At 35.8% G+C, this 72,089-nt stretch overlaps 6 protein-coding genes across 6 annotated transcripts; all 6 read right to left on the bottom strand.

Moving 5' to 3' along the window:
- Positions 1-5,654: 5,654 nt before the first annotated feature.
- LOC122731899 (olfactory receptor 5D18-like) lies at positions 5,655-6,614 on the bottom strand. The gene has a single exon (XM_043972149.1). The coding sequence runs from the start codon at positions 6,612-6,614 to the stop codon at positions 5,655-5,657; it is 960 nt and encodes a 319-aa protein (XP_043828084.1).
- A 14,418-nt stretch (positions 6,615-21,032) lies between these two features.
- Positions 21,033-21,977, bottom strand: LOC122731901 (olfactory receptor 5D14-like). Its single transcript, XM_043972150.1, has one exon. The coding sequence runs from the start codon at positions 21,975-21,977 to the stop codon at positions 21,033-21,035; it is 945 nt and encodes a 314-aa protein (XP_043828085.1).
- A 4,946-nt stretch (positions 21,978-26,923) lies between these two features.
- On the bottom strand, positions 26,924-27,883 carry LOC122731902 (olfactory receptor 5D18-like). The gene has a single exon (XM_043972151.1). The coding sequence runs from the start codon at positions 27,881-27,883 to the stop codon at positions 26,924-26,926; it is 960 nt and encodes a 319-aa protein (XP_043828086.1).
- Positions 27,884-32,769: 4,886 nt separating this feature from the next.
- LOC122731520 (olfactory receptor 5D18-like) lies at positions 32,770-33,714 on the bottom strand. Its single transcript, XM_043971678.1, has one exon. It carries the CDS (start codon positions 33,712-33,714, stop codon positions 32,770-32,772), a length of 945 nt encoding a protein of 314 aa, XP_043827613.1.
- A 9,372-nt stretch (positions 33,715-43,086) lies between these two features.
- Positions 43,087-44,046, bottom strand: LOC122731903 (olfactory receptor 5D18-like). The gene has a single exon (XM_043972152.1). The coding sequence runs from the start codon at positions 44,044-44,046 to the stop codon at positions 43,087-43,089; it is 960 nt and encodes a 319-aa protein (XP_043828087.1).
- Positions 44,047-61,900: 17,854 nt separating this feature from the next.
- LOC122732353 (olfactory receptor 5D13-like) lies at positions 61,901-62,842 on the bottom strand. Its single transcript, XM_043972424.1, has one exon. The coding sequence runs from the start codon at positions 62,840-62,842 to the stop codon at positions 61,901-61,903; it is 942 nt and encodes a 313-aa protein (XP_043828359.1).
- Positions 62,843-72,089: the final 9,247 nt, after the last annotated feature.

The following is a 72,089-nucleotide window of genomic DNA, read 5'->3' on the forward strand; positions in this document are numbered from 1 at the left end:
TTATACTGCCCTTTACTTCAATTGCCTTATCCTTCCATTCAAATGCTAAGAATAAAAAGAATGATGAGGTAGTTAATTTATTCAAAATTTTAATTTGCCACATCCATGGTTCTAGAAATATATAGGGAACAGTGAAATTTAGAGTTGGAAGAAAAGTTATGTCATCTAGTTCTATGTCTTTCATTTACAGATGAGGAAAGTAAGCCAACAAAAGCCAAATGGACTTACCATTTATATTTGCATCTATTGATTCTGCTTCTTGACAAATCCTTCCAGAGATGTAATAAATTATGATTATTTTATTGCCTCCATCTACATAGGTGAGGGCTACACAATGTCTTGACTTTTTAAATAAGAGAACATCCTAGAAGAAGCAGCAAGAAGTAAGAGGAAGACATTTACCCCCTTTCATTTCATTTTTCGTTTAATAAAACTAGAACCGAACCCACCTTCCTGGAGGGAGAAAAGCCACTCTCCTGGCTCTGAAATCTGAATTTGGTCACGATCCTAGAAATTGTATATCTGTAGTGTCCTCTGGGGACAAGGCCCTGGAGAATCCACTGTCTCCATGAGCCACAGAGAAGCAATTAAAAGGAGTGAGTTGTCTCTGATGTCAACTCCATAGAAGAAAAATCAAAAGTGATACTTAAGTAGAAGAAGGAAGAGGAGAGTTATTTACATGTTCAATTTATATCTTATTATTAATAATCTCTTACACCTTACAGTTATTTATGATATCTAAATCTTCATCTCAACCATTATCTCAGTTGATTTTTACAATGACTTCAGTAGGAATATTGGTCAGGAATTGGTTCTCATGCAATGAGGAAACTGGTCCTTGTGACTCATATAAACTAATTGAGGGACACAGAGTTAATCAGTGTTCAGGCCAGAATCCAAACCTAAGTCTCTTGGTTCCCAGTTCATACTCTTTTTGTTGTATGTTCTAACTTCCAGATAATTATAGCAAATATTTAAATCAGAAGGACTCTTAGAAGTCATATGAAGAAGTGGGCTCACTCCCTCTCACTTTTTTGAAAGTTACTAGTCTCTTCACTGTTTCAGAACAAAATGGAATTTTAAAACAAGACAATTACTTTTGCTTTCTCACTCTCCTCATCTACAATCAGCAGTTCCACTGCTTCTCTCATTCATTCGTCATGCTTTGAAGTCTGAATATCACTCAACTTCAACTTGTCTGCAAAGTTAGCCAAGGTTTCTTCTCAGCATTCTTGATCCTTTTGCATTCTAATCCTTCTCATCCTATCTGTAGTATTGGAAACTTTTAACCACTCTTTTCTTTTATATTCTCTATCTCTCTGTCACTCTGCATCTCTCTCTCTGTGTCTCTCTGTCTCTCTCCTCTCTCATCATCTTATAAGTTTTTAGTGTTTAAATACTTTAATGCATTTATATTTATATTATATGTTTTTGTATGCACCTTTTACTACTTCAGTAAAATGTAAGTTCTTTTTGAAAAGGAATTGCTTCATTCTTTGTAGTCGTATGCCTACCTCCAAACATGAAGAATGTGAGTGTAAATATTATTGTAAGATGATGTCGATTGTGGTGATGATGGTGAAGATAGGATGACGGTTGTGTGTCCCTAAGTTCAGCTGATTCTTATGATTTGTGAAATGAAGTATGTCTACAGTTGGCTTACTTGTGATGACTTTATTAAAATGATTCACAGATTCCATTTTTATTACGTGTATGCCACAATGTTTCTAAGCCTGAGGAGCTGTTGTCTCTACTCTCACTTCCCCTTATGTGTCTCCAATCCTTAGTATGTGATGATGGGTATCAGGAATTTCCTTTTCACAAACCAGGACTTGTTAACACCAGGGAATCTCCTACTTAGAATTCAAGGAATATAGATTGAAAAATGTCTTTAAGGCAATGACCACAAATGAAAAAATATCTCTTTCAAGCCCATGCACTCTGGGTGGTGTTTACACCAGAAACTCTTTCTCCAACATATATTCGAACTGGAAACATTTCCAGACTGGAGTTCTATGTGTGAGCCTGAAGGAAACATTTTGGTTCCAGTGCTACACATATTTCATAAGCAATAATAATAAGTACACAGATAAATATATGTCTGTAAATGCATATGTATATATACATATTTGTCTTGTGCGTATATGTATATATAAATATATCTGTGTGTGTAGACATACACAATGATTTAAGGTTTAAAAGTTTTCTTTGGGGTAATTAAAATACTTTCAATGACTCTAGAGTGTAGAAGTTGATAGGAGTCAGATTATAGTTGTGTAAATCTGCTCACAATTTGTTCTTCCAACGAATATTAGCAGAAGTCTTAAAGAATTTGGAAATTCTTTTTAACAGTTTTTTAATTATTAATTTTGAATTATCCTCCCTCCAATCCCAAGTTCACCCATTAAGAGACCACACAATATTTTATAAAGGAAATATATGAAATCATGCAGAAAACTTTCTATACTGTGTAGCAAAAAGTTAAAATTAATAAAATGATATCTATGTGTGTATATACATACGTACATATATGTGTTGGTGTGTGTTAGCTTCTATGATCTGGCCACATTCATAAGACTAAAGTGTCTAAACTCTTCATGAGATTTTTGATTCTGAGTCTAAAAGTCTTGCCTATATTGATGAAATGTTGAATTCAAGGATGACAGACAGACAGACAGACAGACAGACAGACAGACAGACAGACAGACAGACAGACAGATAGATAGATAGATAGATAGATAGATAGATAGATAGATAGATAGATAGATAGATAGATAGATAGATAGATAGAAAGATGGAGAAACAGGTTTTTTTAAAATTGTAGAAAGTGGGCAGCTAGGTGACACAGTGGATAAAGCACCAGCCCTGGAATAAGGAGTGCCTGAGTTCAAACCCAGCCTCAGACACTTGATATTTACTAGCTGTGTGACCCTGGGCAAGTCACTTAACCACCATTGCCCCACCAAAATAAATAAATAAATAAATAAATTGATAGATAAACTTGTAGAAAGCCCTCAAAGGACATGGAACACTATAATAGAAATTTTCACAATTCTTCACAAGAAATAGCAAGAAATAAATTAAAAAGGTGAGGTAAACCTTTTCAATGATATGAGAACTTTCCAGATATATACTCTACTGATAATTTATGGATATAATCAATGGTACACTTAAAATACATTATTTGTCAAACTGACAATATCCCAAATAAGAAATGTAGTTCCATGATGAAAGATATCAGATATTCAATGAAAAAAAAACCAAATAAATTGTTGATTATGTGCAGAACATCTTACTAAGAATTGGGATTTTAAAAACGAAAGTAAAAAGAATGACCTAAAGAAGTCTGCATTCTAATATGGAAGACAACTCATTAAAGGAAGGGGAAAGGATAGAGTAGGTGTTTAAGGGTACACAAAAGGACATAGTAGAGGATGTTCAGGGTGCAGTCTAGAGATTTATTCCACTTCTGGATTGAACATCAAAGTTGAAGAGGCTTCTTGGGCAAAGTAGAAGAAGACAGATTCTAGTCTTGAGATAAATTAGAAGTGAAAATGCTTCATTGTCCTCTGAGCTCAATGACAAATTGCTCAAAAGCTAATGCAGCAAAGATAGTGTGTCAAAATAATGCAATGTGGTGGGTAAGGGGATTTAGCAGATACTCAAAGGCCCACCTGGAGATTAATCTAAACTGATTGAATTAAGTGAGTGTGATTGCCTCTTGATTAGCCTACTTCCAGTTAACTAGATTGTAAGCACATCTGGCTGGCCCTTAAGAGGGTATTGTTCTCAGAAGCTAAAAACTTTGAACTCAACTCCCGACCACCTTCTGGTCCAGTGAACCAATGAATTTGAATGACACTAGCCAATCAGCTTGAAGAACCTCCCATTTCTAGGAGGAGAACAAGAAGGAGGAACTTGACGCTGGTGGAGGACTTCTTCCTCTTTTGGTTTGAGACATCAGTGTGGTGGTAGGACTTCAGGTGGGAGTTTAAGAAGGCTAGGATTTCCATGATATAAGAAATCTGTTCTCAATCTTTTTCTTTCTTTACTATCTTATCTCTTTAAATAAACCCTTAAAAAACCTAAACTCATTTATCAGTGATTTTAGCCACTTTCCCAAAAAAACTGGGGGACAGATTAGAACCCACATTTAGAATTTTAAAATACACAGCAGCATATATTGCAGGAGTGTTTTTTTAATTGAAAACAAATGAAATTTGTATAGTTTCTTTTATGTCAATTAGTGTTATTTTGTCCCACTTAATGTGTACAATTCATTTCCTTTGTAATTCTATGTACTTCATTTTGTCTCTTATAAGTTTTACTATGGGAAATGATTCATAGCTTTCATAACATTGCCAAAGGGGTCTATTACACCATTTTTAAACAATCTCTGATTTAACAAAACCCACAGTAGCAACAACAATTTAGCTGTGAAGCTATGGGATTAAAATAAAACACAGTCTGTGATGAATTTTATATAATCATTGCCTTCAAGGAACTTACATTCCAAGAGGATAATATAACCTGTTTAGGAGAGTGATGATCAGAGAAAGCAATTTTGGTCTAGGAATTCACAGAGATTTTGAAAAATTCCATAAATGATTAGAGGTCCATGTCCTTTACATTAGCAATGAAACCATTTTCCTTTCCAAAAAGAAGAGAGAGTAGTAAGTAGATATGCATGTTTGTACAGAGGGAGATGATTCTGGTGATGGTAAAAATGAAGTAGGTCAGAAGGCAAAATGTAGGATGCTTATACTCTGGTATCATCTGGAATGTCTGGAGGAAATGATAATTATTCCCTGAAGCCAGTTCAATAGAGTGTGCTAGAGGATTTTTTTCCTCAGTTACTCAACCATTATAACTTCTAAGACCTAGAGACTTTTCTATTTCTTTGATCTTTTTAGGTATATACTGAGTTGTAGTATACCTGAGTTAAAGGGAACACAAAGTTTTTCCGATTTTTAAAAATAATTCCAAATTGTTTTCCTCAATATATGTACAGATTCATAAGTCCATCAACAATACATTACTATGTCTATATTCTCAAAGACCCATCAGTAATTATTTCTTTTTACATCTTGACATGGATACTTAGAATTGCTTTAATTTATATATTTGCAATGGATAGTTCTTAGAGACATTTCTTTCATACATATATAACTAACCTGGGATTCTTCTCTTCAAATCTGTCTGTTCCTATTATTTTCCATTTATCAATACAGATATGGATCTTATTTATGTGAAATTTAGGTGTGTATATATATATATATATGTGTGTGTGTGTGTGTGTGTGTGTGTATGTGTGTTTGTATGTATATATGTATTTATGAAATGAAAGTATAATCATTAGAAATTGTTTATTTCCCCAATTAATAATTTCCTTTTTAATCTAAACTTTATTGAACATTTCATGTAAAAATATTTTCATTTTTTTTCTAATTGGAATTATCCATTTATCTTCCTTAATCTACTTTATCTACTGTTTCGTTATGAACTTTTCTCCTGTATTAATCTGATAAGATATTTTTTCCATGTTTCCCTAATTTAACTGTTATGTGTTCTTCTTAATCCAGACCATTTATCCATTTGGAATAATTTATCAGCTGAGAGGTATTTACTATAGCCTTCTCATTAGACATTTCTAATTAATGGGAAATGTGGTGATGGAGAAAAAATTTAATGTCCATTAACTTGATGAGTGTTTCTTTTACATCTTTGTTCCTTAGGCTGTAGATTATAGGATTAAGCATGGGAATTACTACTGTATAAAACACTGAGGCGACTTCAAATGTAAGCTGAGTGTTCTTGAAGCTGGGAACACAATAGAGGAAGAGGATGGTCCCATGAAAGATGGTGATAGCCATTAGGTGAGAAGCACATGTAGAGAAGGTTTTACGTCGACCAGTGGATGAATTCATCTTCAGGACAGTGACAAAAATGAATATATAAGAGGCCAGAATAATCAAAAGTGTGCTCAGTCCATTAAAAGTGGCAGATATGAAAAGCAGCAGCTGATTGAAATGTGTATCAGAACAAGAGAGTTTAAGCAGCAACGAAAACTCACAGAAAAAGTGATTAATTGTGTTAGAACCATAAAATGATAATTGGACAGCAGAACATGTGAGCATAAGGGCACAGGCTATCCCCCATGTATATGATCCAGCCACCAACAGGGTACAAAGCTTCTGGGACATAGCCACTGTATAGAGCAAAGGATTGCAAATGGCTACAAAGCGGTCATAGGCCATTACTGCCAGCAGGAAGGCCTCAGTCACTACAAAGGTACAAAAGAAAAAATATTGTGCCAAACACCCAGAGAAGGAGATGCTTCTATCCTCTGTGAATAAATCTGCCAACATCTTGGGAGCAATGATGGAGGAATAACAGAAATCCACAAAGGACAAGTGGCTGAGGAAAAAGTACATGGCGGTGTGAAGTTTGGGATTGATTCTGATAATGCCAATCATCCCTAGATTTCCCACCACAGTTATAGAATAAATGATGAGGAACATCAGGAAGAGGGGCACTTGAAGGTCTGGGTAATCTGAGAAACCTAAGAGGACAAATGTTGCAACAGAACTGTGGTTTCCCTCATTGGTCACCATGATTCCTGGTGGGGAAAAGAATCAGAAAGTCAGTCCCCCCCAAAAAAATTAAATAGTATTTAACAAATTATAATTAAATGCTTATTCTTTGCATAGTACTAGGGTGCGCATTGAGGGTATAATATAAAAAGAAAATAAAATTAAGCCCCCCCCCAAAAAAAATATGCTTTCATGGAGCTGGAAGTTTGATGATTTATGTAAGTTTAAGATCTCAGAAAAAATGATTGAAGTTGATTGGGGTTTCTATTCTACTGCTAACTATTGAATTCACTTGGAAGACTCTAATAATTTAATTGGGATGTATAATCAAAGGCCATTGCATGCAATCTAAACCTGAACAAGACTGTCCTCTTTGACATATCTGAGAAGTGGTCAACCAGCTTCTGCTTTATAATGTCCAGTGATGGAGAAACTACTACTTCCCATGTAAGCCCATTTCACTTTTGGATCGGTCACCTTACATTAGCTCTCCTCAATTTCTAACTATTCTTTCTTGTTTTTTTCCTGTGCGGCCATGCAGAACAAAAATATTATCGATGACAACGACCACCAGAGTTTTTGTTCGATGATAAATAGAGTTTGTTTTTAATCCTCAAAGAAAAGAGCTTCCTGTGATGGAATCGCCAAAGTAAACATTTACATTTTTAAAAAATGTTACCTATGAAAAAGACACTTCAGAGAACACTGTGGAAGTAACGGGTTTCTCTAAGTTTCAACACTGGGACAGCTGGGAAGAGGGGGATGGAGATAACAAAGCTAACACTGAAGGATTGAAAATCCCTGTGATGGGGAATAAATCCCAAAGAGGGAGTTTGTTAATCCTTGAAAAGTGAATTCAAGTGGATTATGAATTGGCCAAGGTGTTTGAGTTCAGGCTGAAATTACTCCAGAATATTAGAGAACTCAGTCCTGAGAATGGCATTTTTCACTTTTCCCTAAAGTAGACGAGTGGTATAAAATTAATAATCTTTGTCCAATTATCCTGAAGGAATTTCTCCCCTTGTGAAATTAGGGAACTGGTGAGTGATAGAGTGGCATTTTTATGAACTTTTCTCCCTACATCAATTAGAGGCAGAGGCTATACTTTTAATATTGTACATTACTACAACAAACTTTATTCTCATCTCTACCTTTTACAATAGTTTTCTTCAAAACAGAGATGCAAGGACATCTCCTACAAGGAATCTTTTCTCATAGATTTGGAGACTTCTTCCTTTTTTTCCTAAAGCAGCTTGTATTTCTTTACCTTGTAGTCTTTTAAAATATGCACACTTTCTCTTTCCCAACAAAATGTGAGGTCCATAAGGCAAGGCATTGTTGTTGTTGCATGTGTGTCATTTTGTCCCTCCTTCCTTGCTGAGCTAAACACTTTTCATCTAGTAAGCAATGTATAAATGTATATTGATTATTTTTTAAATTAGATTCAAGCCTGTACTCTAGCACATCTACAATTCTTAAAATACTTACTCTAATTCAGTGGGACACACATGCCTTGAATTTTTCTTTCATCTAGGTTTATGCATGCATTTTTATATGCACTCTTTCTGTCTCTGTTTCTGTCTCTCCCTCTACACACACACACACACACACACACACGGACATCCCCCAAATCAGTTATAGAAATGTTGAATTAAATAGGATAAGAAACATATCCTGAAGGTACTCCTCTAGTTAATTCTTCCTAAGTTGACGTGGAACCATTAATCTTTCAATCTTTCTATCCAATTATTAATAAAAATCAATAAAGATAATGTTTAATAGTTATAATAATAATAGCTAACATTTTTATAGCACTTGAAGTTTTGATGAACACATTATCCATATTTCACAATCACCACTAACCTAGGAGATAGGTGTTATTATTATAACTACTTTACAGATGAATAAAGTGAAGGATAAAAGTCAAGTAACTTGCCTATGTTCACACAAGTAGTGACTACAAGTTGGATTTCAACTCATTTCTTCCTGACTTAAGATCAAACACATTATTTATTGTGCCACCTTTTTTTTTGTTTGTTTTTGTTTTTTTAGTGAGGCAATTGGGGTTAAGTGACTTGCCCAGGGTCACACAGCTAGTAAGTGTTAAGTGTCTGAGGCCGGATTTGAACTCAGGTCCTCCTGAATCCAGGGCCGGTGCTCTATCCACTGCGCCACCTAGCTGCCCTTATTGTGCCACCTTTATTGAATATTCAATTGTACTATATTTTTGTCCACATGTCCCCTTCCTTTCCAAGAAAATGAGAATTTCCCCTCCATCTATGGTTGTTTTATTATATATTCTAGTCCACCACACCAAGGTTATTAAATGTGCTATCATTTCTTCTTTTTAATCATCATCATTATCATCATTATGTCATTATTAAATATTACTGTTTTACTTTGCAACTTTATTAAAGCTCATATTTCAGGCCTTTGTTATTACCACCTAAAAATAATCATGTATGGATTACGATGAGAATGTTAAATGATTTTGTTAAATAGTTTGATTAATTTACTGGGTTCCTCCTATGTGTGCCTGAGAAAAGTGTCAATATAACACAGTCAGGAGTGTGGTTGAAGGATATATTACCACTAAGAGTCATAACTGACAAGTTATAAAAGTGTAAAATAGGCTACTGCAAACTATTCCCTCTGTTTACATAAAAAGAAAATTATGTTCGAAGACTTACCCAAAGTCACAAAGCAATCAATTGGAAAAACTAAGACTCCTCCAGAAATTCTGTCTCACACTACCATCTTTCTATAATTACATCTTGTTTCTTCCTCTAATCAGCCCCACCACCAGAGATGGAAGACAGCTTGAGTATTAGCTGTGTTCCAAATAAAACCATTAGAGAAAGAGTTTTCTGGTATCAATAATTAATTTTATTAATTATGCTTTCCCATTTTCAATAAATTTATGGTCAGTGGTTTCTCTTGGTAACCAAAGACCAAAATGCAAGGTGCTGCATCATCTTAGATGCTCCAGTGTCTTCATGACAACACATTATTGGGCCCTCCCCTGACCAGGAAAAGGCCACTCTATCTCATGGACACTTAATGTGGAGGTAGGCTAAAATCTTTAGTGCCTGCTGAGAATGTTATTTGTACATGAAACTCAGCAGCCTCCAGCTATTTGCGCAATCTGGACAATTTCTCTCTGGTTTGGGTTTTGTGTCTCCTTCATGGGCTGCATCATATTAAAGATTAATGAAGGGGCAGCTAGGTGGCGCAGTGGATAGAGCACCGGCCCTGGAGTCAGGAGTACCTGAGTTCAAATCCGGCCTCAGACACTTAACACTTACTAGCTGTGTGACCCTGGGCAAGTCACTTAACCCCAATTGCCTCACTAAAAAACCAAAAAAACAAACAAAACAAAACAAAACAAAAAGATTAATGAAAGGAGCAAGAAGAGTTATTTCCCCATAGGAAGAAAACTTACTGAGACTGAATTCTGTTTATATCTAATCAAGTTTCCTAGTCAGCTGGGATCCTGCCAACCTAGTTAACATGCAGGTGTATTGGAGGCTAGAAGAAATCATATCACTCAGTCATGCCCTTTGGAGGCTGACTGAAAATTCAAGAGTTGGGTTTTAACAAATATTGGAGGAAAAGGATGATAATATAGTGTACATTTTTTCTCATTGCCTAGAACAGAAACAGGCATATTCTAGAGTCAGATAAAAAATTTAGTGTGAGCATTTAATTTCAGAAATTGATAAATGCTACATATCAGGGGCTTGATTTATTTTTTCTTTTACTTGACCAGACAAGTGAAAGATCTGGGACTCAAGTCACTCCTTTCTTATAAGAAAATAACTCAAAGATTCTTTAAAAACTTAATCATCAAATCTTTGTTAAAACAAGATATAAAGTTAATACAAAACCAAGGAGATAGCTAATTTTCTTTCTAGGAGAATATAATTTTCTTGGGACCATAGGAACTTTTTGTTTCCTCTTGGTATTTCTACTATTTATATCAGTGATTCAAACATAGTAGATGCTTAGTAAATTATGATTGTGTGTTAAATAAATGAATGCACAAAAATGACTTTCTTTACTGACATAGACAAGGGTGGGCAAGGAGTCCTTACTTGGGGTGCAGCCTGGAGAACATGGCTATTTCCTGAACTCTGTGAACTTGTGAGATTATATCATATCTAAACAGTTAACAGTGAATGGAATAAACTTTATTTACATCATATAATCATAGATCATAAGCTATGAGACACCACAAATAACATCTAACTGAACAACCTCACTTTACCTATGAGAAAAGTGAAACCCAAGGATGTTAGAAGATTTGCTCATTGTCACACAGGTAGTGTTGGATGTTGTGTTGCAAGCAAATTACTCGGACATGAGAGCTAATATTCTTTCCACCATACAAAGATGGAAGGATATTATCAAGATATCAATGATGATGATTATTATACACTGGAAATCCATTCAAGGCACACTGAGAAGGGTTAGAGCCCAAAGACAAGTTCTACATAGAGAAACTTTGGTTTTGGATACCCTTTTAAGCACTAGATTGCAACCAAATTCCATTCCACATCCTTGTTTCAAATTAGCAAAATCTCTGCTCAGTTGATTTTTAACTGTGTATCTTAATGAAGAACATTAATGAAGATTTGGATTGGGATGACCAAGGTTCAAGTCCTAAATCTTCTATTTAAATTCAATTTAATCAGGGACAATCACTTATCTAAAAAACAACAAGCATTGTATTTAGAGCCAAAGAATAGGAATCCCAGTTTGTCATTTGCTGACTGTCTAACTGTATATCCTTAGATGAGGCACTAACTTTTTTGAGGTTCACTTTTCTCTATGGTAAAATGAGGTAATTGGTTAAAAAAAATTTCTACTATACTGCTTTTAAAAATTGATATGATTTTAAACATTAAGTACTTACTATGGTTCTGGAATGAGCATAGGCTATGTATCATGAGGTAAATGCTTCCACCTCTCTGGGCTTCAGCTTACTCACCTGTGAAATGAAGGGAGGGTAGTTGCCCTTTGTTATATCTTGTAGTGACCAAGTCTAGGAGTTCTAGCCCTTCACTTTTTTGAAGCATGGTTCAGTATCACACCAGGGTTACAGGCTTCCACTTTTCTGAAATATTCAGCTGGAGCCCCTGCCAGTCTTATGATAGGTATATAACCAAGGTAACACAAACCACCTTGGACTCAGAAAGATTAAATACCTTTAAAGAGAAAGGTAAAAAGCACCTCTTCAATAGTTAAGCTATACTATACATTTGGCATTGTACTAAGCACTAGAGATGCAAAGACAAAACTAAAACTGTCCTAGAATTCAAAAGTTTTACATTCAACTCATAAAACTACATGTACTGTGTGAATTGAAATGGGTTTTAAGAATTATCTAATGGTCATGTCATGTTTCAGAGGAGGAAATTGTGGTTCAGCTGAAAGGAAAGGACTCTCTAAGGAGAAGCTGTTTGCTAGAACTAAGGTTTTCTGAAGTTCAGGCAAGTCTTCCCTTTATTCCAAATTGTTGCTTATTCTCACATAGATGTTTCTAGTTCTCACTTCCTATGGAAGTTAGCTCCAGACAGAGGGTGGTGTCATTGAAGAGACACCCAAAGTCCTCTTCTGCTCTATAATCCTCGATATATTTCTTCTTAACACATTCCCCAAACCTTATTCATTTGCCTTCTATTTTATTTCAACCTGTGGACTTTATTTGGATGCCTTAGGTCAGTGCATTGTTTTCCTATGTCCTTTGATTAAAATAAGCCAGTTTTATTTGGGAGGGACAGCAAAATCACACAAACTGGGCAATCCACTTATCCAGCTGTCCTACTGACCATGCTATTCTACCCATTACTCTTATTGTCTTATCCCTTCATTCAAATGCTAATAAGGAAAGGAATATATTTCTGAGTTGCTACATATATTGATATTTTAAATTTATTACTTCCATGGTCCCAGAGATGTATAGAGAATAGTAGGATTTAGAGAAGGAAGAAAATCTAGAGGTTATCTAGTTTTATGTCTTCCTTCAACAGATGGTGAAACTAAGGCATCAAAAGGCAAATGGATTTACTGAATGGCATAAGGCTAACAGCTCTGTCCATTACACGTTGCGTCTATTGATGCTGCTTCTAGATAAACCTTGCCAGGGTTGTGATATATTGATAATATTTTATTGCCTACATGTAAATAGGAATGTGCATTACAGAGTGTGTCTAGATTTTTTTAAGTAAGATAATACCTTAGGCGGGGAAAAAAAGTTTCTAGAGGAAAGAGGGAGACATTGCCTCTTTTCATTTCACTTTTCCTTTAAAAATACTAGAGCATTTTGAGTGAACACTCAATCAACCCCATTTTAAGTAAACCTACCTTCTGGAGGGAGAGAAGCCACTTTTCTGCCTTTGGAAGCTGCATGTGGGCATGATATTAGGGATCTTATATGTGTGGTATCCTCTGTGAACAGGACCCTAGAGAATCCACAATCTACTTAATTATTCTCCATGGACTACAGATAAGCAATTAAAAACAGTGAACTGTTTCAGATATCATCTTGATAAAGGAAAAATCAAGAAATACTCTAACATAGAAGGAAGAAGAGGAGAAGGTTTTATTTTCTACATGCTTAATTTATATCTTAATATTAATAATCCCTTACTACTTAAAATTATTTGTTCTGCCTAAAGCTCCAGCACATACATTATCTCATTTGATTTTTACAATGAACTTCCTAGGAAGACAGGTCAGGAATTATTATTTCTTATTGTACAGAAGAGGAAACTGAAGTTCCTTGTGCTTTATATAACTTCCCTATGGTTATAGATGTGGTTAGTGTTCAGGCCAGAATTCAAACCCAAGTCTCTTGGTTCCCATCCCATTACTCTTTTTGCTGTAAGTCCTGATTTCCAGGGTCATGAGATAATTACAGCAAATATTTAGACCTAGAATTGCTCTCAGAAGTAATCTACAGCAGTGGTCTCCAAGATTGATCACAAACTTCAGTTAGTATCACCATCGCCATCAATCAATCATCATAATTTTAGCATGGAATGCCAACATATCTATTAATTAATTCATTGATTGATTAGATTTTTTATCAATACATTACATGTGCAACTTTCACCAAAGAGGTAATATCATACTGGAAAGAACATTAGTTTCATTGTTTATCAGACTGATGTCCAAATGCTACTTTAAGGAAAATATTGGGGTGTGTGGTCCTGGGTCAATCACATAACTTCTCAATCTTCTAGGCACCTCTCTAAGTCATTATAGAGAAGATAATCTGGTAGTCTCCTATACTAATAAGATCATAGCTTCAGTCGCTATCCTAATTTTTCCATCCATACCCCTCCTAATTACTAATAAGTACTGTGTCTTTTATATATTCACAGATATAAGTGAAAAAAGGATGAATCAAAGATGAAATGATATTTGGCTCTAGATTGGATGAGGAACAATGGAGCTTGTTGAATAGATGAGTGACATAGTCATACATGAGCCTTAGCAAACTCACACCCTACTTCCTTCATACTTACATTCTCCTCCATTCTTTCAAAACTAAAGAACCAATAACAAAATACCTATTCTTTATTTCTCTTCTCATCTACATTCAGCACTTCCACTGCTTCTCCTTTCTCTCATTCCTCAACCCTGTGAAGTCTAACTATAGACCTCATCACCCAATTTAAATTTTTCCCCTAAGTTCCCAGTGTTCTCTGTTTTCTTGATATTTTTGCATTCTTATCCTATCTGTAGCATTTTAAACTTTTCTTGACTCTTCTCTCCTTTATTCAGCCTGTCTCTCTCTCTCTGCCCTACCCCTTCTTCCTTTCTCTCTAACCTCTCATTGCATAAGCTATCTTGTATTTAAGTACCATATATATATATATATATATATAATATTTGTGTCATATGTATTTTTAAGACTTTATTTCTTTAATGTATTGTAAGCTCTTTTTAAGGAATAATCCTTGAACTTGTATGTTGGTTTGTTGTTGTTGCTAACTCAATTAGTCATATCTGACTCTTCATGACTGCAGGGAACGTACTATCCATGGAGTTTTCTTGGAAAAGATACTGGAGTAGTTGCCATTTCCTTCTCCAGTGGATTAACCCCTGTTTAGGGGTTAAGAGATTTGCCTAGGGTCACTCAGTTAGTGTCTGAGGCTGTATTTGATCTCAAGTCTTCCTGCCTCAGGTCTCAGTGCTCTAACCACTGGGTTAACTACCTTTCTCAACCATCTCACTGCTTTTTACACTTGTATGCCTAGTACCTAATTTAGAGCATAGCACAAAGTATGTTATTATAAATACAATGGCTATAATGATGATGATGTTTGATGATTGGTGATTTTGTGTCCCTGGGTTCAGATGATTACAGTGATTGGGTAAATGAAGTATATCTACAGTTATTTTCAGTGACTTTATTAAAATCTTGACAAATACCAGTTTTACCACGTACATGATAAAATGTGTTTAAGCATCAGAAGTTATTCTTTCTCCCCCCATTTACCTGTGCATGTGTATGTGTGAGTTTACATGTATGTGTGTAGTTCTTGGTATATAATGACTGGCATCAGGAATTTGTTTTTCATAAACCAGCATACTTGTTATCAAGAGGAAAACTTGAAATTCGGTGATTATTGCTTGAAAAATTTCTTTAGACCAATGAACACATGTAAAGAATATTTTGTTCAAGCACACCCAATCTGGGTTGCTTTTACACCACAAAATCTTTCTCCATCATAAATTAAGCATTGGGTATATGTCCAGGCTAGAGAATGTGTGTGTGTGTGTGTGTGTGTGTGTGTGTGTGTGTGTGTGATTTAAGGTTTCCAAGGAACTTTCTTCACAGGAATCTTTTTTTTTTTTTTTTTGCATGGCAATGGGGGTTAAATGACTTGCCCAGGGTCACACAGCTAGTAAGTGTCAAGTATCTGATGTCGGATTTGAACTCAGGTACTCCTGAACCCAGGGCTGGTGCTTTATCCACTAAGCCACCTAGCTGCCCCCCACAGGAATCTTTTAAGATAGGTGTGTATTCATATTTTATAGCTGTGCGAATTGAGGATCAAAGAAAATAAATGTGCCATTCATGTTCACAAAGTTAAGAAATCTGATATTCTAAGGCAATTTTTTCTTAGTCCAATGATATTTCTAGAAGTAAACTGATTTTTATCATGTCATCCCATTAACCTACTTCTTTTCTCTTATATTTTTTCCATCTTCTGGCACCAATCTTATCACTCCTATGCAACTTCCCTTATGTTTCCCTTTAATGAACTAGAAACCAACATTTTAGTGATGTATTAAGATCTATCCTACCCAGAAAATGAAGATATTATGATTTTAAATCATCTTTCCTCTCATCCCAAGCTCCCACACCTTTAAAAAAATGAATTGCAACTATTATAGGATGGAAAACAAGTTTTATAAGGTAGTAAGTCAATATATTATGTCTCAGATGGAAATATAAATTGAATGTATGACAATACAGTGGAATCATTCCATTTTAATGACTTAGATTTTAATTATTCTGTTTGTTTACATGGGGCTTTTAAAATAAAATATATATTTGTTAATATTTTTTTAAACTGCATTCAGGAATAGAATCTTAGATGGTAGTGGGGCCAGGATGGAGATTTCTGGATGTGTATTTGTAAACTATTTCTTTCACCAGTATGACTAGTCCTTTAAGGTGACCCTTGAAATAAATGCCAGTGTCCGTGGTTTCATCCATGTCACAATCAAAAAGAAGAGCCCTTGTTTAACTTACCAAACAGTGAATATGCAGGTTTAATTTGAAAAAAAATAAAAGATCTTAATTAGGTTTTTCTCCACTAGATAACACAGTGACTTGACTTATCTCTTTGATCAGGGAAACCTTAATCATTTATGCAACATCTCCATATGAAAATGATCTCATCCTTCCATTCCTAATTCAAAATATTATGAGGTACACAATAGGAAATATTGGTGAAGCCTGAAAAAAAAAACCAACAACCCCTTAAATCAAAATGAAACATTGTTTTATTTGTCTACAATAGATAGTAAATCAATACACATATTCTTCATTGTTGCTCATTGATCAATTGGTCAAAGAGAATACAAAAACAAAACAAAACAAGACAAAACAAAAACTGTCCTTTTTCAGTAATTTTTTTTACCATTAATGACATTGAGAATCATCACATTTTTTGACTTTAACATATTACTCCATAATGTGCTATATACAAAAGCAAAAATAACACCGGAATTGTATTAAACATAACAAATTATGCTGTTATTGAATGAATAAAAATAAGAAATAAACCAATGCTGTCCTTATTTCTCCAAAATCACAATGAAAATTATCCAGAAATGCATTAAATATATCAATAAGAAAATTTGAGATGGGAAACAGCAGTTATTAGTGAACATAATTGTTTTAAATGATATTTAGTGCTGATTAAAAATTTTTAAAGAATGCAAGATACCACTATGGTTATTGATTATTTATAAAAATGAACCAAGTAGAGGAATAATTCAGTTGTTCTCTTGCAGTAAGACAGTTTACATGTAGATATATGAAAAGCAAGACAGATTCCAATTAGACCTTTTCTTATATATATATATATATAGAGAGAGAGAGAGAGAGAGAGAGCATATTGTGTTTAAATGCTTTTAATGTATTTATATTTATTAATTTGCCATTTATGTTGTATGTATTTGTATAACTCTATTTCTCCTTCAGTAGAAGGTAAACTCTTTTTGAGTAGTAATTGTTTTCATTCCTTAAGCATTTATGTTGTTGTTGCTATTCCATCATATCTGACTTTTCATGACCCTATGGACTATGCTTTTTATGGAGTTTTCTTGACAGAGATATTGGAATAGATTTTTCCATTTCCTTCATCAATTGATTAAGACAAACAAAAGTTAAATGAGTTGTCCAAGGTCACACAGCTTAGGAAGTGTCCAAGGTCACATTTTAACTCAGGCCTTCCTGATTCCAGGTACAGTGCTCTATTCAATGAGTCTTCTAGCTGCTTCATCTATATATTTTTCTGTGTGTGTGTGTGTGTGTACACACACACACACACACACACACACAACTCTGTCTTTCTATATCAGTCTATATGTCATTCAAGTTGTTTATCTGTCCACATGGATGGATGGATGGATAGATAGATAGATAGATAGATAGATAGATAGATAGATAGATAGATAGATAGATAGATAGATAGATAGATAGAAGATAGCATCTCTAGAAAGTGGCTTCTGTGTATATGGAAAATAATGAGTTTTGGAGGAAAAGAATGAATTGGATTGCTATGGAGTAATTGAAAACATTTTCCATGATTCTAGAATGCTAAAGTTGGCAGGAGACAGATTGTCATTGAATAAATCTGACGGCAGCTTGTTCTTCCCATGTTCCTTAGCCCAAATATTTCAGACTTCATAATTTTCTTTAAAAAAATAGATCCATTATTTATATATTTTTATCATTTAAGAATATATATTTGAATTCTGCATTCTTTCTTTTTCTTCAGTCCCTATCCCACCTGTTTGAGAAGAAAAACAATATGGTAACAATTATGCATGTGAAATCATATGGAAAATATTTATATTTTACCATAAAAGAAAAAAAAACATATTTCAATCTGTATGCAGAGTTCTTCAGTTCTCTCCCTTGAGATGGAAAACATTTTTCATAATGAAGCCTTCAGAACTGTCTTGGAAAATGTTATTGATCAGAATAGCTAATTCATTCACAGTTGATTATCATCACAATGTTACTGTTATTGTATACAATGGTCTAGTGATTCTGTTAATCATACTTTGTATCAGGTCACATAAGTCTCCTTAGATTCTTAAAATTCTCAATTTACTACTTATTAGCTATGTGATATTCAGTAGATCATTTCCTTTCTCTTTGACTGTTTCTCCATCAAATTAAAGAGACTGCTGGGCTATAAGATGATTGGAGTCTCATTCTTCCCTAAATCCTCATCTAACAGTACTGTCAATCACAGCACATATGTATACACACACGCACACACACACACACACACACACACAGCTATGTGTGTGTATTTTCGTGTATGTACTTAAGTATATGCAGATACATGAAATGTGTTTATATAAACATGTAAGCTGTAGAAATTTTGGTATGTTAATAAGCATGTGTGAACATGTATATATGCAGATATATAGATATATATATGTATCTATCTATCTATGAACATACATTTACATACACACAAAGAGAAAAGAACACAATAAGGCTACAGCTAATACCTGCTTGGATGTCCTGGGGGAAATATACGTTATTATGCCCAGTTTTGACATGTTTTCGGCTATGTTATAGATCAATAATCGTGAAAACTAGTACTGCTTAAAATGTAGGGCAGACAATCATTGGAAAAATATTGTATCTTATTTGAAAACATAACAAGCATTTTATAACAAGCATCAAGTATTCTATAAAATCTAGTATTTTATAAAAATCAGGACTAGATTTACTGGATAAAACAGTAGCTGTTCAAACCCAAACTCTTGGAAACATTGGAAAAATAATCTGGCAGTTATTTAAATTGAATCAATCCACGTCATATACTATAATATTTGGAGATATGGGGGAAAGGAATAAACATTTATACATGAGAGGTATTGGGCTAATAGATAAAAATAATTAGATATAAATATAAAAAAATTAACCAGAAAAGAAAGTCACTTTTGGATCTATGTATGTAGAAACAGTTCATTACCAAATATGTGATAGGCAGGATCAGAGAGTTTTAATAGAAAATTTTGATTACATATTGAAAAAGCAAGAGAATTGTGGAGACAAAACCAGATATAGTTAATATTATAATGAAATCAATTAATTGGTATAAAACATTTTAAATTTTTATCTATTTTAATCTATTCTTAAAACTTGTTAAATATTATTAAAATACACAAGACCTAGTCATTTCCCAAATGACTAAACAGTCAAATGATGTAACTATGCATCTATCAAAACAATAAATCCAAGCTATCGATAACCACATTAAATGATGCAAAATGACCTAAATCACTAATATTTAGAGTAATATAATTTAAAACAATCCTAAATTGTCACTTTATTACTATCAGATTGGTAGGAGTGCCAAAAAAATAACAGAAAGACAAATGCATTTGAAATCCTTAACAATTCTGATTAATTCAATGATCACTTTCAATTCCAGACCATTAGTGATGAAGCACGCTAAATACGTTCTGCTATAGAAGTGACTAACTATGGAGAATAGGCCCCATATTTCTGGATATGGTCAAAAAGGATATGTTTTATTTACAAAAAGAATTAACATTCATTTTTTTAAAAAATTAATTCCAAATTCTCTTCCTCTCTTCAGTACCTTCCCCACCCATTGATTTGGGAAGCATGCATGAAATGTATTTCCTCAATATGGGATTTTGGTTCACATGACTAGGCTTATTTGTATAGATTTTTTTTGGGGGGGGGGTTTGTTTGTTATATTGTGTTTTTCTTTTTAATTGGGAGATTGTCTAGGTGAGAGAGGAATATGCCTGATTGTTAATTTGAATTAAAAGTTAATTATAATTAATAATTGGAATTAATAGTTAATTAAAAGTTAAAAATTAGGTTAACGGGGGCAGCTAGGTGTCGCAATGGATAAAGCATCAGCCCTGAATTCAGGAGTACCTGAGTTCAAATCCAGCCTCAGACACTTGACACTTACTAGCTGTGTGACCCTGGGCAAGTCACTTAACCCCCATTGCCCTGCCCCTCCCAAAAAATTAGGGTAACAAATTTGAAAATAAAATTAAAAATTAGATTAAAAGTAAAATAAGAAGTAAAAAGTAAACTTAATTTAAAGTTTCATAAAAATGAAATGTTTTCCCTCTCTTTTAAAATACCTACATAATGAAAACTGGATTTGTCTATGTGATGCTGATTTGTATTAATTTGCTTCAGGGACATTTCTTTTAGCTGATAGGATTTCAGAATGCTGTGGCATCATTCCCTAAATCATGCTCTTTTTTCATTCACTAGAATATGGGTAATCAAAAAAACGTTAATTCCATGGAAACCTGAATTAACAACAGCATAAAGTCAATATCATAAATACAAAAAGAAAAGATACTATATTCCACAGAATAGGGAAGCAGAGCAATTGCTGAATCAACTAAATTATTCTTAATCAATGTACTAACCAGGTATAGCAATTCAATGAGAAATATTATGGCATACAAAACAAACCACTCAGTTAAGAATCAGGAGTTTAATGTCTTAAATTATTCATTATGACAATCCAATTTTGGGGGTAAATGTTTGTTGTTGTTTGTTGTTTTCTCCCATTTTTCTGAGCTTTGGTTTATAAAATGAAATTGTAAGAATGCATAATATCTCACCTATAAAGATCTAATGATCTAATGACACAGGGATAAGGATGATCAATGAGAAAAGGCATTTCTGTATGTCAGTTTCCTGAAGGCCTCCTTCACATCTTTGTTCCTCAAGCTGTAAATGAGGGGGTTTAACATAGGGTTCACCACTGTATAAAAGACAGAGGCCACTTTGACTGTATGCCTTGAGTTTTTGGAGTTGGGCACACAGTACAAGGAAAGGATGGTCCCATGGAAGATGGTGATGGCTGTCAGGTGGGAGGCACAAGTGGAGAAGGCTTTACGCCTCCCACTGGCTGAATTCATCTTTATTACAGTGACAAAAATAAAAGTGTAAGAGGCAAGGATGATGATGAGGGTACTTACCTCATTGAAGGTGGCAAAACTAAAAAGTAATAAGTGTGGGATATGGATATCTGAGGAGGAGACAGAAATGAGAGCTGTATATTCACAGAAAAAGTGGTTGATGATGTTGTAGCCAGAGAAGGTTAATTGTAGGGCAAAGCATAAGAGTACAAAGGGACCAAACATGCCCCAGAGATAGGATCCAGCCACCAATAGGGCACAAAGTCTCTGAGACATGGCAACTGTGTAGAGAAGAGGATTACAAATGGCTACAAAGCGGTCATAGGCCATCACAGCAAGTAGGAAGGACTCTGTAACTACTGCAGTGCAGGACAAGAAATACTGGAGCATGCAACTGGAGTAAAAGATCCTTTTGTCCTCCATAACTAAATTCTCCAATAGCTTGGGTGTGACAATGGAAGAGTAACAGAAATCCACAAAGGACAAATGACTAAGGAAATAGTACATGGGGGTATGGAATTTAGGGTTGATTCTGATAATTAAGATCATGCCCAGATTTCCTATGACTGTGATGACATACATGGCTAGGAACACCAGAAAGAGGAGTATTTGGAGCTCAGGATAATCTGTGAATCCTAAAAGCATAAATGTTGTGACATCACTCTGATTGCTGTCAGTGATCACCATGGCTCATGGAAAGGGAATCAAGGACTCAATCATATAGAGCAAAACAGCACGTAGAATAAAGACAGAATTGTTCAGGATCCTCTTTCTGTTTCTATGAAGAAAAGAACAAGAAGAAATAGAACTGAGAGTCTATTGGAATTTATTTTCTTAACAACTACTATGCATATGCTTGGGTTAGTTGAATCTGCAGGGACAGACATCATTAAAAATCTTCCCGTTAGGGGGCAGCTAGGTGGTGCAGCGGATAGAGCACTGGCCCTGGAGTCAGGAGTACCTGAGTTCAAATCCGGCCTCAGACACTTAACACATGCTGGCTGTGTGACCTTGGGCAAGTCACTTAACCCCAATTGCCTTACTAAAATTAAAAAAAAAAAATCTTCCCGTTATACTTCATCTAACATTAACATTATCCATCACACTTCTGATATATCATATTAAAAGCCTTGATGTATTCATGACCTCACCAGCATGACCATTCCCATTAACACTAACAATTATGTCCCTTCCATGTCTTTTCATCCCGATTACTTATTCAATTTTTCCTACATATTCTCCATGGATAATCTATTGTTTACTAATAGTTTAAAAAAACATTTTATTAATTTCTTTTAAAGTCACAGACATCTCTGGTTATAACCCATCCTACCTGAACCAGTGATATTGAAGATCTTTTCCAACTCAAATTCTGTGATCTAAACAACTAATTCTTTTAGAATACTATTATCTCACTTTCTGTTTGTATAATTATTTACATTAAGTGCCCAGCATGTGGCATAATTATTTCTGCTTGACTGAATCATAATGCTGCCCTATCCCTTTTAATGTATAAAAGATCTTTAAAATATAGAGATCAATTTTGCTTGCTTCATCATTACCTTGATTGTCCAAGAGAAGTAGAAATAATAGGTTAGTTTTTATTGGGTTTCCCCCTGCATAAGTATGATTTATCATTTCTGTTTGGTCATTTGTTCATTTTTATTTGAAGTGCAAATATTCATCAATGTTCCACTTCTATCTCTTTCTCTTCTTTCGCTTGCAGGAGAATTATAAAACCTTCCTTTGGACACCTTCTTCTGAGTTGTTAATAACTTTGCATCTAATTATACAAAGAATACTACATCCGACAAATGATAATCCCAGCTAGCCTATTTTTCTTTATCTTTTATAAGAACAGCTTGAGATAATTTTTCAATCATTTTGCTAAAATGTATTAATGATTTGGAAATTTGATATTCATCGAAATAAGAAAAAACTCAAAGAAATCTTTCAATTCTTTTGTAAAAAAATACATAAAGATTAAATGTTTCCTAATATTGAAATACTAAATTAAAAACTCTGATTTTGATCCCAGTTCCTTAGAATTTGATAGTAAAGAGTTCATATCAGGTCTTAGGTTGGAAATAGAAAAGTATGTTTTCGTTCATGACATGGTAACCCTTCTGATCCTTGCCAGTTGTTTCATGAAGGCATGCTATTGCCCAGGATATTTATTTATTTAACAGTATAAAGGGGGAAGAAGACAATCTCATCACTCTTTCCCCCAAATTCCTCCCCAACCCTTTCCAAGGTGATATAAGGAGGATAACCCTCTGCATAGAGATCACAATTGTTGATCTCTTCTTATAAGCCTTTTTTCTCATAAGCATTGTACCAAATTCTGAAGGGCAGGATTAGGTTATATTGAGATCAACTTCTACATTTGGCTTATTTGTTTTATTCATTTACTAATTTTTGATTAATTGTATGCCAAAGAGCTCACATGGATTCAAAACAGCTGATTAGGTCTTTGATCAATCATGAATAATTATATTTTATCAAAGTTAGGAAACCAAAAAAGTATTAGTTCCAGGATCAACCAGTACATCCCTTATTGTGTTTTATCATTAGTAACCAAACAAATCCCCACATGCATATTTCTCTTGATGTTGGTTCCTATCTTCTAGTCAGCCAGGCTTGAAATCTAGAAATACATTTTTTTAAAACTTTTATCTTTCCTTCACCTTATGGGGCTAAACTCATGTCACAGTCTGTTGTTTACACTTCCACAATGTCTCTCACACCTCCTTTCTATTAATCTGGTGAACATCCCAGTTAGGACACTCAACACTACTCACATCAAATATTGAACAGTCATCCAAACCTATCGTCCTATCTCCTCTCTCCCACCCTTTCAACACATATTTTCTACAACTTCCAAAATAATCTTAGTGGATTCACAGTCCTAATCAAAAAAAGTCTTCAGTGGTTCTCTATTGCCTTTACAATGAAAAGTAAATGTCTTAATCTGACATTCAAGGCCCTCTATATTTTCGTCCATTGTACCTTTCTAGCCTTTCTTCATGTCACTACATAAAACCTAAAGTATGATTTTTTCTTTTTTTCTTTAAATAATTCTATTTATAAACCTGCTATTAATCTGTACTGACTGCCCATATTCATAGAGAGAGCATTCACTTGGTTTGAAAAAAATGTTTCCCTGGATTCAAGGTAAAGCTCAGGTCTTATGTAACTTTCAAAAACATACATATTTTAATGCAATATGATATGCAGCCTTTTTTCAACCTTCAATTTAGACTGCACTCTCATGGATAAGTATTCTCTTCATCTGCAGGTTTCCCTCGAACCTTTTTGGGTTTTTTTTTTTGGTGAGGCAATTGGGGTTAAGTGACTTACCTAGCTGGTAAGTGTTAAATGTCCGAACCTGGATTTGAACTCAGGTCCTCCTGATTCCAGGGCCAGTGCTGTATCTACTGTGCCACCTATCTGCCTCTTCCCTGGAACCTTTTATCTAGATTACTCTGCCCCTATCACAATCTACAATAAATTATAACATTTTTCTGTCGTATCCCTTCCAATCTAAACTATAATTCTTTCCTATGAGGGATTATGCTGTTTTTAATCATTGTACTCCACAGACCTAATACAATCACATGTACATATATAGAATTCAATTAATACATGTTTTGGAATGCATGAATGGGTGAATTGATGAAGTTTCTGGATGCTTTAAATAAGAATGATATCATTTTTCACTGATCCATGGAGAAGGAGATGAAAGACCATCCCACCTGCTAGAGGGAGAAGTGAGTATCAGAATTCTTATGTCTGGAAGCAGAGGCTGGGGCCAGTTCTTTGGATCTCATGTCATTGTCATTGGCCTTTGGGGCCTCAGCCCTAATGAGTTTCTTCTAAGCTAATAGCCATATAACCTAGAATCTCCAAGTCCTCTGGGTCCTCTTTCCAGAGTACAATTTCTTTGAAATCCCAGAAGAAAATTTGTTGAAGCTCATTATCTTAGCTTTCCTATTAATAATGAAAATCCCACTGGAAAATAATGATCATGAGCCTTCCAAAGTGATGCAATAAGAGGAAGTTGTATTGAAAAAAAGAAAGAAAGAAATTCTTATGTTACTCAAATTTTTCATCCCCCTTAACAAAAAAGGGATCAGTTGGTCTATGTAAACTGAAAGAGGCATATAATAAAATATGTTTGGGCTCAAGAATTCTTTCCACCCTTTTAAAAAGGATATTTATTTTTTCTGAACTTAAGAAAGAAAACAAGCCTTTCAATAACAAAGTGGGAAAGAAAAACAGAACATTACAGTGATATTGCCAAATCAATATGTATAATTTGTTATTCCTTTCAAATATACCACTCAGTTATCTTGCAACTTTCTTCTTCCCCCTCCCCCCAACATTGAGATGGTTACCATTAGGCATAAATCCGTATGTATGTGTGTATATGTACAAATACACACTATATATATATACACATTATATATAGTCCGTGTGTATATGTGTATACACACATGCATAATTATATGTGTATATACATATATGTGTATATATACACAGTCAGAGAATGTGAGGATGCATAGTTAGCAGAACAATTGGAGGGAATGTTCATATCAATAAGATCAAGGCTTGATTTCAGTAACAATCACATTACCAAGAAATAACAGCAGAATGTCTTATGGAGAAAGGAAGAGATAGAACAATGTTTTGAGGGAAAAGTAACAGCTAGAATTGTAGGTTCAACTCATCCCTGAGAAGTAATGCAGTAATGCTTATAGATTCAGTAAATAAACAAGAAATTTTTTAAGTGATTCCTAGGAACCAAGTCCTGTACTAACATCTGGGATTAAACTAAAAAAGAATATAATTATTTTTTTACAACTTAATGGGGACAGGGGCAGCTAGGTGGTGCAGTGGATAAAGCACCGGCCCTGGATTCAGGAGGACCTGAGTTCAAATCCAGCCTCAGACAATTGATACTTACTGGCTGTGTGACCCTGGGCAAGTCACTTAACCCTCCTTTCCCCACAAAAACAAACAAAAAATTTTAATGATGGTACAGAAGATAGAGTACCAGAACTGGAATCAGGAATACCTGAGTTCAAATCCAGCTTCAGACACTTGGTAATTATATGACACTGGGAAGTCATTTAACCCTGTTTTCCTTAGTTCCTTATCTGTAAAATAAGCTGTAAAAGGAAATAGCTAACCAATACAGTATCTTTGTCAAAAAAATACCAAAAGGAATTATCAAGAATTGGACATGACTGAAATACAAAAATCAAAAATTACTGCAGAGGCAAGAAATACCCATAGGAACATTAACAGTAAAAATATAGATAAAATAAATTAAACAAAGAAACAACTTTTAAGTATAAGATAGCTGGGGAGAGAAGGAAGTGAGTGACAGTAACAAGGAGGGAGGGCAATAAGGAAAGGCTTTGTGTAGAAGGTAATGTTTGAATTGTATCTGCAAAGAGGAGCAAGTTTATAGGAGGAGAGGAGGAAATATATTTCCATTTCCCAAGAGCTACAACAAATACAAAAGCACAGAGAAGGAAAATTAATTGTGTTTAAGGAACAGAATAAAGGCTAGTATTGCTGAATCTCAGAGGGGGTTAAATGTGCAATGAGGCTATAAGGACAGAGAATTAATGAGAATAAATTAATTGAGGTAAGATTTTGGTAACCTGTAAATTTGTGATTGTTTCCTTCACATCTTTGTTTCTCAGACTATAGATCAGAGGGTTCAGCATAGGGATTATTACTGTATAAAAGACAGAGGCCACTTTCACCTCCTCCTTTAGGTTTTGATTCCTGGGCACACAGTAGAGGAAGAGAATTGTCCCATGGTAAATAGTGATGGCCATGAGATGTGAAGTGCATGTGGAGAAGGCTTTACGCCTCCCACTCACTGAATGCATCTTCAGGACAGTAACCAAAATGAAAAGGTAGGAAGTGAGGATGATCACAAGTGTGCTCACCTCATTGAAGGTAGCAAAGGTGAAAAGAAGCATTTCACTTATATAGGTCTCAGAGCAGGAAGCAGAGAGGATGACAGAATATTCACAGAGAAAGTTATTCAAGATACTAAATCGACAAAAAGATAAGGAAAGAAGGGAGGACAAGACGACAAAGGAAGAGATGATGCCCCATGCATATGCCCCAGTCACCAGGAGGGTGCAGAGTGTCTGAGACATGGCAACTGTGTACATCAAGGGATTAGAAATGGCCACAACACGGTCATAGGCCATCACTGCCAGCATGAATGTTTCTGTCACCACAAATGTGCAAGCAAAAAAGAATTGGGTGATGCAACCCTTGAAGGATATGGTTCTGTCTGCCACAATTAAGTTCTCTAGCAGCTTGGGAGTAACAACAGTAGAATAACAGAAATCCACAAAGGACAAGTGGCTGAGGAAAAAGTACATAGGGGTGTGTAGTTTGGGGTTGATCTTGATGATGATAATCATCCCCAGATTGCCCACCACAGTCACAATATAAATGGCAAGGAACACCATGAATAGTGGGACCTGGAGATCTGGGTTATCAGAGAAACCCAAGAGGATGAATGTGACCATAGCACTCTGATTCTTTTCAGTGCCCAGCATAGTTCCTACAAGAGAAAAAAAATAGAGAGTCAATTCTGAGAAATAGAACATTAAGGAAATTGGAAGACATTTATAAATGAAAGTGTTGTGACTTTGGGACTGTTTGGGATTGAAAAGGAAAAAAAGAAATAGGCAATAGAAGCATTATGTATTCTGAATGGGGTAGCTAGGTGGCACACTGATTAGAAGGATGGTCCCACAGTCAGGAACACCTTGATGGAACTCTGGTTTTAGATAATTACCAGTTGTGTAATGCTGGGCAAATCACTTGCCTCAGTTTCCTCATATTTAAATAAGGTGGAAAAATAAATGCAAAACTACTCCAGTATCTTTGCTAAGAAAACCACAAATGACATCATAGAGAATCAAACGTAAATTAAACAATTGAAAAATAACAAGTGTATGCTGAAAAGGTACGCTCACTAAAAAAGATCCCCAAGGTTGTTGTTGATTCTTTGGTGGCTAAGAAACTAACCTGGGAGTGATAAAGTTTGGTAGGTTGCAAGAAGAGTGAATTACATATGTTATGGTTATATATTTGAGTCAGCTTGGACAGAGAAACTGAATTATATTTGGGGAGTGAATTTGGAAATAGGATAGTTTCAGTATGCTCCTGTTGAGAAGATGAGCTATTTGGTCATTGAATATAAGTTTGTGAAGCTTGATTGCTCCAACAGGGTTTTCCCAGTGATGAGCCACCCAGAATAGAGTTAAGCAAAGAATGTTGAAAAGTGTGTACAAATCAGATTGTGAGCTTTGAAGACCTTTTTTGTTTCTGCTTCAGGAAGACATCTCTGAGGGCATCACCTCAAATAACATAGTATAGTTGATATTACTAAAATAAATATTAAGTATTCTTGTTATAATAAAATATTTGGGAACTTCCACAATTAGTTAATTTTATCAAATAATGTTAATTCTGGTTGACAAAGTATATCATAAAGAAATAGGCTGAGATGACTGATCATCACATAGAAATCACCCAGATTATAGAAAAGTAAGAAGATGGTGTCACAAAGAAATTATGAAAGTAGAAAACTTGTTGTCTTTGGGCAGGTTAAAATTCTAATTCTGACACATACTGTGCCATCATGGGGAAATTACTTTGCTTCTCAGTGTTCTTGATGACTCTCTAAGGAAAAAGGGGCAGAAAAAAGTATGTATATATATTGATAGAGGGACCTATGTATTAAACTAAGAGTTCCATATTTTATCAAAATTACAATTCTACTTATCCCTATAAGTATTTTGGACAGTCGAATTCAAACTTTAGCATGTCCAAAAAATCCAGAAAAAGATATATGCATGGACATGAAGGTCAAGTGTAAACATAAATACACTTGAGATTCTTGTAGGACGTTTTGTTGGGGGAATAAGGACTTTGTTTGTGTGTGTGTGTGGGGGGGGGTTAGGACATAACTCCCCACACACATTTATTAAGTCACACATGTGTTGTGACTTTTATTACTGAAGAGGGAAGTAATAATGAAGAATTGTGAGACTCTTGGAATAGGGAAATACATGTTCTTTAATCTCCAATAACTTAATTCCCCTTATGAGAGGAATCGTGTGTGCTTGATAGCTTATTGTCTCCCAGGCCCTAGCAATATACCATTCATGTAATGTATGCTATGAGAATACAAAGGTAACAATTGGAACTAACATTATTTTAGCTTAAAAACTGCACATTTTGCTTGAGCATCAACCACAGGGATGCCAATAAAACATCTCTGATGTCCAGATGGAACTGTGAAGGGACAGGTCAACAATACTCAGATCCATGGACTTACCTCAATGTGTGTTCCTTTGGCTGACTTGTTGCCTATTCCCCTTTGTTCTGTGGGTGATTAGGCTATTGATAAAACCTTTTCAGGACCATAAAACATCCCTCACCCCCCCCCAAAAAAAGACATTCTCAGAATTGTGCATTAGTAAGTTGATGGAATATATTAGAATAGGAAAAAAAAAACTTAATTGGTTTCAATTGGCCATGCCATGTCCAAGTTTAAAAAAGACAGAAAACTCTAATATATATGCACATACGTAGTGATATTATAAAACATAATGTAAGGCAATCATTATTTCTACTGCATCTAGAAATTGAGTCTTGTGACAATGCTCCGGAGCTTTTATTTGTCTTCAACACCTTAGGGAGTCAGGCTGCTCAGAATCTCTATGGGCACTTTCTACTGTATTCTTTTCCCTCACCATGGGCCACAAAATAAATGATTAAAGATAATCTAGTGTCGCTTATGTTATACTTATTAAATGAGACTTTATTGAAATCATATCTGAAAAATACCTATATTATTCATTACTGATGAAGTTTAGAATCAATTAAAGAAAGAAGAAAAACTCACAATTTTGTTCTTAAACCTATTTTTATTTGTTCTTTGAACATCAGCTTGTTTTTGTTTGTTGATTATTGTTAAGTTTATAACATAAAAAAGGAAAAATTATATTTAAAACTTTATTTTTTTCTTAATCACATGCAGCTGTATCAAATCTCTTTTAAATCATTAATGACATACTATCCTACAATGAAAAAAAATAGAAAATTGTGATGAAAACATACTTCACTTTGATCATTTACCCCTGGGAAGTAGGAGGAATAATTAGGTGAGAACTGATCTGAATCACTATTTACACTATAGTTAGTATATAAAAATAATAAGGGGGGGGCAGATTTACTGGGTTATCTCTTTACCCTGTGACCTGTCAGAATAGCTCTGCATAATAAACTTAAATGTAAGCAAATTCAATTTAATTAAAAATATTCAATTTAATTAAATGAAGTACAGCCCATTAAAGTTCAGCTAAATTAAAATTTAAAAACAACCTATATTAAACACCTATTATATGCACTGTAGTAAGCAAGAATAATGGTTATAACAATATTTTCTTAAGATATTCTCTTGTAGGGGGAAGCTAGATGGCACAGTGGTTAAAGCACTGGCCCTGGATTCAGGAGTACCTGAGTTCAAACCTGGCCTCAGACACTTGACACTTACTAGCTTTGTGACCCTAGGGAAGTCACTTAACCCCCATTGCCTACAAAAACAAAAACAAAACCAAAAAAGGATATTCTCTTGTAAGATACCTGCTCTCTTTTAACATATAGTCTAAAAAGGTTTAGTTCGGCATTTATTACTCTTCTTATGTATTCTGGAAACTCTTGGGAATTCTGGAGAGGCCTGTGGAATACTTTACTGAATAATGTCTTTAAACATATATAATAAAATGCATAGGGGGCAGCTAGATGTCACAGTGGATAAAGCACTGGCCCTGGATTCAGGAAGACCTGAGTTCAAATCCAGCCTCAGACCCTTGACACTTAGTAGGTGTGTGACCCTGGGCAAGTAACTTAACCCTCATTGCCCCACCAAAAAATAAAAATTAAATAAAAAAAAATAAAATACATAGACTATTGAAATATGTGTGTATATATGTACACATATATATGCACAAATATATCATGAAATATATCCTACATCTGTTTCCAGTAAACTTTCTTTTCCTTATGATTTTACATGATAAATTATTTAAGCATGGATCATTTAAACAAGTTATTAAAAATGACACAAACAGAAACTATTATCTTATTCATAAATTTAACTAAGTTATTTTTTATCATAAACATCAGAAAGAGGGGTCAGCTAGGTGGTGCAGTGGATAGAGCACCGGCCCTGGAGTCAGGAGTACCTGAGTTCAAATCCGGCCTCAGACACTTAACACTTACTAGCTGTGTGACCCTGGGCAAGTCACTTAACCCCAATTGCCTCACTAAAAAAATAAAACAAAACAAACAAACAAAAAACATAAACATCAGAAAGAGAACTCTTAAAAACATGTTAGCAGCAAAACTTTGATATAATTGTCAAATGGAGAGAGATACTGTATATGGGATATTCAAGGAGGACTAGTATCTCTTGTGTTGAGTGCTTTTCAGGCCTGCTCATCCAACTTTGATGCCTACCTTCCACTCAACTCTCACAATTTAACTCTAAAAAACTGTAGCACTTACAGCAGCTACACTCTGGTAAAGTATCTCAGGAGATAGGCTTAACTAAGATGAGGGTAACTGACAGATCTTAGAATGGTCAGTGAGTTAAGGGCCTGGGAGAGAGGCTGTGTATAAGACTTCCCCAGTGGAATGGGTAGATGAGAACAACTTGTCCCAATAGTCATAAAGACAACTGAAGTAGGCAGTGTAAAGCGTATAGAGCTTGCTCAGACATCAAAGACAGCAAAACTTCCAGTGCATCCAGAACCATCACCAGTCATACCATCTTTTCCACTAGACTTTGATGATTGTGGAAGAGAGAGTGAGGGTGATGATCTTGTTCAACTCTGACTCAAAAACAATTTGCTTACAACTCCAGATATCACACCATGATGTCATTGGTCCTTTGAAAATGAAGGACAAACAACAATAACTATGTTAGAGTACATATCTCTGCACACTTTTACCAAAAATGACTGATTTCATATGTGTAACATTTTCATAAAACAAAGAATAGAAGTGAAATACAAAAATAATTTAAAGAAAATGAGGCGAGATATATACCTAATTAAAATGATCCAAAAGTCAATCAGGCATAAAAAAAGATCTTTTTTTTAAATTTAATTTAATTTTAATTTAAAAATAAAAATATTTGAAAAAATAACTAAAATGAAGCAATATATTTCAATTGTCATTAACTTCTTCAGTAAACATCTAGGAAGAATACTATACTGAATAGAGATGGGAAAAAACAAGGAAAACCAGTATATAAGTATGTATATAGATATACAAATATCTATCTACATATACACATACATATGCTACATATATGCTATATATATGTTTGTTTATATGGATATATGTGTATATATATTTATATATTTCAACTGGAAAATACATTCTTGCCTATTAATTTCCTGAGGGTTTCCTTCACATCTTTGTTCCTCAGACTGTATATTATGGGGTTTAGCATGGGGATCACTACTGTATAAAAAACAGAAGTCACTTTGACTATGAGCCATGAGCTTTTGGAAGTGGGTACACAGTAAAGAAAGAGAATGGTCCCATGGAAGATGGTGATAGCTGTTAAGTGGGAGGCACAGGTGGAGAAGGCTTTACGCCTACCACTGGCTGAACGCATCCTCATGACAGTGACAAAAATAAAAAGATATGACATGATAATGACTATAATGGTACTTAATTCATTGAAATTGGCAAAGATAACAAGTATCATTTCACTGAAATGTCTATCTGAACAGGAAGCAGAGAGGATGACAGAGTACTCACAAAGGAAGTTATTGATAATGTTAGTCCCACAAAAAGACAATACAAGGAGAGAGTATGTGAATATCAGGGAAGATATTATTCCCCATGAATATGCCCCAGCAACGAGAAGTGCACAGAGTTTTTGAGACATGGCAACAGTGTATAGCAGGGGATTGCAAATGGCTACAAAGCGGTCATAGGCCATCACTGCCAACATGAATGTCTCTGTCACCACAGATGTTGCAGTAAAAAAGAATTGTGTGATGCATGCTGTAATTGAGATTGTTCTATCTTCTGCAAGTAAATTCTCTAATAGTTTAGGGGTAACTACAGTAGAGTAACAGAAATCCACAAAGGACAAGTGACTGAGGAAGAAGTACATGGGGGTATGAAGTTTGGGGTTGATCTTGATGACTACAATCATGCCCAGATTCCCCACAACAGTTACCACATAAATGGTCAAAAACACAAGGAAGAGAGGGACTTGAAGATCCGGATAATCAGAAAATCCTATGAGTATGAATGCAGCTGCAACTGTCTCATTTTGATCAACATTCACCATGGTCCCGGCTGGAAGGAATTAGAAAGTTTATATTTAAAAACAAATAATTAATAAAGGTAGATGACAGGTTCAGTGATGGGCGGTTTGGTATTGCTAAATTCAGCTCCTATAGGCTGGAGAGAGTCAATTGCTAAATTTTCAGTGTGAGCATTTACAATTTGGAAATTAGCAAAAACCACAAGTCAGAGATTGATTTATTTGGCTGTTGACTGTCCGGACCAAAGAAACTGATATATAAAATGTTAATAATGCAGATTTAATTTAGAAGTTTGTACTTTTTTGAGAATCAATTGTTAAATATTTATAGCAATTATAGGAAAGTCTTGCAGGTGGGAGAAAATATAAGGGAACAATACATGTATCAACTATAATAACCAAGGAAGAAATGTGAAGAAGTAACTTCAAAGCTGATGTTGATATTCATTCAAATGTCTATCTCAGCAGGAAGCAGAGAGGATGACAGAGTACTCACAAAGTAGACTCTAAAGTCTACTGTGGTAAGTAGTTTTTCTTGGGAGAAGAGATAGCACATAAAGCAAGACTGTGAACTGATTATATGTTTGAATGAGCTGAGTACTTAGAGCAGGGGTTCTTAATATTCATCTGTTTATAGGTCTCTTTTTCATGAAAAACAGGCATAAATTAAAGAAAACCAGTTACATTGAAATGAAGATGAAATTTCATTTTGACCTTCCTCTCCCTTGACTTATTTAGCAATTTTGGTGCTATTTCTCCGGAGGAAAAAAATATCCCCTACATTCAAAACTGAAGGAAATGCTAAATTTTAGTTAGAGGAGAATGAAAATAAAGAGGTGAGATCTCAATCCAAGTTCATAGAACCCCTGAAGTCTATCCATGGACTCCAAGATAAGAATCCTTGTCTTATAGCAACCAATTTAAAAACATTACAGGAAGATGTACCCCTATAAAGAGGTTAAAATGATATTAAGATGATGGAAACATAAATCACAGCGATTTTGATTGGGATGTATAGAGTGGGATAAAGGAACAGAAGAAGGTATAGTATTTGGAAGGACCCTGAAGAAAAGTAACTTTAGAAAATGCACAAACAACTATTCATGGGAAAAGAAGTAAGAGAGGGTTACATATATGAAAAATGTCAAATTATTATAATCCTGATGTATAATGCCTTCCCTTTATCTCTTCTGAAATAGGAAGAACACTAATCAATCTTCCACTGTTGGCACTACAATGGGTTAACATTTTTGTTTCCCAAGGATTCAGTCCTTCTACATACTAGATGCTCAATGGTCTTAATATCTAAATATCATCATTGAACTGATATTTGTAATCTCATCAATTTCTACTTATACTTCATTTTTCTGTTTCTCTTTAAGGCATCTCCCAATATAAAGTTGCTCTGTGATTTCCCTCTGTCGTACCAAAAATCTAGGTTTCATTTTAAGCCTTGAACAGGTTAAATTACTTCTCTTGTATTTTTTGGGGGGGTGGGGGTGGGGCAATGAGGGTTAAGTGACTTGCCCAGGATCACACAGCTAGTAAGGGTCAAGTGTCTGAGGTCAGATTTGAACTCAGGTCCTTCTGAATCCAGGGCTGGTGCTCTATCCACTGCATCAGCTAGATGCCCCATTTTCTTGTATTTTCTGTATTTTTTCTCAAATAGACTCCTCCTAATAACTCTAACAAACTTTTTTGTACATTTTCCAAATCAAGTATCTGTATCTGAATTCATAGAAAGAAGAGTTTTGGATTTTTTAATTTGTTCTTTTTATTTTTATGTTTTTGCAATGAGCAACTTAAAATAAGTAATCAGATCAACAACAAACAATAAGAACAATTATGGTTATTATCTGTTAAGGGCTAAAATTCTAGCTAGTCTGTCTAAAATATTTAATGAGTGGTCGCCAATAAATTATAAGCTTTAGCAAGAGTTAGACTTTTAAGCATTTATTAAGGAGAATAAGAATTTGGTAAAGAGAGAGAGAAAGGTCTAGATTCCTATCTATTAAAGGGAGAGCGCATTTCTAGCTCCCTTCTCCGCCAGAGTCCAGAGGAAAGAGCGCGAGACTGAGCGCCAGTCTCTTCCTTCCTCCTCCCACTAGCCCGCGTCACTTCCTGACTCCTGGTCTTGCCCTCAAAGACCTTCCCTTCATGGGCAGAACTCTTCTACAGTAAGTATCCAGCAGGTGGCGTCATTCCAATCGTTACATATCATACCTAACACTGAATGTTTTAATTTCATGTCTTATCTTATTTTTAAAACAATTTTCAAATTTTGTTCAGTATAGTGGAATTTGTAAGTCTAGTAGCCAAGTAATATGTATCTTTCTGGCAAAATGAATAGAGCTTAAAATTCTGAATAGCATGCTTTCAGGAAAATTAAGAAGTATATTAGATTTCTTAGTATGGCATTCAAAGCCTTCCAGAATCTGAACAGTTTTAACTTCCAAAATTCTATCAGTCTCTAAGTGAAATCAATTTTAAAAGCAAAAAAGATTATTTATTACCCAAACACATTGTTTGTATGTATGTATGTGTGTAGGTATTGTGAGTATGTATATATACATATCCATATACGTACACAAAGATATCCACACATATGTGTAAATATGCATGTGCATACACATATGCATATGTGTATATATGTGTGTGTGTATATAAATATATATATTCCCCTCCCTTGGTTACTTTTATAGAAATACTATTCCCACTTGGAAAGCCCTCTATCCTCATCTTCATATATTTAAGTGTTCATTTTCTATGAAGGGGGGTTCAAATCACTCTGTTTTCCCTGACCTCTTAAGCCCAAATGACTACTCCCTTCTTTCAGTATACAGAGTTCTTACTACCTTCAATACTCACTGTCAATTCAGTATATATTGGTTTATATTATGAACAGGAATAGGAACTAGATCTATGATTTCATTGGTGTATGAAACTCTCACTTAAGGATATTCTCTGTACCTATGTAGACCAGTACCTTTTCTCTACCTTATAGTCTTAAAGACTTAGTTAGAGCACTGAGATGTTAAATGATTTGTCAACTGTCATAAAGATACCATATAAAAAATGGTGGAATTTAGAAGTAGGTCTTCCTGGTATTGAAGCTGTCTTTCTATATACTATACCCATTTTTCTTTCATATCATTAAATGCAACATCTATCTGTCATCTCTCATCATTACATATGCATATCATATATACATATAATATGTACATATACCTGTTAGATACATACATATATACATATACTATATACACATAATATGTATAAAACATTTCTAAGAAATAGATTCAGCACGATGTTATACTTAATGTAAAAATAACATAATATTAAATTATTCTATTTTTAGTGATAAGCTAGATGAGAAAGAGACGGGGGGATGATAAATATACAAACTTCATTCTATCCATCTATGAACTCCACACTTAGTCCTTTTCTTGACATGAAAGTAAGCCTGGGCATCAGAAAATTGAACCAACAGAACTCAAAATTTGGTAAGTCCTACCAAGCTACAATGGCTGCAAGCTTAAGAAAATGGGGAACAAGAAGCTTGTTTTCTGAGAATTAGATATTGTATGTTCAAATAAGATTATTATTGTTTGATGGCTACAGGATGATGAAATTTTTGACAAAAGGTCTTTGAGAGAAATCTGTTAGAGATGATTTGGTATATGCCCAAATACAATTTCAGACTGGTCAATCAGAATCTGTTTCACCTACAAATAAGCTTTGAATCCCTTGAGCACTGGGATTATATTTGATGACTCAGAGTTTGACAATATGTTCTTCTTAACAGATATTCAATAAATACATGTTAATGATGCCATATTCTTAAGATTTTTAATTCTGTACCTGGAACTATACCCTGGCAATTTCTCTAATTTATTAGACAAGGACATGAAGAAATTAAAATGTTGTATCATTTAATAATTTATCGACCCCATTCCCAGTTTTGTCAAACCAATTTTTCAGTTAAATTCAAAACCCTATTCAAAACCCAGTCTAAACTAGATTGTGTGATCTATCCTAGCCTCCCCTCACCACCACCACACTTGCTCTCCAAACAGTTTATCTTGGGACCTGTGTTTAGTTTCCCATAAACAAAACTAGTCTAGGCTGTGCCCATCCTTAGAGACCTTTCTTCTATCCTCATATCTCACCATAAAACCAGAGATTGTTTGATCTCCCCCAAGCAGAGGTCCTGATTGGGATGGTTCTAACTTTCTGGAAAAGATTACTAGAGGGGCAGCTAGGTGGCACAGTGGATAGAGCACCGGCCCTGGAGTCAGGAGTACCTGAGTTCAAATCTGACCTCAGACACTTAACACTTACTAGCTGTGTGACCCTGGGCAAGTCACTTAACCCCAATTGCCTCACTAAAAAAAAAAAAAAGAAAAAAGAAAAAAAAAGATTAGTAGAAGCAGTTGAGGCCCATTAAGTAATTAACATTCCCTAATTGTCAGAGCTGAGTGTGATCAGCTGTACCTGACTCCTGACCTGCTTTACCAGCTGCAGCAGATTGTAATGCTTCCCAACAACCCTGACTTCCTCTCATCTGGGTTAGTGACCTAACTGAAGGGTCCAGTCTGACCTATATACATCACTGTTAATAAACTGTTACCTTTCTTGGAGAACGGGTGCCTCATTTTCCTTGTTATTGGCATTTTATGTGCCACAGTCATGAAGGAAAAGCATCCCAGACAAAAGAAGAGGAAGCAAAGCCCAAGTGTGCTGTCTCTCCAGTTTGTGGGCTCACATGGGGTATGTATTTCCTAGCTCCCTGGTTCTGTCACGAATGAGACTGATTGTAAAACACTTTCATGATTAATAACATCTTGGAAAGGAGTGTCCTCAGCCTAGCGTCCAGAGGAGACAGAAATAGTATATTGCCACAGAAAACTGTAGCAGTCAATTAGGTATGCACAAAAAAGCAACACTATTTCATAGCTAAGCTCAAGCTGGACCTAAAGAAAGAGATAGGCCACCTTGCTGAAATAGGGGCAAAGAATGGTGACAATGCTGTGCAAAGTAAATCTACATCCAGGACCTTTGAGACGTGGACCCTAGAGAATCCATTACTAAGTCTGGTGTTGCTACTGTTGTTTCCTCCCTTCCCATGAGCCATAAAATAACTGATTAGCTATCATGTCATGTCTCTTGTGTCTTTGTTGAATGTGGTAGCCTTGAAATCACAGAGGAAGTGTCCAAATGGAAAATGATTTTCCAACTGCCTTATTTCTGACTGGTTCTAATCTCCTTCAGAAATACTTTGTAGCACCATCCCATGTATCCCACTCCCCAAATAGCTAGCATCCTCATTCCCCAAACAACTGTAACCTTTCAGTCCTAAGTCTCTTCCCCACCCCCACCCCCTTCTCCTCTATAAAACTATCACCTTGGGGAGTTAAAGTTTAGACTTCTTCTCCTGGCCATACCTCTGTGTGCTGAATAGTAAAAACTTTTACTTAAATTTTAACTAGATATTGTGTGTGAGTAATTCCTTGAGAGAGGGATATTTTCAGATCCAGTTTTGTGTAGCAAAAATATAACACAATCCACTTCCATGATTTTCCTCTGGGAATTCTGTGAGTTGGTCTGCAATTGACATTAATGGGAAAGAAAGTATGCAGAAAGATGTGAGTGGGTAATGTTGGGCATTGCTTCCTTATTTGGTTGTTTGTCAGAATCATGCAATAAAAACCAATTTAGCAATATTCACTTTATTTTGTGCAAATAAAATTAATTGGAGTTGAGGGAGTGAGGACAGAGCTTGGATATAGAAAGAACAATAACGACAAAAAGTGCATATTAAGTTCAGAGTTCAGATGTAGTAGATGAGGGATGAAAAATAATTTAGATGTTTCATTTCAAGTAGCATATTAATCAGCTACTTTGTTTCAGGTACTTTTGGCAGATGTTCTATATGTAAAATTGGCAGGCCCTGCCAAATGGTAGGCAATGAGGGTAAAAAAACAAAAAACAAAAAACAATGAAGAATGGAGCATCCTTTGATGTTAGACAGGATTTAATCACACAGATTTTGTTACTTTCCATGATTTAGAAAGAAGGGCAGATTTGGGGGAAAGGAGTAAGGGTTTTACTTTCAAATGGAGAAGACTATCATACATACAGTTGTGTGATATCCAAGGGGCGCTTGATGCCAAGACTGGAGTTCAGAAGAAATGTAAGAGTTGGTTATGTAGATCTTGGAATCATCTGCATAGATATAACCAATGGGATCTGACTAGTTCAGAGCTCTTTAAACTTGTTCCACTCAGAAATCCTTTTGGGTGGAGAAATTTTATGGGACCCTGGAGAATATAGGTATATAACAAAGCTTCTTAACCTTTTGTTGTTGTCAATTTTTTCACATGACCTCCACATTCAGGTATGCTATTCCATGTTGGATCATGACCCACAATTTAAGAAGCTTTGCACCAGATCACCACAAGGCAGCATAGCCCCTTTGCTCATATAAAAAAGAGTCTAATGAGTGACTGGTAAATGATGAACTACATCCAATATCTCCTCTGTTTGTCCTTTCAAAGATCACTGACAATAACTCAGAAATTATCTGCTATTTCTCCCCACTGCCATGAAAGTAGATTGTCTAGGTTAGGAGCATTTAATTCATCAAAAGAAGTTTTGCGGGGTTTTTTTTATTCTTTTTTCTTATCTGTACTTTAACTCTGTCCCTTCAATTCTAATTATCTTTAAGCAATTTTTATCCTTTTGTTTTCCTGTGTGTTTTGCAAAGTGAACACAAGGAAAACAAAATATATTAAGCATACAAAAATAAAAAAAGCCTTTGTTTTCACTTAGCATTCCTCTCTAGTCATTGACTTATTAGATTTAAAATTCTTGATATGATTCAAAGATGATTGTGCCCCCATCCTCCCTCTTTTCATTCCTTCCTTGCTTCTTTCTCTCCTTCACTTTTTTTTTCTTTTCTTCTAATAACGGCAAAAATCCCTGCATTTATTTCTACACTAAAATTACATTGTAATTACAGAATGGGCATACAGATAATTGGTTCGTGTTCCTTGTTCTCCATACACATGAAAACAAGAACTTAAAACCTAAGTCATCTGACCTTGGTGGGATAGATCTTGTGGCAACTCCTTTGGAAAACCATTCTGTTAAATTCCTTAATTCTATCATTTTCCCCGTTGCTAATTAGCTATTCAACAGCAGCAGCAACAACAAGGAAAATCAAAACAATTATAAACTTTATTAAAACTGATTACTAAGACACATTTCCAAAATTCAGCTTGATAATTACATTTCAGCATAGGTATATTTGTTCAACTGGTCTCTTTAAAATACTTCTTTAAAATGCTCAACAATTTTAATATGTTAATGGCATGAAATGGTAGTCAAAAGCATTTTAGAATGAAATGAGATACAAAGTGTCCCAAAACAGAGAAAGATTAGTTTCATAATTTTTGGCTTTGATAAGATTATATCTGGGAAATTGTTTTAAATTCTGGAAACCACATTGAAGAACATGTATTTACAAGATAGATCAGTTTGAGAAGAATATCACTGACATGGTGGGGTGAATATAATATATGCTTTATGTAGAGTTTTTATGGTATCATTAAATGTTAAACCCGTATAAGAGTATTTCTAGAGAATACATGGTAGTTATATTCTTGGATTATCTATGGACAGATAGATTCAATTTGCTCAATTTGGTCCTAGTGGACAGAAGAACAATAATGTCAAAAATACTCAGGAGTAGGCAGAATAAAGAAACTAACTAACTAACTAACAGGCATAGATTTATTTTAGCTTTCTCCCAAATCCCTCCAAAAACCTTTAAATACTGCCTCAAAGCAAATTCTAGAGCAGCAGAAGCCAAAAAAGGGTGAAGTGAAAAAAAAAAATTTCTAGCCCAAGAAAATTTAGAAGATCTGTAAGAAATTTCTGTGACACAAGGAGGAGATTGCAGTTAAGTCCAAAAGAGTTTGTACCCCAGCACACCAGTTGTTGTCCTTAAGGGCAGTTGAGTCAGTGGCAGAAATGGCAATTTCTGGACCTCTCAGCCCACAGATGGTAAGAGTGTCAGACAACTGATCAGAAGGGGATTACATGGGGCCCTTTGCTGGCACCAGGGGCAGCATTGTTGCACTGCCTATACTTGGATCTGTGTTGCAGTACTGGGTCTCTGTCCTAGAGTAAGGAGGATCACTAGAATAACTGATCTTATAGACAGAGGGGAGCTGGGACCCTGCTCCCAGGTACAGGAGAGAAAAACAGGGTACTTGTGTTGACTCACAGATCAGAGCATAGGTCAGCAGAGTTGTAAACACAACTCTCTAGATCATACCAACTTGGAAGAGGTAAAAACTAAAAAGTGGCTAGAATCATCTCTGAAAATAGATGCACTTACACACACACACACACACACACACACACACACACACACCAAAAAAACCCAAACCTGAAACTTAGGACATTGTCCCATCCATATCAGAAGGAAACCCTCACTTTGGCATAGAGGTAAAAATAAAAAGTAAAGAAATAGTGTGGAAAAAATGAAAAAACTATTGTTAAAATAAAATTATTCGCGGGGCAGCTAGATGGCGCAGTGGATGGAGCACCGGCCCTGGAGTCAGGAGTACCTGAGTTCAAATCCGGCCTCAGACACTTAACACTTAACTAGCTGTGTGACCCTGGGCAAGTCACTTAGCCCCAATTGCCTCACTAAAAAAAAAAATAAAATAAAATAAAATAAAATTATTCTGACCATAGAGAGTTATTCTGAAGACAGGGAAGATCTGAACACAAAGGCAGATGACAACAAACTCAACACTTCTACATCCAAAGGCTCAAAGTAAAATATGAATTAGTTTCAGAGTATGGAAGAGATCCAAAAGGATTTGTAAAAGCAAGTAAGAGAGCTAGAGAAAAAACTGGGAATAGAAATGAGAGGGATATAAGAAAATCATGGGGAAAAAAGTCAGTAACTTTATAGGAAGAATAGGCCATGACCGAAATACTACAACAACAAACAACCACCACCACCACCACCCACCAACAACAACACTGCAGATGCAAGAAATAGCCATAGGAAAATTAACAAAATAAAAATAGATAAAAGAAATTAAAAGAAAACTAAATGTAAGATAGCTAGGGAGAGGGGATGTGACAGTCGATGAGGGTGGCAATCAGGAAAGGCATTGTTTAGAAAGTAGTGTTTGAACTGTAGGAAGAATAGGATTATAGGAAGTGAGAGGGAATATATTTCGATTTCCCAAGAGGTATGACAAATACAAGAGCACGGAGAAGGAAAATGATTTGTGTTTAAGGAACAGAATAAAGGCTAGTATTCTTGAGTCACAATGGGGATTCAGTATACAATGAGGGTATAAGGACACAGAATTAATGAGTATGAATTAACTGAAGTAAGATTTTGCTGACCTTTAAATTTGTGACTGTTTCCTTCACATCTTTGTTTCTCAGACTATAGATGAGAGGGTTCAGCATAGGAATTATTACTGTATAAAAAACAGAGGCCACTTTCACCTCTTCCTTTAAGTTTTGATTCCTGGGCACACAGTAGAGGAAGAGAATTGTCCCATGGTAAATAGTGATGGCCATGAGATGTGAAGTGCATGTGGAGAAGGCTTTACGCCTCCCACTCACTGAATGCATCTTCAGGACAGTAACCAAAATGAAAAGGTAGGAAGTGAGGATGATCACAAGTGTGCTCACCTCATTGAAGGTAGCAATGGTGAAAAGAATCATTTCACTTATATAAGTATTAGAGCAGGAAGCAGAGAGGATGACAGAATATTCACAGAGAAAGTTATTCAGGATGCTAAACTGATGAAAAGATAAGGAAAGAAGGGGATACATGATGAAAAGGGAAGAGATAATGCCCCATGCATATGCCCCAGTCACCAGGAGGGTGCAGAGTGTCTGAGACATGGCAACTGTGTACATCAAGGGATTAGAAATGGCCACAACACGGTCATAGGCCATCACTGCCAGCATGAATGTTTCTGCCACCACAAATGTGCAAGCAAAAAAGAATTGGGTGATGCAACCCTTGAAGGATATGGTTCTGTCTGCCACAATTAAGTTCTCTAGCAGCTTGGGAGTAACAACAGTAGAATAACAGAAATCCACAAAGGACAAGTGGCTGAGGAAAAAGTACATAGGGGTGTGTAGTTTGGGGTTGATCTTGATGATGATAATCATCCCCAGATTGCCCACCACAGTCACAATATAAATGGCAAGGAACACCATGAATAGTGGGACCTGGAGATCTGGGTTATGAGAGAAACCCAAGAGGATGAATGTGACCATACCACTCTGATTCTTTTCAGTGTTCAGCATAGTTCCTATTGGAGAAAAAAAAATAGAGTTAATCCTGAGTAGAACATTAAGGAAATTGGAAGACATTTATAAATGGAAGAGTTGTGACTTTGGGACTATTTGGGATTGAAAAGGAAAAAAAAATAGGCAATAGAAGTATTATATATTCTGAATGGGGTAGCTGGGTGGCACACTGATTAGAAGGATGGTCCCAGAATCAGGAACACCTTGATGGAACTCTGGTTTTAGATAATTACCAATTGTGTGATGCTGGGCAAATCACTTAACCTTGCTTGCCTCAGTTTCCTCAACTTTAAAGTAAGCTGGAAAAGGAAATGCAAAACTACCCCAGTATCTTTGCCAAGAAAACCACAAATTACATCATAGAGAATAGGACACAAATTAAATGATTGAAAAATAACAATTGTGGGGCAGCTAGATGGCGCAATGGATAAAGCACGGGCCTTGGATTCAGGAGGACCTGAGTTCATATCCTGCCTCAGACACTTGACACTTACTAGCTTTGTGACCCTGGGAAGTCACTTAACCCTCACTGCCTCACAAAAAAAAAAAAAGAAAGAAAGAAAAAAAGAAAAAGAAAGAAAAATAACAAGTGTATGCTGAAAAAGTAGGCTCACTAAGAAAGATCCCTAAGGTTGGTGTTGATCCTTTGGTGGCTAAGAAACTAACCTGGGAGTGATAAAGTATGGTAGGTTGTAAGAGGAGTGACATAAGGGAGATATGTTATGGTTATACATTTGAGTGAGCTTGGAGAGAGAAACTGAATTATATTTGAGGAGTTAGTTTAGAAGTAGGGTAATTTCAGCATGCCTTGTTGAGTAGGTGAGCTATTCAGGCATTGGATGCACCAACTGGGTTCTCCTAGTGATGACCCAGGATAATGTTAATCAAGGAATGTTGAAAAGAATAAATATATACATAAATACACATATATGCATATATACGCATATATATGAATATATGTGTACATGTGTGTATATGCATATATGTGTGTATGTATATTATGTGTGTTTGTATATATACATATACATATACACACACACACACCAGATTGTGACCTTTGGAGCTCTTTTTTGTTTCTGTTTCAGGGAGACATCTCTGAGGGAGATAGCATTTCCCCAAATAACATGGCACGGTTGAAATTATGCAAATAAAACTGAATTAAATAACAGTTATAAGAAAATATTGGGGAACTTCCACAATTAGTTAATTTTATCAAATACAATAATTCTGGTTGACAAAGGAAATTAAAAAGAGATAGAGAATGAAAGAAGAGATAATCCTAAGAATCCATCCATTCTTCTTGGATTTCAATGAATGTTTAAGTGACAAATATGACATTGCAGATGACCTTTTAGGGGATGTAGCAAGATGAATGAGTATGTGAGAGAATATTCTTTGAAGGAAGTGTCAGAAGATAAATTACTGTCCAAAAGAGACATACTGTTTCCCAGTTACATTTGATTAATTAAAATTATTCATTTTTTAATAAGATGTCCAAGAAGTCTTAGTGCAATTAAAGTTACTAGAGGTTCTAAAGTTCAGAATGGAAGGAAGCATTTTAGGATACCCAGCAGAAATAAGTACTATTATAATTAATCAGTATAACTGGAAGACAATAAGTCTCTTTAAAAAAATCTCCTGATCCTCTTATGATCCATACTTCCTTTAGAACGTTACTACGTCTTTTGGGAAATTTTGTATAAGGTTTTATGGTTTAAAATGGTTGGGATATTTTATGGCACTTTTTTTTTTTCAGAATAGTAATGTATGTGTTACTCCTTGTTTTATCAAAGGGGAAACTAAGTATTCAGGAATAGAAGTGACGTTGACAAAGTAACACAGCTAATTACTACTCAATATGCAAAATCAGAATTTCTAATTCCAAGTCCAGGGCTTTTTCTTCAAGGTCACCGAACCTCAACAAACTGACAAGAGAATATATGGGTGAGGAGATAAACAAACAAACTAAGAAAAAAAATAAAAATAGATAAATATCTAGCCCTTAGAAAAGTTGGGAAGTAAACAAATTCTGCCTATATTATTGTATAATTTGCTTCCCATGATTTGTCCTACCTTGAGAAACCTTAAACCATGTGGTATCATTTTGAAGAAAATTATATTCAACAAGCTACTAAAACTTTTAGGGTTTTTTTGTTTGTTTTTAGAACTTTGACTTTTATACTATAAGAATATATTCTGAGGCCACTGAGATTTAAAAATGAGGATCCAAGAGTGGTAGAACAAGTATATGCCAGAGGCAAGACTTGAAGGAGAAGCTGTCTTAATGACCATTTCTCTATCTATTTTGCCATGTTGACCCAAAACTTAAATAAAGGAGACACATTATTAAGATCAATATGTCAGTGTTTCCAGCGGCATTTTCATTATAAAATATTATTTGAGCTAAAACATGAATATTAATGATCTCATCTCAGCTGATGGAGCAGAATGATGGAAAAGATAATTTAAGAAAACAAGACTTTCTTATCACCAAAAAAAAAAAAGTAATAAAAGGAGCATGTGCAGAAGGATAGCAGATAGTTAAACCAATGATTTTGAGGCTGCTGTGTTGCAGCTGATGGCTGCAGAAGAGAGGAAAGTCTATCTGCTGCCCTCTCAATGCATATATCCGTCTGTTAAAAATAAACAGTTCAGTATCAGATAGGGTTTTCTAAGGGTTCTATTGTGATGATGATGTTGATAAAACTCAGTTATATGGAATGATTGTTGAACTAATCAATTTCTATTTCCAATCTTCCTAGTTACTGTTCTGTGCACTACAATCCTCCCAATCCCCTAGGTTTACAATCTAGCTTTATTCCATGACTTCTCACTCTCTCTCTCTCACCCTCCATAAACATTCTGTTGCCAGTGTCTGGTGATTTTACCTTTACAGTATTTTTAAACCTACTATTCTCTCTCCTTTGACATTCCCATTATGAACAATTTGCTATTCCTTTTAAATTTATAATAAAGTTATCATGTAAATTTATTTTCTGTTTACCTCCTCCCCTCCCCTACATCAAGCCCTATTCACACTGTGTAATAGGAATCTCTATTTATAGAAGTTCTCAGGATAGTCATGTTCAGTTTGAAGCCAACTCTGCTCCTGACTTTCCAGAATCTCCCTTTCTTTTTCTCCTGCCCTTTAAGCCAAGGCAACTAGTTGGCATAGTATATAGAGTGCCAGTCCTGAAGTCAGGAACACATCTTCCTGAGTTCAAAACTGTCTTCAGTTACTAACTGTGTTATTTGGAAGAATTTACTTAATCCTGTTAGTTTCCATTTCTTAATCACTAAAAGAAGCTGGAGAAAGAAATGGCAAACTATTCCAGTGTCTTTTTCCAAGAAAACCTCAAATGGAGTCACAAAGAGTCAGATATGACTGAAGCAAGTGAACAACAAAGAAATTTAATCTTTCATTGCTTCATGAAGGCTCCTAGGATTTATTTACTAAATCACGGATCTCGTTATATTTTTTTTTTTGCAAGAAGTTTCCACACCAGGTTATCCCTAATTATGTCAAAACCACAGACTGTGAACATATAGTTTTACTTTTTTTTTTAATTTATACCTCTTCCATCACTCTACCTACAAAATTCTCTTCTGATGTCCCATCATCATAGAGAAATCACCCAAGTCTATAGAAAGGTAAGAAGATGGTGTCACAAAGAAGTGATGAAAATAGAATATATTCTTTGGCAGATTCAGATCCTTCTGATACATATCATGTCATCATGGAGAGATTACTTTGTCTCCGAGTTTCCTTGTTGACTTCCTAAGGTAAAAATGACTGAAAAGGTACCTACATGTATTGGTAGATGGAGTTATTTATTATAAGTTCCACATAGTATCAAAGTGACAAGTCCATTTATCTCTATAAGTATTTAGAACAGTAAAATTCAAACTTAGGGGGCAGCTAGGTGGCAAAGTGGAAAGGGCACCAGCCTGGAGTCAGGAGTACCTGAGTTCAAATCTGGCCTCAGACACTTAACACTTACTAGCTGTGTGACCCTGGGCAAGTCACTTAACCCCAATTGCCTCACCAAAAAAAAGAAATCAAATTTAGGCATGACCAACAAATCCAGAAAAGCTCTATGTATGGTCATGCTGGTCAAGAGTAAATATAAATGCTCTATAGAGGTTCATATAGGAGGTTTGGTATTGGGAATAAGGAGTAGGCAGTAGGACATAAGTCCCCTCAAAATTTTAAGTCAGATGGTCTTTTTGACTTTTATTGTTGAAGAGGAAACTAACACTGAAGAAATGTGAGACTCTTGAAATATGGGAACAAATGTTCTCTAATCTCAAATAACTTTTAATTCACCTCATGGCAGGAATTGTGCTTGATAGCTTATTGTTCCCCAGGTCCTTGAAATATATCATTCATGTAACACATGTTATAAGAATACAAAGAAAACTATTAGAAGCAACATCATTTTAGCTTAAAAACTGCCTCTTTTGCTTGGACACACCCTTCTAATGCACCAACCAAAGGGATGCCGATAAAACACCTCCAGCCTCCAGGTGGCACTGTGAAGGGAAAGGTCAACAATGTCCAGATTTATTAACTTACCTGTAGGTGTGTTTTTTGGTTGACTTGTTCCCTATCCCCCTTGGTTCTGTGGGTGTTTAGGCTATTGATAAACATTTTCATGACCACAAAACATCCCCCACCCCCCCAAAAAAGACATTCTCAGAATTGTGCATTAGTAAGTTTACGCAATATATTAGAATAGGGAAAAAAAATGAATTGGGTTTCAATTGGCCATATTATGGCTAAGTTTAGAAAAGACAGAAACCTCTTATATGGTATGATACCATAAAAAAAATGTAAGGCAATCATTGTTTCAGCTATGTCCAGAAATTGAGTCTTGTAACAATTTTCTGGAGCTTTTATCTGTCTTCAACACCTCAGGGAGTCAGGCTGCTTAGAATCTCTAAGGACATTTTCTACTTTGTCTATTTCCCCCACCATGGGGCACAAAAGACATGATTAAAGATAATCTTGTGTCTCCTGTGTCACATCTATTGAATAGGATTTCATTGTAATCATATCTGAAAAAAAAAAAAACTATATTATTTATCCCTTATGAAGTCTAGAATCTTTTAAAGAAAAAAAAAGCTCATAATTTTGCATTTAACCCTATTTTAATTGTTCTTTGAATATCAGGATGTTTATGTTTGTTAATTATTGTTAGGTTTATAATATTAAATGAAAAGAAAAGGAAAAACAAATGATATCCAAAACTTTTTTTTTCTTAAACACATGAAACTGTTTCCAATCTCTTTTCAAAAGCATTAATGACAAACTATGCCAGGATAAAAAAAAAAAGAAATTTGTGATTAAAATATAATTCTCTTTGATCATTTGCCACTGGGAATGGGAGAACTAATTAGGAGAGAACTGATCTGAATCCCTGTTTATAGTATAGCTAGTATATGAAATCGATAATGGAGAGATTTACTGGGTGATTCTTTTATTCTAAAACCTGTCAGAATAGCTCTACATAGTCAATTTAAACATAGGGAAATGCAATTTGATTAAATTAAATTTGAAAAAAATGTCAATTTAATTAAATTAAATATAACCCATTTTACTTTACCTAAATGAAAATAGTTTATATATATATATATATATATAGAGAGAGAGAGAGAGAGAGAGAGAGAGAGAGAGAGAGAACACCTCTTGTACGCACTGCACTGTACAAGAATAGTTAGAATGCAATATTTTCTTAAGATATTCTTTTGTAATATACTGCTCTCTTATAACATACAGTCTAAAAAAGGCTTAGTTCACCAAGCCTTATTCTTCTTATGTGTACTGGACCCTTTTAGGAAGTCTGGAGAGGCCGGTAGAATGTTTTTCTGAATAATGTTTTTAAAATGAAATACAGGGGGTAGCTGGGTGGCACAGTAGATAAAGCACTGGACTTGGGTTCAGGAGGACCTGAGTTCAAATCCAACCTCAGACAGTTAACACTTACTAGCTGTGTGACCCCGGGCAAGTCACTTAACCCTCATTACCCTGAAAAAAAAAAAGAAATACATAGGTTTATTGAAATATGTGTAGAAATATGTATGTAAATAAATTTATACTATATATACAAACATATGCAAATGTATATATGCATATATATATATAACACATATGTATATGTATGCATATATGTTAAGGAATTTAAGACATCTCTGTCCAGGCATAAAATGAAATAACTCCTACAACTATTCTCAGTAAAAATTTATTTTCTTTATGATTTTACATGATAAATTATTTAAGGATAGATTACTTAAGCAAGTTATTGAAAATAAGACCAACACCAACTATTTTTAGCTTATTCAGAAATTTAACTGTTAATTTTCATCATAAACATCAGAAAAGAGAACCCTAGAAAACATATTAGCCCCAAACATTTGATATAAATGACCAATGGAGAAAGATGGCATACATTGGGTCTTTATAGAGGACTAACTAGCACCTCTGGTTTGAGGGCTCACTGAGTGCTTTTTAGGCCCTTCCATCGAACTTTGGTCTCTACCTGCCACTTAGTTCTTACAACTCCAAAAAGCTATAGAACACACAGAAGTTACACCCTGATAAACTGTCTTAGGAGATGGGCTAAACTAGGGTGAGGGTAACTGATAGGCCTTAAAACTGTCAGTATGTTAAGGGGCTGGGAGAGAGGCTATCTGCATATGAACACTTTCCAGGTGGAATGGGTAGCTGAGAAAAATTTGTTTCATTGGCCATGAAGGCAGCTAAAGCAGGCATTGTAAAGTGTGTAGAGCTTGCTCAAACATCAAAGACACGAAAACATCCACAAACTGTCACCTGTCATCCCAACTTTTGTCCTGCCACCAGACTTTGAGTTGCATATGATGAGATGATATCTTTAAAAAAATAAAATTAAGGGGTGAGAGGAGTGCACTGGGAAAACGGGAAAGGGAGAGATGGAATGGGGTAAAGTATCTCACATAAAAGAAGCAAGAAAAAGCTTATGGAATAGAGGGGAAGATGGGGGAGATATGGGGGGGTGAGTGAGCCTTTCTCTCATCAAAATTGGCTCAAAGAGGAAATAACATACACACTCAATTGGATATAACTATCTTGTCCTGCAGGAAAGTAAGAGGGGAAGAGGATAAGGGAGGAGGGGTGAAAAAGGGAGGGCAGATTGGGGAAGGGGACAGTCAGAAGCAAAACAATTTTGAGGGGGATAGGTTCAAAGAAAATAGAAAATAGAGTAACTATCAAGGGGAGGGAATAGGATGTAGGGAAATACAATTAGCAATAGTAACTGCGAAAAAAAATTGAAGCATGCTTGTCTGATAGGCCTCAGTTCTCAATCACCTAGAGAACTGAATCAAATTTGTTAAAATAAGAGCCATTCCCCAACTGATAGAGGATCAGAAGACATTAAGTTATCAGATGAAATAATCAAAGCCACCTATAGCCATATAAAAAAAAAAGGTCTAATTCATATTGATTGGAGAGATTCAGATCAAAACAATTCTGGGTACTACCTCATACCTATTGGATTGCATAATAGGAGAGCAGAGAGATATAACCAATATTATACACACTTGGCAAAGTTATAAACTGATTCAAACATTCTGTAGAGCAATTTGGAACTATGGCTAGAGGGCTATAGAACCATGAAGACTCTTCAATCTAGTATTAGCACTAATAGATTGATATCTTAAAAGAGATTTTTTAAAAAGAGTTGAAATTGAAATTGGGAAGATTTCCATCAATTGCAGAATGGCTGAACAAATTGTGGGAAGAGATTATGATGAAACACTGTTGTGCTATAAGAAATGATGAGCAGGATGCTTTCAGAAAAGCCTGGAAAGACATACATGAGCTGATGCAAAGGGAAATGTACTATATACAAAAACAGCAATACTGTAAGATAATCTCCTGTGAATGACTTGGTTGTTTTCAGCAATGCAATGATCCAGGAAAACTCTGAAGGACTTATGAAAAATGCAATCCATCTACAGAGAAAGGACTGATGGTATCTGAATATAGATTGAAGCATAATTTGTTTCTTACTTCCTTTTTATTTCTTTTCTTTCTTTTACGAGACAAGGAGGATTAAGTGACTTGCCCAGGGTCACAAAGTTAGTAAGTGTCAAGTCTCTAAGACCAGATTTGAACTTAGGTCCTCCTGAATCCTGGGCTGATGCTTTATCCACTGTGCCATATAGCTGCCCCCATTAGTTCATTTTTCAAAATATTTTTTTCTGTTTTCTTTTACAACATAATGAGGAAATGTTTTGCATGACAGAACATAAACAACTTATATTGAATTGCTGGTATTCTTAACGGGTTTTGGGCAGGGAGGTATGAAGAGAATGTGGAATACAAAGTTTTAAAATTTGATTTTAAAATTTGTTTTTATATGTAATTTGGGAAAAAATATTCTAAATGAAATTTAAAAAAATAAAAAAAAAAACCCTTCCAGCTAAGAGGTTAAAAGCAGTTGGCAAGGAGGTCTCAAGAACTCCCTATCAAAGACATAAAAATTGATTTTATATTATTTTAGCTGAAAGGAGCCATAGCATGGTTCTAGATCAATCCACCTGGGGACAAATTTAACTCAAACTGCCCAGGTCTGAACAATAGCTTCTTTCTAAAGAATGGTCCTGGGGCAGCTAGGTGGCGCGGTGGATAAAGCACCAGCTCTGGATTCAGGAGTACCTGAGTTAAAATCTGGCCTCAGACACTTGACACTTAACTAGCTGTGTGACCCTGGGCAAGTCACTTAACCCTCATTGCCCCCCCCCCAAAAAAAAAAGAAAAAGAAAAAAAATGGTCCTAGATGTTTTTTTGTTTTGTTTTGTTTTTCCTTTCTTTTTCTTTTCTGAGAAGTTAACTTACATTTCCCCATCTCCACCAGTATTCTGAGCCTCAACAGTACCCTCAATTTCCACTTAGATTGTCATTTGCATACTATAGTCAGCTTTAGGATAACAATCATTCATGTTGTTTCCATCTGAAAGATGGAGTTATCAGTAAAGCTAGAAAAATTATCAGATTATCTCCTCTTAGGAAAGATAAAGTTCTAACAGATGGATGGACAGGTGAAATTCCAATAATAGCAATGTCTTGCCTCCAATAGCTTTATGACTATTGTCAGAGCTCCTCACTTTTTTTTCCCCTGAAACATTATATTCTGTTTTTCTGGATATGTAATTCTTGGCTATAGTGCCAGTTCCTTTTCCCTCTTGAATATCATATCCCATGCCCTCCAGTCCTTTAATGTAGATGCTGCTAGATCTCGTTTTGTCTTTATTGGAGCTCCACAGTATTTGAATTCCTTTTTTTCTAGCTTCTTACAATATTTTCTCCTTGACCTGGGACCTCTAGAATGTAGCTATAATATTCCTAGAGGATTTCCTTTTGGGATCTCCTTCAGGAGGTGATCAGTGGATTCTTTCAATTTCTATTTTACCTTCTGGTTCTAAAACATCAGGGCAATTTTCCCTTACAATTTCTTGGAAGATGATGTCTAGGCTCTTATTTTGGTCAAGGTTTTTATGTAGTCCAATGATTTTCAAATTATGTCTCCTGGATTTATTTTCCAAGTTAGCTCTTTTTCCAGGAAGATATTTCACATTGCCCTCTATTTTTTCATTCAATTGGATTTGCTCTCCTGTGTCTTGGTTTCTCATAAAGTCACTAGCTTCCATTTGTTCAATCCTAATTCTTAGGTAATTATTTTCTTCAGACAACTTTTTTATCTCCTTTTCCATTTGACTTTTCAAGCTATTGACTTTTTTCTCTTACCATTCTTTCATCCCTCTCTCTAAATCTTCCTTCTATCTCTCCGACTTTCTCTTCAAAGTCCCTTTTGAGAGCTTCCATGGCCTGAGACCAGTTCATTTTTTTCTAGGAAGCTTTGGATGTAGGGGCCCTGAGGTTGTTGTCCTCTTCTGAGGGTGCACTTTGATCTTCCTTGTTGTTGAAGAAACTTTCTATCATTCTGAACTTTCTTTGCTTGCTCATCTTGCTGTCTTTTACTTGATTTTTACCTCCCCACTTGGGGGGCCTGCTTTTAGACTACACTACTGTCCCAAGCTTCAGAGGGTCCCAGTTGTTTTGGTTTGAGGGAGGGCAGGTTTTTCTCTTGCCTGGCCTGTTTTCTGGCCAGAAGATAACCTGAAGCCTACTTACTAAACAACCAACCAGGAAAGCTTTCTGTGGTGTGGTTCTTAGCTTTAAAAAGCCGGCGCCCCTCCCCAACCTGGGCCACCTGCCACTCAGGATTTCTTCATGTTTCCCCACTGCAGAGGGACAGCTGAATTCCTCCCTAGGTCTCACTGATACCCCTGCACTTTCCCCTCCCCCCATGGCCAGCCATTCAGCCCTCTCAAGCTCAATTCTAGAAGATGCTGGTTGTGTAGCTGATTCAGAGGCTTGGGTGTTAAGTTCCTCTGATGTGGTGTGATCACAGAGTTGGACTTTTCTGGTAGCTCAGCATGGCCCCCTTTAATCTGTCTATGACTGGAAAATATCCTCAGCCAGTATTTTTGTCATTTTTTCCGCTCCAGGAGTTGTTTTTGGGGTAATTGTATCAGGAGTTCTGTGCATTTAATGTCTTTCCTCTGCCATCTTGGCTCCTCCCCTCATGGTAATCCAGAGCTCATCACTTTTTTAAAATTAATCAGTCAGTGGGGCAGTTGGGTGGTGCAGTGGATAAAGTACTTGCCCTGGAATCAGGAGGACCTGAGTTCAAATCAGGCATCAGACACTTGACACTAGCTGTGTGACCCTGGGCAAGTCACTTGACCCTCATTGTCCCACAAAAACAAAAAAATAAAATAACAATGACTGAGTGAATGTCATTTTGAATATTATAAACACCCAAATTAAGTATGAAAAACATATGGAGAAAGAGCTACATCCAGAGAAAGAACTGGTAAGTGTAAAGAATAATTTTACATACTTAAGTAATATTTAATATATATTATACTTTTATTACATGTAGTATATAATATATAATGCTACATTTGTATATATGTGTGTATACATATATCTATGTATCTATGCTTTCATGTATGTATTATACATGCATGCATGCCTATTTGGGTGTAATGGGAGCCATCTATGAAGGAGGATGGGGAAGGGGAAAAAAGAAATTTACGTGATAATTTTTTTATATTTATAAGAATAACAAGTTAGGCACACACACAAATCTCTAATTACAATGAAGGAACCTTAGCAGAACAGTTGCCTTTGAGTTTATAGTAACTATCTAAATCCCTGGACATTCTTTAAAGGAAATAAATTATATCCTATCATTCTCTCCCCATTTCATTGATTTTGAGCCCAGAGTAGTCAATCTTCAAAATCTGTATCATTCTAATTTACCACTCCCTTTAATCCTTCCTCTTCAGCCCAAAGGGATCAACATTTCACTCTGAAGCTATCCACCCCTTTCATTACAATTTCTGTAAAAAATGTTCCACAAGTAATGCACTAGCTTATGCTACATAAAGAGAAGGCAGGACTCACTGGGAAAGATCCTGAGGCTGGTAAAGATTGAAGGCAAAAGGAGAAAAGGATGGCAGAGAATGAGATGGATAGATAATGTCATGGAAGCAACAAATATGAGCTTGGATAGACTTGGGGAGATGGTAGAGGATAGAAAGGCCTGGTATGCTATGGTCCATGGGATCAGGAAGAGTCACACCCAACTGAATGGCTGAATAACAACAGCCACAGCCATGACTTCAGCCACAACAACAACAACTTGTTCATGAACTCTGACATGCCTTTATCTGTTAATTATCTTGGTGTTATACCTCTCCCTCTGCTTAGACATCTCCAAACTAGTCTTTTGTCCTCACCATGAATTACAATCTCTCTCCTCCTCAGGTCTAAGCCAACCACTACTCCCATCCCTCAAATAAGTATGCTTTCTGCCCTTCTCCAGTTTGAGTAATTACCAAACAAACTTTCCCCCCTTTTTTTCTTTGTTGGGTATTGGTATCTTATTGTTACATAATTTTATTATTTTAGCTGTGCACTTCATTTATTTTGAATATCCTGCAACTGTAAGCCAGGTTCAGGTAATTCAAATTATTTTATAAGTATCTCATACTATAAAGAACCAAGGTATGTTGCAAACACAGTCTGCATCATTATGAGAAAGGCCCCCCTTTTTTTTAGCTTTGAAAACAATGTGTAGTATTTACTATACAGGTTTTCTTGAAATGGAAATGTTTTGGCTTATATTTAATCCTCTCATGTTCTGCTGTGGACATGAAAAGGTTTTTCTTTTCTAGCTTTGTATTTTTTTAACATGAATAAATATTTTTTAAAGGTTAAATTTTTTAAAGAGTTCATTTGTAAATCCATCTGGTCCTGGCAATTTTTTTTTTCCTTAGTCATTTATGCCTTGTTCAATTTGATTTCAAAGACAGGATTATGTAGGTATTCTATTTTCTCTTCTGTTAATCTGAGGAATTTATATTGTAAACATTAATCAAATTCACTAACAATTGTTTTATTGGCATATAATTGGGCAAAATGACTCCTAAAAATTGTCTCAATTTCATTCTCATTGGTGATACATTTGTCATTTGCATTTTTGATACTTTTAATTTGGTTTGCTTCCATTTCTTTCACAGGCTATATCCCTCATGCCTGGCATATTCTTTCCTTACTTCCAGCTTCTGGAAAGACTAACTGCATTCAAGGTTCAGCTCATCTTTAAGTGCCTTTACTGATTTCCCCAATTTATTGTATATGTATTTTGCATTTGTTTATCTGTATAGATGCTGTTCCCTGTTTTCTCAGTAGAAAGCATGTTTCTTAAAGGCAAAGACTTCTATTGTTTTCATCCTTGCGTCCTCAAGGCCTAGCACTGCCTGGCATGCAGTTGGAACTTAATAAATGTTTGTTTCACTTAACTAAGTTATATCCATTTCTAAGATAGGTAGCATGATGCCACGCATAGAGAGCTGGTCTTGAAGTCAAAAAGACTTCAAGTCTGCCTCTGACACATACTGGCTGTGTGACCTGGGGAAAATCACTGAACCTTTCAGCAATCTAGGAAACTCTAAGACTCCAAATGGCAGAGAAGATGCTGGCCAGTGTGTCATTTTAAATATTTTGGGGGTGGGCAGCTAGGTGGTACAGTGGATAAAGTGCTGATCCTGGATTCAGGAGGACTTGAGTTCAAATCTAACCTCGAATACTTGGTATTTAGTAGCTGTGTGACCCTGGGTAAATCACTTAACCCTCATTGCCCTGCCCCCAAAAAGAAAAAAAGAAATATTTTTGGGGTACCAATCTCCATCCTAAGTTATAGGGAACTTAGCTGGGGTTTCTAATATATTACTACTTATGAATTAAAAGATATAGCACCAGTCTTTGGCATTAAGCATTTACTAAATCATATTAAATATTAGTAATAAGAGAGCACATGGCTGTGAATTAGAGTTCAGAAGCCCTACATTACCTAGGATAGAGAAGAGAGAGGGAGGCTACAGGACTGCATCCTCCAGAGTCCCATCTGAGAGCATAAGTTTCCTCCAGACCAGAGGAGAGGTGACTCTTGCACACTACTCAAAGGTAACTGGCTAGCATAATTCAAAGATATTAGTTTACTGAACTTGAGGGTGGTCCATACTAAAATGAGCTATACATGCTGAGGTCAGAGTCCAGAGGACATACTCTCAGAGGGGAAAATTCTTTCAGGTATGTGAGATTTTAAACTCTATTGTCTCTATTCAGAGTCAGAGTTCCAACTCTACTGACACTGTGCTGGCTCTGAGAAACCAGGCAAAGCCCTGAGTTAAGCCCTCAAGGGAGTGCGGGGGGTCTCTTGGTCCCCCCAAACTCCATTATTTTTTTCACACCTGGCATTGGTAGTAGAGGTAGTTTTGTCACTTGCAAGTTCCCCTATATGAAGTCAGAGTTGCAGTCTTTATCCTACCAATTTTGGATGTCACATTTTGAGAAGGTGACATTGTGAAGCTAGAGAGTATTAAGAGAAGTGACCAGGATGAAAAATCTCAGGGTCTTGACTGGTTGAAAGTAGCAGGGGTGTTTAGTCTGAAAAAAAAGAAGACTTCAAGTATTGGAAGAGCAGTAAGGTGGAATAGGACCTTGACTTTTTCTTCTTGGCCCCAGGGCTAACTTTGTATTTCTAAAGCTGACTTAAAAGCATGTGGTTGTTTGGCATTGTGATGATGACACGAGGTGGAAAAGCAGTGCTTTGGAGGGTCTCAGATTCCTTTAAAGCTCCCAGACTTTCATCCTCTGCTTTAATCCATGACAGTTACCATTATAGGTACCAGCAAAAACAAAGACAAAGATGAAAACAGACTCTGCCCTCCAGGAACTTTCCTTTCTCCTGGGGTAGGTACCTTGATAAATAAATGTGAAATAGCTGTAAAATGAGAGGGCTTAGAATATTTGGCCTCCAAAGCCCCTTTCAATTCTCAATCTATGATCCTATGAAATATTTCTCATGGTCTCAGGCCACATGGTAGAGAATGATTCAGTCTGGCAGTTAGAAAGAGCAGAAGAAAATCCCCCAAAGACCCATGCTGTCTCCAGCATAAGGTCTCAAGGAGACCTAAGAGAATTTAGAAGACCTACAAGCCAAAGAACCAAGAACACGAATCAAGAGAGAGAACTTGTGTCCAAAAAGACCATCTTTCTAATGATGTAACAGTAGGTCCAAATGTTTCCCCTCTCTGGTAGTGGGGCCAAGGTGTACCTGTTTGCCAGAGCACCCTTTACTGGTGTAAAAATATTTTAACTAACTTGGCCTTAATCTGTGGGCTTTTGACTGGCTAGCTATCTGACTGCTATTAATTTCTTAAGCCGGTCTGTTAGGGCCATTCCTTCCCCCATTGCCTCTCAGACTGATAAGTAAAAAAGGGTTAAAATGCCTCTTTTAATTAAAGCAAATATGGGGTTTATTTAGGTGAATAAACGTAGAGTTAAATGTAGAAACAAGGATAACAAAAGTAAAATCCAACCTATCAACTTTTCTGCCAACAAACTCTCCACTTTATATTTTAATGATCTCTCCTGCTGCCATCTCTTGTGCTTCCTGTTTGCCATGCTTGGAACTTTCTTAGAGTCCTCCTGCATCTCCATACCAGCCAACCTTCTTCTAGCGTCCTCCTCACTGAAAAGCCCCCTACTTCTCTCTTTAACTTCTCTCTCACTACCGTAGCCTCAGTCTCCTTTGCAAACCCCCTTCATGTACTGTTGTGATGACCCCCCAAGCACTTCTTCCCTCACCGACCTCTCAGCGTCTCTACCTCCCAGGCTATGTATGTCTTTCTTCTCTCCCCTCAAACCTCAAGCTCCCTGTTCCCCCGCGCACACCAAGCTATTTTGCAGACCACCCTAACACCGCAGCCGGGGGCACTTGAGTGAGCAATGTGCACCACACCCAGGGCTTGAGGGACCTGTGCCCCTTTCTATGTGCCTGGGACCTCCGCAGGGGTCACATCAGGGTCCAGCTGGGCAAGCCTGGGATCTTCAGTGTATATCCCCTCTGGGTGAAGGGATCTGGGGCTTTTCCCTAAGGCCCACAGGGCTTCTCAGCTTGGCCACTGAAGCAGAGGGTGAGGGGCAGCTCTGCTTACACAGAAAAAAACCCTGAGGGCCTAAGTTGTTTTTTTTTGTTTTTTTATCTCAGCCAAAAGGCAGGGTCCCCAAATCACAATAAATTCCCACACTGGCATGATCAAAACAATAGGGTTAGGACCCCTGATTATCATACTAACATTCCACCTCTTAATATTACAGGCCTCACAGGCCTGAACTCAAAGATAAACTTAGAACACTTTGGTCAGTTATGTGGATTTATGAAAATGGGAGAACAGTCAATGGTAAACTTGATGGAATGTAAGCAAATACAACATTTAATATGGATAATAAAAAAATTTGTTATTAGGACACAAAAAGCTGCATTTAGTCCAACATATGCTGATGTAGTTATACATAAAATCTGATCCTATTATGGAAGTTGTTTCACTTTTCTGGTTATGATTTTATTGATTCTTAATGTGTCCCTATGATATAGAATATGTTCCATCTTGAGGCCAAAATTTGGGTAATGCAGTAAAAGCTGTGTTCAGGAGGTGAGTGATTTATATCTGGTTCTCCTAGGTAGCAATGGAGAAATCATAGAGTAGCCTCCACTTCAGCTCATGCTTACCTCAGAGTTGGTGGACCTACTCTGGGCACCACCATGTTTGCCCCTCAAATGACCTCTATTGTCCCCTTTTCTTGAGCCTTTTATTCTATTAAGGCCTTATATCTTCTAAGACTCAGTCTAGGATTATTTTCACCATCTGTTGACGTCACTCCTTCTCAGCTACTATTGAACAAACATGAAGAAAATATTAACACTGTGATGACTGCATTTATTACCAACTTATGTGTTTATGACATGAACTAGATGCTCAGTACAGCAAGAAAATTCTCCTATAGCTTCCTAGTTGATTCACTATTGTATGTGCCACAGCGTCCTTTACAAATGTGTTTCTTTTCTCTTCAAACTTCTCATAGTGTATTCTCCCTCTCCATCTTGGTTGTTAAAGTTGACATACTTCAGTGAAAAATCTTAGCACATTCACCAATAGCTCCCTCTTCTCCCCTCCTCATCTCACATCATTTAGGTATCTTCTACTTTATCCTCTACTTTTGTTACACACAAAGAGTTGACAATTCTCATTGCAAAGGCTCACCCCTCTACATGCACAATTGTTCCCATTCCATCTCATCTTCTCCAGAAGATTTCCCCTCTGTCATCCATTCTCTCCCACTCACCTCTACTTAGTTATTACTTGCTTACAGAATATCTACATATATGCTCATAAGTCCAGCATCAAAAAACAAAACAAAACAAAAAGCCATGCCAAAACTGTGTTTTTAAGTTGATTGCTTAATTAATTACTTTTTAAGTTAATTGCTATTTATATATTACTGGCTATTGTACCCATTTTGGATGTAAGCATTTATTATTAATTAATATTATATACTAGTAAAGTATTAACTATATCTTCCTAACTTCCCCACTAGTCTCAGGCCTATATACCTACATAGCACTAAGAAGGAGAGCACAGGCCAAGAAACAGTATTCAGAGCCAAGGGAGGGGGTCTAGGAAGCAAGAGAGGGGAAGTCTCAAAGGCTTTGATCCTCTTTTGATAGAGGCAGGTCATTATACATTGATCTGAGCTAATTGGTTATAGCATCATCATTTGGTTTCATTGGTTGATATGGCATGAGGGTGGTCAAGAGTATACAAGAGGGTAAATTCCCACATCTAGGTGTGTTTCTAAACAAAAGTATCAATCTCCATTTCCTTTATTCCCTTGGGCTAATCCCTGTGATTTATCATCTTGTATTTGTCATCTCATTTGTGAAGAAACTCCTTGAGAAGCGTACATCCAGTTGTTGTTTTGACTTCATTTGTTCTCTATTTTTATTTCTCTGCATTCTAGCTTATTATTGTTACTTAGGGGAGATTATATTCAAAAGTTATTTAGGATATGTGATCCTTGAGAGATTAACCCAGATGAAACTCTGATTACTGGAACTTGCTATTTAAGACCTTATTGGGGGGAGGGGGCAGCTAGATGATGTAGTGGATAGAGCACCGACCCTAGAGTCAGGAGAACCTGAGTTCAAATCCGAGCCCTGGATACTTAACACTTACTAGCTGTGTGACCCTGGGCAAGTCACTTAACCCCAATTGCCTCACCAAGAAAAAAAAGAAAAGGAGGAACTGATTAGAACTCAATTAATTGAAAATCAGCATAAATTCCATCAGAACAATTCATCCAATTGCCTTATAAACCATATAAATGATCTTATTGAGAAATGATTTTGAGACTTTTGAATTTCCTGAAGGTTTCCTTCACATCTTTGTTCCTTAGACTGTATATTAAGGGATTTAGCATAGGTATCACCACAATATAAAAAACAGATCCCACTTTTTTTACAAGCCACGAGTTTTTGGTATTGGGAATACAATAGAGAAAGAAGATGATCCCATAGAAGATGGTAACAGCTGTCAAGTGGGAGGCACAAGTGGAAAACGCTTTAGATCTCCCACTAGTTGAATGCATTTTGAGTATAGTGATAAAAATAAAAAGATAGGATGTGAGGATAATGATCAGGGTGCACAATGTACTGAGATTTAGAAAGATAAAAAGCATTATCTCACTGAAGTGTTTATCAGAGCAGGAAGCTGAGAGGAAGACAGAGTATTCACATACAAAGTTATCAATGATTTTGGTTTCACAAAATGACAGTACAAGAAGTGAGTAGGTAAGAATAATAGAAGAAATTATGCCCCATGCATAGGCCACAGTCACTAGCAGGGCACACCGTTTTGGGGACATGGAAACTGTATAGAGCAAAGGCTTACATATAGCAACAAATCGGTCATAGGCCATTACTGCCAACATGACCATCTCTGCCATCACACAGGTGACACCAAAGGAAAACTGTGTGATGCAGCCCTTGACAGAAATGCTTTTGTCTTCTGCGATTAAGTTTTCTAGTAGTAGTGGTGTAGCTGTAGTGGAGTAACAGAAATCCACAAAGGACAAGTGTTTGAGGAAAAAGTACATGGGGGTGTGGAGTTTGGGGTTGATCCTGATGATCACAATCATGCTCACATTTCCTACCACAGCTACTGCATAGATGGTGAAGAACAATAGAAAGAGTGGCATCTCTAGCTCTGGATAATCAGAGAATCCTAAAAGGATGAAGAAGACTGTAGTACTCTGATTGTTAGTGCTCACCATGATTCCTGCAGGAGAGAATTAGAAATAGATCATTAAGAGGAAAATATGAATGAAATCAAGGAGCGCAGGACAGAGGGAGTGGTATGAATTAGAAAATTCATGTTGTTGTTGTTGTTGTTAAGATGATAGGATTACAAAGTTAGCACATAACCCAAAATCCTATATATTTTGGTTGAGAGAGTTACCAAGTATGAAAGAAGTCAAAGAAAGAGGGACATGGAGGATGGCATGAATATGTGGATGAGTATAAATTCACAGAATCTATTATAATATATACTTTAATAAATGTCTAGTACAGAAAATTTAGTCCATCCAGAACCTTTAAGTTAAGAAGAAAGCACTAACTCCTAACACAGTCTATTTCATTACTTCATAAAACAAAATATACAGACAATGTCAGTTTACCGCCCCTGCAATTTTTGTATTCATTGTGTTATCTTGAATATATCACTTCTACCCATTTGATCTACTTCATTTCCCTGAAATCCAGAATAATAATTTTCAGATCTCTTTCATATAACCACCTTTTAAATATTTATGTATGTGTCTGTTTCCATGTTTCTCTGGTTGCATGAATGTGTATATGTCAATGCATATTTATGCACAGCACAGTACATCGTATGTATAGACACAGCTATGTATATTATGTGTGTTTATGCATGTATTGCATGCATGCATGGATTAACCTTTAAACTGTTTCTCTATACTTAGAAGAACAGATGTCAAGAGACAAGCTAACATTAAAAGAGGTCTATTTCTACAATAGAAAAAGTTGGGCATGATTCTTGGGAGAATTTCAGTAGCAAGGATCCAGTGAGGCATTTTTATATATACCCTATTTCCGTAGTCTTCCTGGTCTGGCAACAAAATTTAGATAATGTGTCCATTAATATATAAATTCATGTTTATTATTAGTATGACATAGCGGCAATTAAGTTACAGAGTGCTAGGTGTGCAGTTAGGAAGACCTGAATTCAAATCCAGCCTAAGATACTAGCAATGTGACACTGAGAAAATTATTTAATCTCTGCTCACCTCAGTTTCCTCATTTTTAAAATGGGGATAACAATAGCACATGCTCCCAAGAGTTGTTGCGAAGACCAAATGGGATACTATTGGTAAAGTGCTTAAGACGAAAACTGCCACATAGTCAGTGTTATACTATTGTTAGTTCTCATTTGTTTAAATGGCTTCAATCTCTACAATGTTCTTTAATGAATGTTATCTTAAATTAATCACTTCACCTACATTACCTGTGTTTTATAACAAGTGCTAAGTGCTTTACAATTCTTATTGAAATGATTCTCAAAATAACCTGAAAAGGTAGGTGCCATCATTATCTCAATTCTGTCATGGAAAGGAAGCCATCATGAAGCTCTTGGGAAGAAGTGGAAAAAGCCTGAAGGTGGATATTTTAGGGATCTGATGCATTGCCCTTGACTACCAGGGAGTACTTCTATCTATCCCTTTAAAGAATACCATAATGTAGTAATTATATTGAAAGCAGGAAAATGCAATCTAAAAATTATATATAGATTTATGGAAATATGTGTTTATATATGTATGTGTGTGTGTGTGTGTGTGTGTGTGTATATATATATGTATGTATATATATATATATATGTATATGTATAGGTATGTGTGTATAGCTGCCCCCAAACATCTTTCTACATATCTATTTACCCGTCCATATTTTTAGCAACTTTTTCAATCTCACCCATCTCTTCTGCATTTCTGATGTCTTTAATAGAATTGGAGGTTCAGTCATCCTAGCACATAGCTAGAGGTTTATTAAAATAGATTTAGGTCTCAAAGACTTATCAGTCATCTAGTCCAGTCCATCATTTTTTAGAAGAGGAGACTGATACACCAAGAGGTAAAATAATTTGTCTAAGATAACATAAATATTAAAAGGCAGAGTTGTGATTCTGACACATCTGGTACATTTTTGACTACACTGTTTCATCTTCAAAAGTAATCATTTGCAAAATGGTAATATTCTGTCTCAGATACTCAAAACCAGACTATTAGAGTTATTAGCCCATCATTCAAGTACTTCGATATACTTAATCTCAGGAGGTCTGATTCTTCATCCCAATTGGAGCTCTATATTTAGCACCAGTTTCAAACAAAATTGTAAATTCTTCATACCATTAACACAATGTATATTCTTGACTCCATACTTTTGCTCTCATCATAGCTCTTGCCTCAGTGACCTCTTTTTGCTTTTCTAATTGCTGAAATCTTAAATTTTCTTCATATGCTGAGCAAATCTTTCCCAATTAAAGATATATTTATAAATAGGCACATACATATACATATATATGCACGTGTGTATATATGTGTATACATGTATGTATATGTGTATATACACACAAACACACACACATATATATAAATTTGACCATTAACTGTCCATTGATCACATATGCCCATCTCTCCTCTCAAACCTGTAGGATAATTGTTAAGTCACATTAGGCTCTCACTTTTGTTTTTAGTATAATTATGGAATTTTGTATGCAAATATTCATCTCCTTAACAAGAATTATGAGACACTTCATTTCAGGGAATGTGTTTTTATAACTTTTTTTTTTTGTTCTTGTTCTTTTTTTTTAACATGTTGAAAAAAGATAACGCAAAATTGGTGAAAATACAGATTGAAAGGACAAGAAAGATAAATATCCTTGGAACCTGCAGCTCACCTCACCAACTGAGTCAGTCTGTTCCAATTTTGTTTGTTTGTTTTGGGTTTTTGTTTTTTGGTTTGTTTGCAGGACAATGAGGGTTAAATGACTTGCCCAGGATCACACAGCTAGTAAATGTCAAGTGTCTGAGGTCAGATTTGAACACAGGTCTTCCTGAATCCAGGGCTGGTGCTTTATCCACTACCCCACCTAGCTGCCCCTCTGTTCCACTTTTAATAAGCTTTCATTGTTCAGAAAATCTGCCTGACATCAAGCCTAAATTTGCTTCTTTGTAATTTCTATCCCACTGCTCCTGGTTCAGTACTACTCTATTTGACAAAACCATGACTCATCCACAACTATTTGAGACGATCAAGTCCCATCCACAACTCATTTCAGGTTTTACTGTTTCCCTCTTTCTGGTACATACTGATGGCATTAGTGTCTTTCGATGCCTTGAAATATCTCAAGCAAGCAAGCAATTCCTTTATTGTCAAACTTTTAAGTTAATTGCAATCTTCTGATTGTTTAAATTTCATAATTTACTTTACTCTGAAAATCCTTGAGGAGAGAGCTCTAAAATAATTCTTTTGTTATGACTTCTCTTTTGGCCCCTACTAAATGAAGTCTAGATATAGCTTGATCAATTGAAGCTTTTGCTATTTGACTTCTCTCACCCACAGGCATTCTTTATTCCTCTCAATTTCTGTAGCCTTCATTGTACTTACCAGGGGACCTTTAAGATGAGCTACATGGTATTAGTATTGGTCTTTGTATGTACCTTTCTCATCTCCCCACATGTACTGAAAACCTCTTCTAGGAATAGATTCTCTCTGATACCCACTGATATTCATGGATATTATATGCCCTGTACAAAAATGGTAACCAAATTGTGAATGATAAGGATGATGATAGTGATGTCAGATGGACCCTTGTACGCCCCCTCCTTTTTTTCTTCCAGTTCCTTTCTGATTTATCTTTCAGTGAATTTGGAATATTATGGTTTCCAGTCAATAGAGCAGAAAAAAAAGTATATGGAAGGAACATATCTACTCACCAGAATGTAGTTTTTTACTGGATGCTTCATTTCCTAGATCCTCAGGACAGATAGTGTATCTTTTGATATAGTAATTTCATAATTAGATACTTTCCCAACCACTGCCTAATGATCAAATGAAGAATTAATCCAGTGGTATACATTATTAACTGAAAATCACAGGTTTTTTTTCCACTGATCGTATAAGGAGAAGGTAGTTCCCTCCACTTAGAGCAAAGTTCAGCTCAGAGAGATGTCCATTTATTCTTTCTGAAACCTGATATCATACTTATGCTAAGTATCATACATTATACTTCTAAGACCTTTGAAACCCAGGTCCTAGAAATTCTTTTCTGACCTTACATATGTGGACTCTAAAAAAGTAATTTAAAAAGAGAGAGAGAGAGAGAGAGAGAGAGAGAGAGAGAGAGAGAGAGAGAGAGAGAGAGAGAGAGAGATGTGATAAGCCACCTTGCTGAAAGAGGGGCAAGGAATGGTCTATATAACTTAAATCTTACTCTAGGTCTTTTGAGACATAGACCCTAGAGAATCCATTGCTAAGTTTTTGGTGGTGTTATTGTTGTTTCCTCCCTTCCCATGATCCATAAAACCACTGACAAGTTTTCTTTGCTCGGTGCGATGTCCTTGAAATCTAAGAAGTGTCCAACTGGAAAATTATTATCCAACTGCCATATTTCTGGCTAGTTCTAATCTCCTTCACAAATATCATTGCATTTCCTTTCCAGGATGATGCACCAGTAAATTATTTTAAAGAAAAATATAACGTGATCAATTTCCCTGGTTTTCCTCTGGGAGTTCTGGGAGTTGGTCTGTAAAGGACATAATGGGAAATAAAATATGTAGAAAAAGGTGGGTGGGTAATGTTGGGCATTGTTTCCTTATTTGGTTGTTTGTCAGAATCATGCAATAAAAATCAATTTAGCAATATTCATTCAATTCAGGGCAAATAAAATTAATTGCATTTGAGAGAGTGAGCACTGAGCCTGGCTACAAAAACAACAGTAACAACAAAAAGTGCATATGCAGAGTTCAGATGATATAGATGAGGGATGAAAAATAATTTAGATGTTTCAATTCAAGCAACATATTAAGTAGCTATTTTGTTTCATGGATTGTTGGTAGATGTTCTATTTGTAAAATTGGCAGGCTCTGTCAAATGGTAGGCAATGAGGGTAAAAAAGAAGGGAGACAAGCATCCATCACTGTTAGATAAGGGTTAACTACATTGATTTTATTACTTTTCATGATTTAGAAAAGGAACAGATTTTGGAGAAAGGAGTAAGGATTTTACTTTCAAATTAGGGTATCACACATACACCTGGGTGGTGTCCAAGAGGCAAGACTGGAGCTCAGAAGAAATATAAGGGTTGGATATATAGATCTTAGAATAATCTGTCTAGAGATAACCAATGGGATCTGATTAGATCAGGGCTTCTTAAACTCTATCCATTCACAAGGCCTTTTGCAGGGAGAAATTTTTTACATGACCCCAGGTATATAGGTATATAACAAAGCTTCTTAACTTTTTGTTGTTATCAAGGGCTAACTAAGAAACAGCACATATTTTCTGGAATTGGGGGTTCTGTCTGTGAGCTTTGCTCATACAGCAAAAGGGGAACTTCATTAGCCCCTAACACACATGCATGAAAACAAGAGCTTAAAACCTTAGTTATCTGGGCTTGTTGGAATAGTTCTTGTGGCAACTCTTTTGGCAAATTCTAGAGCAGCAGAAGCTAGAAAAGGATGAAATGAAAAAAAAAAAAATTTCCAGCCCAAGCAAACTTAGAAGGTCTGTAAGAAATGTCTGGGGCACCAAAAGGAGATTGGAATTAAGTCCAAAAGAGCTTGTGCCCCAGCACAGCAGTAGTTGTCCTTAAGGGCAATTGAATAAATGGCAGAAATGGCAGTTTCTGGACCTTTCAGCCCACAGATGGTAAGAATGTCAGACAACTGATCAGAAGGGGATTACATGGGTCCCTTTACTGGAACCAGGGGTAGTATTTTTGCATTGTACATACTTGGATCTATGTTGCATTAATGCGTCTCAGTCCCAAGGGGAGGAGGAACACTAACACAACCAATCTAACACACAGAGGAGAGCTGGGAGTGTGAGAACCAGGGTACTTATCCTCTGCTGAGAAAGACATTGTGAGATGAACTTTTCTAAAGGCCATCCTGGCATCCATAAGCTGCCTGGCTTCCAGAAGTTACCTCTATTCATAGAACCGCCTGTAAGTCATATCAATCAGTGGAACAGCAAATTAGCTTAGAGTTCTGTGTGGGGACTGCCCTGCTTCCCGTTCCACAGGGGGCTTCCAGGAGAACCAGCTGGGACTTTCTTTCTTTGGAAGCCTGAGCTCCTAGGTGAAGGCAGGTTTTCTCTCTATTTATCCTACACAGATCTGAACTAAGTTTTTCCAGTCTTTCAGAGACCTGTGCTCACTCTCTTTCTCTTCACTAACTTATAATACCCTTTAATAAATACTTAAAAGCCTAAACTGTTGCTGAATTTGTCACTATTATTAGCTTATTAGCTAGTCCCCCCCCAAAAAAATACTGGGGGTGGGGGGGGGGCAGGTAAGGAAATACGTTAGATTTTAACCATCACCAGACCCTGGTTCCAGCTACATGACAGAGAAGAGTCCTTGTGGTTACTCACAGACTAGAGGGCAGGTCATCAGAGTAGTAAACACAACTCTCTCTAGGTTATAGGAAGGGGCAAAAAAATCACCTAGAATGCACACAAACACACACAAAAACAAAGGGGAAAAAAACTGACGTTTAAGATGTTGCCTGCTTCATATTAGAAGCAAAGCCAAACTTTAGCATACTGTTAAAAATCAAGAAATAATGTGGAAAAGAGAAACAAACAGTGGTTAAAAAAAATGATCCTGTCCATAGAAAGTTATTATGGTGATAGGGAAGATCAAAACACAAACTCAGAACATGGCAACAAAATCAAAATTCCTACATCCAAAGTCTCAAAGAAAATTATGAATAGATTTCAGGCCATGGACAAGCTCAAAAAGCATTTGTAAAAGCAAGTAAGAGAGGTAGAGGAAAAACTGGGAAGAAAAATGAGAGTGATATAAGAAAATTATGGGAAAAAAGTCAATAGCTTAGTATGAAGAATAGGGTGTTACTGAAAACAACTTCCACAAGTGATTTTATTAAATAACAATAATTCTGGTTGACAAAGGAAATAAAATAGTGACAGAGTGTAACAATTGGAATGATGCCACCTGCTGGAGACTTACTGTAGCAAAGCTCTGCCATGAGGAGAAGGAGTCTGAGGACAAGATATTTGGCTCTTTGGTGTCAGGAAGTGATGTTTGCTCTGGGGAGGAAGAGGGGGCAAGGCTGGCTCTCTCAGGCTCTTTTGTCCAGACTCTGGTGGAGAGTAGAATGCGAAATGCTCTCTCTCTTTAATAGATAGATGAATCTAAGCCTTTTCTCTCTCTCTTTACCAAATTCTTATTCTCCTTAATAAATGCTTCACAGTCTAACTCTTTCTAAAGCTTATAATTTATTGGCAACTACTCATTAGATATTTTAGACAGTATAGCTAGAATTTTAGCCCCTTACAAGAAAATGAAAGAAGATATAATGCTCAGAATTCATCCATTCTTCTGGGATTCATTTGACTATTTTAGGTGATAAATCTGACATTCAAGTAGAACTTTTGGGGGATCTAACAAAATGAATGAGAATGTGGGAGAATATTCTTTAAAGGAAGGATCAGTGGATAAAGTTCTGTTCAAAAAAGATGTTGTTTTCTAGTTACATTTGAATAATTGAAATTGTTCATATTTTAATAGGATGTCCCATAAGTCTTAGTGCAGTTCCAAGCAATTAAAGTTACTAAATTACTGATGTTGTTTAAAATGGAACTAAGTATTGTGAGACACCCAACAGAAATAAGAACAATTATAATTAATCAGATATTATAACTGGAAGTCAATAAGTCTCTTTTAGGCAGAAAATTATCTCCTGATCTTTCCTCTTATCATCCATACTTCATTTGGAACTTCACTAAGTCTTTTGGGGCATTGTGTATAATGTCTTATGGTTTAAAATTCCTAGAATGTTTTATTTCAGTTTGTTTTTACGAAAGTCATATATGGTGTTACTTCTCATTTTGCTAAGGGGGAAACAAAGTATCCAGGAATACAAATGACTTTGACAAAGTAACACAAGTAATTACTACTCAGGATTCAAAACCAAGGTTTCTCATACCTAGTCTATTTCAATAACCAGCTGATTGCCCTCCCAACACATATAGACACAGATTTGTCACTTCTCTAATCTATCCTACTCACAGATGACAAAGTGATCTTCCTAAAGTACAGGTCTATTGTGCACACACACACACACACACACACACACACAGAGGAAACTAAGGCTGAGAGAAGTTATATAATTACAAGGGTCAAACTTCTAATACACACCTGAGATGAGATTGTTACTCATATATATATATATATTAGTGAGGCAATTGGGGTTAAGTGACTTGCCCAGGGTCACACAGCCAGCAAGTATTAAGTGTCTGAGGCTGGATTTGAACTCAGGTACTCCTGACTCCAGGGCTGGTACTCTATCCTCAGATATATTTTAAAATTCATTTTATTTTTAATTTTTGGAATAAAGTGTTTTTATATGTAGCTCTTCCATCACTCTACCTGCAGAATTCTCTTCTGATGATTCATCACCAGATAGAAATCAACAAAGTCTATAGAAATGTGAAGGAAATGGTGTCAACAACAACAACAAAAAAAAATAATCAAAATAGAAATCTGTCCTGGTGCAGATTCAAATCTTAATTCTAACATATACTGTTCCATAATAGAGAAATTGCTTTGTCTCTGAGTGTTCTAGGTAACTATCTAAGGTAAAAGTGGCAGAAAAGGTACCTACATGTATTGGTAGAAGGAGTTATTTATTAAATTACAAGTTCCATATATTATCAAAATTACAAGTCCTTTTATCTTTATAAGTATTTAAAACAGTAGAATTCAAATTTGAGCATGACCAATAGATCCATAAAAGGTCTATGCATGGGCATGGTGGTCAAGTATAATCATAAATGGAATATTGAGGTTCATTAGGATGTTTAGTTATGGGAATAAGGAGTGGAGTATAGGACATAAGTCCCCCCAAACATTTATGACGTCAGACAGTCTATTACTTTTATTATTGAAGAGGGAACTAACATTGAAGAAATGTGAGACTCTTGGAATAGGGAAATAAATGTTCTCTAATCTCAAATAACTTTTAATTCTCCTCATGGCAAGAATTGTGTGTGCTTGATAGCTTATTATTTCCTAGAAATATGTCATTCATGTAACACATATTATAAAAATACAAAGATAACTATTAGAAGTGACATCATTTTAGCTTAAAAACTGCCTCTTTTGCTTGGACATACCCTTCTAATGCATCAACTCCCCCAGCCTCCAGATGGCACTGTGAAGGGAAAGGTCAAAAATGCCCAGATTCATTGACTTAT

This window comes from Dromiciops gliroides, chromosome 6 (genome assembly GCF_019393635.1).
Source record: "Dromiciops gliroides isolate mDroGli1 chromosome 6, mDroGli1.pri, whole genome shotgun sequence".
Lineage (NCBI taxonomy): Eukaryota > Metazoa > Chordata > Mammalia > Microbiotheria > Microbiotheriidae > Dromiciops > Dromiciops gliroides.

Excerpts from the sequence above, each read along its gene's own strand:
- LOC122731520 (XM_043971678.1), bottom strand. The coding sequence starts at position 33,714 with ATGGTGAATGTTGATCAAAATGAGACAGTTGCAGCTGCATTCATACTC.
- LOC122731902 (XM_043972151.1), bottom strand. The coding sequence starts at position 27,883 with ATGCTGGGCACTGAAAAGAATCAGAGTGCTATGGTCACATTCATCCTC.
- LOC122731901 (XM_043972150.1), bottom strand. The coding sequence starts at position 21,977 with ATGGTGATCACTGACAGCAATCAGAGTGATGTCACAACATTTATGCTT.
- LOC122731899 (XM_043972149.1), bottom strand. The coding sequence starts at position 6,614 with ATGGTGACCAATGAGGGAAACCACAGTTCTGTTGCAACATTTGTCCTC.
- LOC122732353 (XM_043972424.1), bottom strand. The coding sequence starts at position 62,842 with ATGGTGAGCACTAACAATCAGAGTACTACAGTCTTCTTCATCCTTTTA.
- LOC122731903 (XM_043972152.1), bottom strand. The coding sequence starts at position 44,046 with ATGCTGAACACTGAAAAGAATCAGAGTGGTATGGTCACATTCATCCTC.